The 72089-nt window shown below is 38.6% G+C and overlaps 2 protein-coding genes across 2 annotated transcripts; one reads left to right on the top strand and one right to left on the bottom strand.

Moving 5' to 3' along the window:
• Positions 1-30201: 30201 nt before the first annotated feature.
• LOC129720411 (uncharacterized) lies at positions 30202-54962 on the bottom strand. Its single transcript, XM_055671890.1, is given in 5 exon segments — positions 30202-30326; positions 49733-50249; positions 50387-51132; positions 51342-51468; positions 54903-54962. Coding segments are annotated over 5 exon segments (1575 nt in total).
• Positions 54963-58696: 3734 nt separating this feature from the next.
• LOC129721861 (serine protease 53-like) lies at positions 58697-61027 on the top strand. Its single transcript, XM_055674927.1, has 7 exons — positions 58697-58992; positions 59047-59141; positions 59194-59303; positions 59363-59777; positions 59842-60025; positions 60086-60663; positions 60721-61027. Exons 1-7 carry the CDS (start codon positions 58797-58799, stop codon positions 60907-60909), a joined length of 1767 nt encoding a protein of 588 aa, XP_055530902.1. The 5' UTR covers positions 58697-58796; the 3' UTR covers positions 60910-61027.
• Positions 61028-72089: the final 11062 nt, after the last annotated feature.

Raw genomic sequence — 72089 nt, 5'->3', positions numbered from 1 at the left:
TTCATGTCATTAATATAAATTATGAGCAAAATGGGCCCTAAAACACTTCCTTGCGGTACACCAAGTGTATTAGCCATGGAACCCATTCAAAATCATTAAAACGAGTCTTCTGAGTTCTAGCACACAAATAGCTTTCAAACCATTTGTATGCTGTCCCTACGATACCAAAGCGCTCCAATGTTTGTAACAATACAATCGAGTCTTGAGCTTGCAGATTTCACACAGATTCAGTTAAAATGACGAGGAATCACCTGAACGTAAACAGCTGCGGCTAACAGCATTTGTTTGTTTGATCCAGCTGAGTTTATAAACTTGTTACGATGGGTTATTTCTGATGGGAATCCTACTGGCGCTGGTACATCGGTGATGTTGGCAGAAAACAAAATTTTCTGCATTTAAATCGACATACTCAACTTTGAACAGTTATAGTTTTTCTCAGAGACATTCTAGCTCTCCAGTGCCTTCTGCAAAGTTGTTAGGCATCTAAAATACTATACTTTTACATAATGTAGTGTATTATTAGATCAATATTGAGGTATCCATAAAGGTAAATGCAAAAAAAATAGGTTTTCCCATATAAATTTTCATTCAAATTTGAAATGCAATGCGCCAAGCGGAGACAAAACCAATCGACTTCCGGTAAGTTTAGGGTTGTTTGGGGCACTGAAAGAACCAAAAAAACCTGGTTCTGGAAAATCAATCACTTTTCCCTACCCTAATAAATAGATGATGTGTCTACACTCCTCACCAACAAAGTCTTTTTGCAACGGCCTCAGTCTCTGTCTCCAATCAAAAAACGTAACTGTTTTCCAATAGTATAATTCAATAATCACTCGATATGGAAAGTACTTTTTCTTTTGGCTTCTGGTGATGAGAAAAAGTTGTCTTCACACATTTTTAACTGGAGTATTTGATTTTATTAATTTATTAATTTTTGATGTTGTGTTTGACAGAAAAGTTCAATAGTTCCTTAGAAAAGAAAGAGAGTTGGTAGGGAAAAAATCACAGAAATCTTGGCATTTTTATTCGAACAAGGTCTGGCATAATCAGTTACCTATTATTTTATAAATCGTGTAAATTTAAATTCGCTCAAAAAATCAACATTATAAATACAAGATAATATGCAACAGTTGGAAGATGATATTTTCAAATCAATTCTGCAAAGTGAACAGGAATTTGAATTAATCGACCTACCAAAAAATAAGCAACAAAATAATGCAGGAATAATAACCAGAAGACATAGTAAAACAGGGCAATCGATGGTGCCTTATAGAGGGTCTCCCACGAAATACGCCTTGGCCGAATTTCGTAGCTCTTAAGGCAAAGCGGACAAATTTTTCACACTTTTCTCCTTTGAATCGCGTTATGAAGCAATAAAATGCTTTCAAGCAACGCACGTTTCAGCGTAACGAAACGATACACTCAGTTGCGACGACGCCTTTGAGACCAATGAGGCAGCATGATTCTTGAAGCTCAATTTGGTATTCAGCAAGACTCTCAGATTCTTTACTACACTATCGCGATTCAAAACAGTTTCTTGTAAACTGTAGTTGTCGATATACATCGTATGTTTTCGACCGAAGAAGATGGCTGAGCCCATAGGCACATTAAGTGGCAATCCTACACCAATCGTCGAAGGCTTCCAAATCCAGTTGTAAAAACTGTGCGTCCAGAGAGTTTTTTGTGCAGCATAGTTTGAAGTCATCTGCGTAGGATGATTTCATACAGGGATGGTGAGCCAGGTTTGGTTATATCGCATAAGCGCAATGGTACCAGTTATGGCACTACTCCATTTAAACTCCATAACCTAGTTTGACAACCAAAGTTCTACCAGTCAGGTAGGAGCGAAGCCAAACGAACAACCGCTTGCACTCTTCCTTGTGAATAGGAAAGATTAATGAATTCTTCCTGCAATCGGGGAAGATACCCGTCGTTAAAGATAGTCTTTTTATAGTCTTCAAATGCATGACGAATCGGGTATCGGATACGTTTAAACTCAAAAGCCAAATAATTTGAAATGATGGGTTTTATCGAAATGAGTTTTTGAAATTAGGTTTTTTAATGCGCTTTACGGCCTATGCGGCCGATCAGTGACCGTATATGCGTGTTGAGAATTAAGGGCAAATTCTTCAACTACAGCCTAATAAATGTGTACGCACCGACCAACGAGAAACCCGATGACGAAAAGGAGGAGTTCTATGAGCTCCTGGAAAAGACATACAATGAGTGCCCAGGACACGATATAAAGATTGCCATCGGAGATGCAAATGCACAGGTCGGGCAGGAAGACTTCTTCCGCCCCGTAACTGGTAGGGAAAGCTTCCACTCTACTACGAACGACAATGGCCTGAGGCTTGTTAATTTCGCTGCAGCTAGGGGGATGGCTATCTGTAGCATTTATTTTGCACGCCGGAACATACGTAAGCACACCTGGATGCACCCGAATGGAGAGCTTTGCTCTCAAATTGACCACGTTCTGATTGATGGATGGCACTTTTCAGACGTTACAGACGTGAGGTCGTTCAGAGGACCGAACGTTGACTCGGATCACTATCACGTAGTAGCAAAAATCCGCGCCCGGCTGTCCAACGTGCTGAAACCCAAGGCAACGAGGAGGATGCAGTTTAACATCCAGCGGCTATCAACTAAAGGAGAGGCTGCAGAGTACTCGCAGAAAGTTGATGAACGGATTGAGGAAAGAGTTGAAGGGAACCTGAATGAACAGTGGAGGCACATCCACAGTTCGATCAGCACTACAGCGCGAGAAGTGTTGGGTACAACTGCGGCAGCTGCGCCCAATGAGTGGTTTGACGCTGAGTGCCAGCGAGTGACGGAAGAGGAGAACCGCACCAGGGGCCACATGTTGGCCACGGCTGTGACTCGTCAGAGCATGGGTAGATATCGAGATGCAAGAGCCGATGAAAAGAGACTCCATCGCCGGGAGAAACGACAGCATTGGAAGCGTATTCTTGCGGAGGCGGAAGGTTGCTTCTCCAGGCACGATGCGAGGAGATTCTACAAGAAGGAAAACGGAATCAGGAATCGAAACGTGTCAGCCCCTGTCATGTGCAACGATAGGGAGGGGAACCTGATAACCGATAAAACAGAGGTGGCCAGGCGTTGGAAGGAACACTTCAGTGTGCTGTTGAACGGTGAGGGAAACAGTGGAGTCGAAAGGAGCAGGGTGACTATTGAGAATGATGGTCAAGCTGTGGATTCACCATCCATGGACGAGGTGAAGAAAGCAGTGAAAGAGCTGAGAAACTGCAAGGCAGCCGGGAAGGACGGCATTTCCGCCGAACTCTTCAAAGTCGGGAGCGAACAGCTTTATTGTGCCATCCATCGGATCATGCTGAAAGTGTGGTCTGATGAAGAATTGCCCTCGGACTGGTTGGAGGGTCTAATATGCCCGATCTACAAAAAAGGCCATCGCCTGGACTGTAGCAATTATCGGGGCATGACTCTTCTCAATACAGTGTACCAAATTCTCTCCCGCATCCTGTTCCACAGACTGAGGCCGTTTCAAGAGACCTTTGTTGGCGAGTACCAATGTGGTTTTCGAGGGGGACGCTCCACGACGGACCAAATGTTTACCTTGCGACAAATCCTCGATAAATTTCGAGAATACAACTTGCAGACGCACCATCTGTTCATAGACTTCAGGGCAGCGTACGATCCAGTCAAGAGAAATGAGTTATGGCAGATAATGATTGAACATGGTTTCCCAACAAAGCCGATTAGGCTGAAACGTGCCACCTTTGAAGGTTCTACATCAAGCGTCAGGATAGCCGCTGAGATATGGGACTCGTTCGTGACGTTAGATGGTTTAAAGCAGGGTGACGGGCTGTCGAACTTATTGTTCAACATCGCATTGGAAGGTGCTACACGGAGGGCTGGTGTGCAGAGAAGCGGCACCATCATTACGAAGTCGCACATGCTTCTCGGTTTTGCGGACGATATCGACATCATTGGTATCAACCGTAGAGCTGTGGAAGAGGCCTTCGGACCTCTCAGGAGGGAAGCTGCGAGATTAGGGCTTGTCATAAACTCTGCCAAAACGAAATACATGGTGGCTGGCAGAGTGCGTGGTAGTCCGTCGGTTGGTGATGCGGTGGTTCTAGATGGGGAAACATTTGAAGTAGTCGACGAATTTATTTACCTGGGAACATTAGTGACATGTGACAACGAGGTTAGCCGTGAGATAAAGAGGCGGATAGGGTCCCGCAGTCTGCAAATCCGTACTAAACTTGCACTCTATAAAACACTGATTCTTCCGGTGGCTCTCTACGGCCATGAATCATGGACGCTGAAAGACGCTGATCGGCGAGCTCTTGGTGTTTTTGAGCGTAGGATTTTGCGTTCAATCCTTGGCAGCAAACTAGAAAATGGTGTTTGGCGCAGACGCATGAACCATGAAGTGTACCAGGCATACAAATCGGCGGAAATAGTCAAGCGGGTAAAACACGGCAGGCTTCAGTGGGCTGGGCATGTAGCGAGAATGCCGGGTGAGCGTCAAGCGAAGGCTAGATTTAGCAGGAATCCCGATAGAGGTCGTCGACTTCGGGGTAGACCCCGCACTCGTTGGTTGTGTGCTGTCGACGAGGATACACGCGAAATAGGTGTTATGAGCGATTGGAGGATAGCAGCCCAAGACCGAGGAACATGGCGTCGTATTCTGGATTCGGCACTGGATCGATAATCGGTCTGTCGCCTTAAAAGTAAAGTAAGTAATGCGCTTTACTTCATGTCTTGTTTCATGACATAATTTTGGTTGGTTCAGGTTTCCAGGCATGATCCGTTGCTTACTTCTTCGTCATTATTTTTACAATCTGTTGATTTATCCTTACAATCTGTTGATTTTTTCATACAATCTGTTGATTTTCACGATTTTCGTTTTGAAACATTAAAAAGACATCGTCGACATCGTTTTTCGCCGCCAGGATTGCAAATGCATTAATTTGTGGTTCACATGATTCTCTTAGATATTCGGGAACACATCTGTAATGAGTTAAGTCTCTTTCGTCGATATTGAGCGGCAGAATTATTACGGGAATCGAAATTATCAAACAAAAATCTCGAGTGGTATTTCTCCAATACCTCCAATACCAATACCATTTTTTTAGTTTGTTTTATTAGTTACCGAGTTATGCATAAATTTGTGATTCATTTGTATGAGGGTTCCCATTACCCCTTCCAGAGGAGGGAGGGGTGTCGAATTTTATTTGCTTGATTTGTTTACGAGCTGAGCAGGAGTTTGTATGGACCTCCCCTTCCTCTTCCAGAGTAAAAAGGGGAGCCATATCATCATAGAAATATTTCTTCCCCCTCGAAAACCTCCACATGTCAAAAGTCGTTTCATTTATTCGATTAGTTCTCGAGTTATGGCAAGTTTTTGTTTCATTTGTATGGATGGGAACCCTTCCTTATACAAGAGAAAGGGGTGTCATACTACCACAGATATGTTTCTTGCTCCAGTAAACCACGACACGCCCAATTTGGTTCTATTTGCTTCATTAAATCTCGAGTTAAACAGATATTTGTGTTTCGTTTGTATGGGAGCCCTTCCTGCTCGAGCAGGGAGGGGTGTCAAACTACCATAGAAATATTTCTTGCTTCTTAAAACATCCACATGCCAAATTTGGTCCCATTTGCTTGATAAGTTCTCGATCAAATTTTTTACGCCGATCGGTTCAGTCATTTCCAAGTCTTTATGGATCAGACAGACAGAACTCCTGTTTTATATGTATAGAGAGTGTTGATAGGTTATAATTCGTTGCAAAACACACGATATAAATTCTGATTAAATATTAGTAAATAGATAAACTATAACAAACACTACCCTAAAAAATATTCAATTCATTTCATACATAATGAATTACATTTCGAAAATAATCAATTAATTTTTTTTTCATGTGCACTAAGGCGTCCCAAAAATGGATCTAGTCTGGAATCCTAGGAGCTCAACTTCCAGATGATGATTGTATTCTTAAGCGATACTGTCTTTGAAATTTTTTATTCCATTAAATTTCACATCTTTTGACGGTATTCAGCTAGTGATACCAGTAAGATCAACCCTAATTTTGATGATTGACTGTCAAAATGTACTTCGAAAATTTACTTTCTAAAGAATGAAACAATTTTCCCTATAGTTTGGGCCCCTAGATACCTGCAAAAAATATAAAAAGATAAGGTTTTATGGAAAATCAAATAACTAGATAAGATTTTTGGGATTGGCTTAAGAAAACCCGATTTAAAAAAAAAAACAACTCATCGGGGCCAGTTGTAAACCTCTTTTTCTAAAGTTGCCGCCGAAAACAATTCTGTTCGTAACACCATTTCCTATCATCTGGAGGATGAGGTGCCAGGATTTCAGATTTGATGCACTTCTGGGACGTCCCAATGTGCACTTTTCACTGGAACCAGAATACAGCATGAGAGAAGAATTTGTGGAAGATAATGAATCCTAAAATCACTTGACGCTCGAGAAAGAAGGAAAACAATATACTGTATGAATTATTTCTACCTTCCTCTAATCTGAAAAGTTTAAACTATTTGATTATGTTAATCATTAGCGGAACTTCCATTTCAGTCAGCATTTTTATGTCCAAACTACGGCTAAATGTGATATTTTAAAGTTATTTCGTAGTAAACTGTGTACATGCGTAATGTGTACTTTACACGCACACGCAATGGTTGATGGAGACGACGACAACAAGAGCAGGTGATAGAAAATTTCAGAATCGATGAAAAATGAAAACAACGGTTTGAAATACGTTTTTACTCCTCCAATCATTCTTTTAGTCAAAATCAAAAAAGAAATTGCCTTTATTTTTGTTCTTCTTTGTAAATCAAATCAACAATCTTTTGAGATGTTTTCGATACTCGTTTGAATACTTGTTTTGACTAGATAATCTCCCGAAAAAAATTCATGTTTTCGACGTGACATCTCTGCTAATGAGATATTTGATGTGTTTTAAATATTTAAAAAAGGTATCGAAAGGCAAAAATGGTCGCTTCTAATTTCGTTGCAATTTACTGATCAGGAAGCAACTTTACACCGAAATAACGACCACCAATCGAAGCAAAACGTCGATCTCAAATATTTACACACAAATTCATGCACGTGTGAATACCGTCGGAAAGCTGGTTGAAAGAAGATCCGGAAACAGATCTCTATTTCGACCTTGTTAGCTGCTAAACATATAAATATATAAACTCAAACTGTCTGAAGTCATCAGCGGCACTTCCGCCCAGATGCCTCATCCTGACAGTTTAGCATTCGTTTATTTGGTTTCAACCAACTGGTTTGTATCCTTGAACTTTCTCGACCGCGCGCCGCTTCAGAGGTCTAGTTTGTTCACAGTTTGGTGCAATCTGCTGTCGTTTGTATTATCCCTGTGTGATCTGTGTATATTTATGAAATTTGTTTGTAAACAGAGCAATAGTGCCACTGTGATGCAGCGCTACTGCACTGGATGTAGAGCACACAGAGCGGCACCGGTAGAAAAAAGGACATGACAACTGTTTGTTTTGAAATGTCCATAACGTCACGTATTCTGGTTCCACTCGCCCCGCATCGGATGCGTTTGCACCAGCCAGTTGTAGGAGTCGGTAGCTGCCGTGAGAGGCACGTCTATAAGCAGCTGTTTGTTTTGTTATCGATTGGGAATGAATAGCCGGGATTATAGAGTCGATACTTGACAAAAAGGGATGATCGGTGTTCTAGTTTGGGTTACCCTCATTTTTGCGGTCAAAAGTACTTCAGTATCCTTTTCAAAGAGTTAAACGATATTTGAACAATCTTGCTATGGTTAAATAATGGACTGTACTCAAATCAACAACTTTTTCATATTCGAACAAACATTAGAAACCATTTGGCTGTCTTGCAGACAGCAGCCAGAATTCATGAACCCAATCCTATTTGCTGTTTTCTCCGTTCAATCGATACTGCCACTCCGTTCCGTTGTACATTTGCCGCGGCAAGGTATCGAAGTATACCCATTATCTCTTGTTTCTGATTTAAAACAAATAACCAGAGTACGGGAGCAAACAGACCACCAGCAGGAGACAGCTCCTTGAATTGGTTGTCCTTTATCGACACCACCTCACCTGTTCGACGCGCTATCGCGAAAACAGAACCTTGCTGCGCCTCAATGAACTTTCGGTCGACGCTGTCAACCAGCAAAAAACGGCCGAAGAAATAGAGAGCGTAAGATTGTTTATGTTTGGTTTTTCTTTTCCGTTTCCTTCCGTCCGACCTCCTTCGGGACAAACAACATGTTGTTTTTCCGCCTGCTTTTCATTTCCAATGAAAATACTCCAATCTGAGTGCCGATGCGATGGTGAGCTCTTTTTAAAGAATAGCAAAAGTTTGCGAGTGGAGTAAAATACGCGGTAGTGAATTCGGACCGCGACAACGAACTGCCGCCACAAGCTGGAAACGTAAAACGGCCTTTCATCTCTTGCTCGTCGAAGATTTATTGATTTTCGATTTGCTTTTCTGCAACTCGCTGTTTGTTCGGGCGAAGCTGGTACACGCGTTGGATCTGAACGGAATACAACTAACTGTGGCGGCTTCTCCCAGCTGTTGGTAAGCCTCAAACCTCGACGGCGACAAAGACCCGAACGTCGGATCCTCCAGCGTCAAATTCGTCGCCACCGTGGCCGTTGTCGTCGTTGGTGGCGGAAAAACCGAAATCCGAAGCGAACGTGATATTTTATCTCTCTTGACAGATCCAGTTCAATTTCCGCGAACGCTCTGTCTGCCGTTCGTAGTATTTTTCATTTGATGTCGGATGATAAATTCCAGTCACTTGGGTCGAGCAGTTTTACGAGGGGACTTGCAATATGTGCAATAGGCAATAACAGTCGAAGACTGCATTAGAGAGAGCTGACTTCCTACTACAGTGAAGATGGTAAGAGTCAGTAATAAAATCGTCATCTTCTTTTATTATTCGTTTGTAAAGTCATGAATAATTTGTAAAAAGTAAAACGTTGGGAAGTGCCTAATAATGATACTAAAGCAAATGCCAATAGCCGAACGGCATATTGGACCAGTAATTTGCTAATTACACGATAAACCAACAATGAACCTGAAAGTAGTGTGACCTTTTTATTGTGCAGTCTAGTTTATTTTTCTTAATATTTTTCGGATCATTGGCTAAAAAAGTACAGTGAAAATGTACAGTCAGGTTTTTTCACGCGAGGGATACGGGCCTCGCAAAAAAACGCATATTAAAAACCACGCTAATTCGAAAATCTGCGTAAAGAAAGTTAAAAAATCCACGTTTTTTGAAAAATCTGCGTTAAAGTAAACCGGCAAAAAAGACTTTAAAAAACGAGACGCGCTACGACGGGTATTTAAAATCGTCCTTCTTCGTAGAGTGGACTTTATCTTCAATTTAATAGGTAATCACTGAAGCTTTAGATTACAAACCCGCCGTAATTAGTTTTTGATTACACCCAGCGTTAATTTAAAAATTTGAACTATATAAAAATATTTTGAAAGCTGTCATTTAGTAATTTAGTCATTTAGTAATATTTCATTTGAAAAAATGTTTTTTCTTCTAGTAGAAATTTAAAAATAAGGTGATTACAGTCAGAAGTTTGAAAACTGGCTTTAACAATTATAAAAAGATGCATGAAACGAGGTAAATAAGACATGGAAAAAGAATAAAACTTTCCCAAGGCTATCCAAAAATGAAAAAAAAACCTGAACTAATCCACCTAGCGGTCAGACCCAGCCTTTCTCATTCAAACTTATTGTTTGTAAAAATAGATTTACATGAACGCTTCAATCCAATAAATGTGTATTCACTTTTTGGGTTCTAAAATAATGATGTTGTAATAGAAGTATAAAATATGAAATTTGACGTAATGTTAGTGTTTAAGAAATAGCGAAATAAAAGAAATGACTCTTAATTTCGAACAATTCAATCACGAGCGATACCGGGAACATTCAAATGGTACGATACCACATTTGAATTAAATTGTGGCCACATATATTGATCAAAGGAGGTATAGTTTTAAATAGCCTTTGAATTTCTTTTCTTTCCATAACTTTCGAACCACATATCAAATTGTTATGAAGTTTGTTATTGGTAAGTTTGAGAGATGACTCGTTCGTATGACATTAGTTATGTTCAAATAATCCGTGTAATCTTTGAGATAATAGAATTTTGTTGTTTTATTAATTTAATTCATAACGGTTGCTTAGTTCGATTATTATCAAATGAAATGGGAACGTATAGGGCAGCCAAACTTTGAAACCACGTGTTCAATCATAATTTATCAGTTAACCCTTAACTAGTCCGTTCATCTGATAATAATATTGATCAAATCGGTTGTGTACTTTCTGAGATAATGAAGTTTCGTGATTTTCACACTTCGGTACATTACAGACGAGGTTACAGTTCTATTACAGTAAAATTCAATAGGGTGTTATGAGTCAGCTAGACCTTTCATTTGACACTAATTTCGTGAAAATCGGTTCAGCCATCTACGAGAAAAGTGAGTGAGTTTATGTATTCTTCGGAATATGTTTCTTTTCATAGCTAAATTTCACATTTTGAAACATAACAGGCAAAATAATAGTCCGATTGCAAAAAAATCAATAGGGTCTTATGGGGTAACTAGACCTTTCATATGCCACTGATTTTGTGTAAATCGGTACAGCCATCTCTGAGAAACATGAGTCAAATTAAACAGTCTTCAGAAGACGTTTCTTTTCATAACTTTTGAACCACATGTTTAATCTATATTAAATTCAAAAGTTAAGGGTTTTTAAGATAGCCCGTTCATTTGATACCAATTTCATTGAAATCGGTTTTGTGGTTTCTGAGATATTGATGTTTCATGATTTTTACATTTTTTTAAACATAACCTCTAAAATAAAAATCCAATTACAATGAAATTTAATAGGGTCTTAGAACTTTCATTTGCATATAATTTCATTAAAATCGGTCCAACCATCTCTGAGAAAAGTGAGTGAAAATAAAAACCTGCACATACACACACACACAAACACACCCACACACACACACATACACACACACACACACACACACACACACATACAGAAAATGCTCAGCTCGTCGAACTGAGTCGAGTGATATGTGCCATTTGGCCCTTTGGAGCACTTGCTATATCTTTCTAGGAGAAAGGCAAAAAGTTAAAAAAATTATTTATTAGGAGTAAAATATTCGTGCTGAAGAAATAGCGAAATAAAAGAAACGACTTTGAATTTCGTACACTTCAATCACGAGCAATACCGGGAACGTACGAATAGCACAATACCAAAATTAAATTTTGTTGAGGCCATATGTTTTGATCAAAGCAGTTACAGTTTTGAATAGTCTTTGAATTTCGTTTCTTTTCATAACTTTTGAACCACATATCAAATTGCTATGAAATTTCTTACTTGTGAGTTTGAGAGACAACCCGGGGGAACCTATAGGAAAGCCAAACTTTTCATTTGACACTAAGATTGTTGAATTTAGTCCAGCCATTTTTGGGAAAAAGAATTTGAAAAGTCACCGGAACATGTTTCTTTTCACTATAAAATTCATCAATTAACCTTCAACTAGCCCGTTAATTAGATACCAATATTGTTCAAATCGGTTGTGTACTTTCTGAGATAATGAAGTTCAGTGATTTTCATATTTTGATACATTACAGACAAAGTAAGAGACCGATTACATTTAAATTCAATAGGGTGTTATGAGGTAGCCAGACCTTTCATTTGACACTAATTTCGTGGAAATCGGTTCAGCCATCTCTGAGAAAAGTGAGTGAGTTTAAGTACTCTTCGAAATATGTTTCTTTTCAAAGCTGGATTTCACATTTTTAAATATAACAGGCAAAGTAATAGTCCGATTGCAAAAAAAATCAATTGGGTCTTATGGGGTAATTGGACCTTCCAAATGACACTGATTTTGTGGAAATCGGTTCAGCCATCTCTAGGAACATGAGTGAGATTAAACACTCTCCAGAACACGTTTCTTTAAATAACTTCTGAACCACACGTTCAATCTTCACGAAACTCAAAAGTTAAGGGTTTTTTAAGTAGTTCATTCAAAACTAATTTTGTTAAAATCGGTTGAGTAGTTTCTGAGATAATGATGTTTCGTGTTTTTCACATTTTTAAACCTAACCTCTAAAATAAAAATCCGATTGCAATAAAATTCAATAGGGTCTTATGGGGCAACTAGACCTTTCATTTGCAATTAGTTTCATGAAGATCGGTCCAGCCATCTCTGAGAAAATCGAGTGAGATTGTGAGAGCGTTACATACACACACACATACACACACACACATACACACACACACACACACACACACACACACACACACACACACACATATAGAAAATGCTCAGCTCGTCAAACTAAGTCGATTGATATACGAGATTCGTCCATTTGGAGCACTTTTATACCTTTGGTTTTTCCAGTGATTGCTATACCTTTCTAGGAGAAAGGCAAAAAGATAAAATAATAAGCCCCTAATATTTGAAGCCAATAAAATTTTTCAAAATAAATTGAGTCAAAATTTGCCAAAAAAGGCTGAGCTGAGGGATTAGGCAGAGACCGGTTTCTCGATTAGTCTTACGCTTGAGGTAGTCATTGTTGCATAATTTTTTTTCTTTTTTCCTTGGTGCTACATTCCGATTCGAAACTCGACCTTCTGTTTATTTATACATAGACTTCGCAGCCAACTGTTAAATGTACAGGACAATTGCGGGGCTAGCGCTACGATCCTACTGAAACTAACAGTCTCTCTCCAGTCGAGACTCGAACCTACGACAACTAGCTTGTTAGGCCAGCATCGTACCTCGAGACCAGCTGGGAGGGTCGCATAAAAAATTAAAGAATGAAATAACAAAACCATGTTTCCAACAATAATCATTTATTTTGCATTCATATAAAATATGGCTGTTTACTGTGTGGTAATTTTAGCAAATATATGGTTAAACAAGATGTTGCCATACATTTTCATCATTAGGTTGCTTTTTTTAAAAGAAAACATTTGTGAAACAACATGTGACATTATCGTTATTCAAAGGCATCATGAAATATGCAGTTGGAACCAGATTGCAAAAACACTATCAAGTAATTTCTAGTGTTCAGTTACGAGAATGATACATGTAAATAACACAATGTAACTCAGTTCTTTTGAATTTCTTCAGAGTAACCGAAAAAGTTTCTTGCACCGTTACAAAAGTTTCAAAACAACAAATATTGAGTAGTCTAATTTCAAAACATTTTACAGGTACTACTTGGACAGCCTTGCAACAAAATAACACGTTGTATCGTGCTGCGGCTTTAGATAGTAAAAGATGCAGCGCACTCACGGCCCACAACAGTTTATTACGCTGTTCCGTGTTACATATTGCAGCTGTGCGCATGGGGGACATCAAAATTCTATTCATACTGACTGGTGACCATCATAAGAATAGAGTTCAAATTGCTGCTGTGAAGCCTTTGTTGAGGCGTTCCAACAATTTGAATGAAGTGTAATAAATTTTCTTGAACGTAGAACGTTTTCAGTAGAACACGCTGATCCATTGAATGAAAAACAAAGTTTTATATATAACGCTGTTTATGAACAATATTATCGAATTTTAGAGAACATCACACTACTGCATATCCATAGAGGATTTTGGCTACAGTTGCAATTTGATAAAAATACTCCTGGTTAAAATTGATAATATTAGTTTACCTTTCAGAGAAAGGTTAACCCCGTACCTCTCACAAGCTATACGAGCGCTCTAACATCTGAGCTATATTCACGACGTAGCAAATGGTTTTCTACTGCTGTATTTAAAGTAGCCAGCCAAACATGACTGAGAATAACAGCTAATGAACTTTTGAAAAGGAAAAAAATTAAAAAAGTAGCAGCTAAGCAACCAAGAGCTCGCGCTCTGCTTTCTATGTTTATTCTGGACACATGTTGTAAGAGGCCCAACCTTTTTTGTGAGTGGCTCCACCTTTTTGACGTAGAACTACGTCTCTCAGGAAGTTCGGCTACATAGGGATGTAAAATGAAAATCTAAAACCGGAAATAGTGAAAAATATATCCAATTTCAAATGCTAATAAATCGAATGAATCTCCTTCGTTCTTGCAGCAATCGATTGGAAAATCTTACAAGAATCCTTCCAAATGCAGAAAATTGTAATTTTATTATTCGAACTATTGTACTATTGAAAATTGTCAATCCTTGTTGTTGCCGCTGAACCGGTTCGTACAACGCTGTCAAACCCAACAGCTTAACTGCCAGTCTCTTCTCCGACAACTTTAGCGATCTACTGATACCGACGACTAATCTGCCATTCTCCAGCTAGAAGACCCTTTATGGATCTGTCAAAGACTAATGGAAGTAGAAGTGTTGAAGTTGATAGCAAAGATTCGATAAAGTGAATATAATAGAACCGCGTTAAATTCCCTGTACACGCAAATAAATCAAGCCTGCAAACTACCTGTAATAACCTGTAAGTAGAATAAAGGATAGAAGGTAATATAAAAGTAAAAGATTTATTGTTAATAGGTATAGGAAGTCCAGGAAAGGTGAAAAGATAGTTTGTTCACGTGCAGATAGCAAAGAAACTTGAAATTTGTATGTAGTATAGAAAACTATAAGTAAAAACTTAACCTAATCATGACTCAATACTTGCAGTTGAGCTGCATCTAACAAATCCGCTGCAAAAACAAGTTTCGTGAACGAACACTTGTCAAAACGCAAAATTTGACCGCTGATAGGGCGTTATATGAGCTCTTTCCCAAGCACGGTCGACAGAATTATAGACTTAGTAATTCGGATGGTACTGTTTGGCCTATATAAGAGCCTGTTTCAGCCGAAACTGCCCATATCCGTTCTAGACTGCGACAACAGCAGTCCTTACTTAGCAGCAGCAGCAGTTGCAGTGGGTATCAGCACCGATGGTGACAGCGTCAGCTGGTGCAGCGGCACTTTCTTTTGTAAAATGCTGTCTTTGTGCGAAATTACCACGTGGTCTTTTTTCCTGACTTATAATTTATTGTTGCCACCAAGTCAAGAATAAAGCTTTTGCATAGGAACATAGAATGTAGGGTAAGGAACGGCTTAAGCAGTGGCGCCTATTTCAATCAGTCGAAGAAAACAGGCCTCAAACTCCTGAATTTTGATCAATATTGACAATTTCAATGATGGAAACGAAAACTTTGATTGTCTAGCTGTCTGACGAATATAATAAATACCGTTAATTACAAAAAAATCTGTAAACAAACATCATTCGAAACAAATCGACCTATATTGTAGCCATTCAGGAGCCACTTCCAGTGCTGAAAAAAAAACGTCTGCTGATTGGAATAGCTTCCCGCGATTGGCAACTTTAATTGATTATTGTTAAAGATTGCTAACTTAGTTTTTCAATCTAAAAACAAGTTCTGACAGGGGAAAAGATAGAGAACTGGTTGATATACTTCTGTTTGAATTTCACCCAACACATTTTGAGTATTTCGTCTCAATACACAGGCGGTTTCTAAAGCTGCTTAGAATATGTTCCCTACCCTACTAAAGGTTAAAAATATAAATGTGAAAAATTCAAGCGAATTTCTGGCTCTCGACAAATGAAAAGACCACGTGGTTAAAGTTGCAAGGGGGTTGCAGGGTTGGCCGAAAGACCACAAGGTTTAGGAACGGCCCCTGTAAAAGTGTTGTCTTCTCAGTAAGTTATACTAATGTACAGCAAATGAATTTCATTTCATGCAACAATAAAACCCGTTTCGTGTTACGGCTCGAGACGACACGTGATATCTTCATTTCGTGTCGGATAAAAGCAGCTACCAGGAGGTGCAGAACTCTCCGTCACGCAACAATTGTTTTTACTGTTGTGTGTTGCATATTGCACCTGTGCGACTGGGGGAAAATAGTCCGGAAAGTGAAAAAAACCTACTGGGAAAATGTGTAATCCTCGTGTAGCGTCACCGCGAATACAAATTCGACATAAGTAAACTCGACAGGCACGAGCAACGCAGTCTATTTTTATTCTCCCAATCTCTTTTCCTCTTCTGCCATGCTCAAGAAACAAACTGTAAAAATCACTGTAGATAGCTCTGCTGTGTAATTATTGTGCGTAATGTCCATACGTGTGAGAGAGTACGCCATAGTTGATTGTCTCGCAAGAGAGAGATTTCAGATTTCAACGCGATGCTACCTGGAAGCTCACCAGATAAAAATCGTCCCTCGTTCTCTTCTAGCATGTGCGTTGATTTGCTCTTTAGTGTGAGAGTAGTTGTTCTCGCAGTGCAAGATGTTCTCCTGCACTCTAGAAAATTTTTGAAGGGAAAAGACAAGCATGATTAGGGACGGCTCTGATTACTCTAAATGTACGTTTCAACAACGCTTGGCAATTTCTTACAGTTGCGCAATTCCAGGAGAAATCGAGCATTTTGAATCTCTGAAACTTTGCACAGATATTCTCATAGGCTAAATTTTTTGAACACAACTAATTTCTGAAAGAGGTTTGCGTAACAATGAAGGTTATGGTTGGTTTGATCGGTGTGACGTGTTCGGCAAAGTTGTAGAATAATTATTTTAAAATGCTCCTCATTAAAAAAAAATATATTTTTTCTAAGGAAACTATACAGGGTTAGCTAAATATTGCTGGTTTTCTGATCTTGAAGATATTAAAAATAAGAGTTTAAATTTTCAAAAAAAAAAAATAATGCCCCACCTCACTGATCGTCCCCAAAACGAGTTAAAGGATGTTAGATAAATTAGTTTATCCATACTAACTGTACGTTTCCACTAGTTTGATTAATACAATGCTTTCGGCAAAATTTTAGACATTAATTTTAACCCTGCAGAAAAACAATATGTTTCCAATGAAGAACACAGAAATATTATTATAAATTAAATATCTCAGGAATCCAACATAATCTAAAAAATCTTATTACATTTTTTCATCGAAAACCATTCAATGTTTGATAATTATTTAAGCATGGAAAAATTAGAAATAAAAGAGGTGTAATTAAAAAAAAATTAATTTGTTTTGCAGATTACATAGTTTAGAGTTTTTTTTTTCAAATTTGTTTCAACAGTGTATATTTTTCTAATTTAAAAAATTATTATCTACAACTTTGCTGAAGACAGTATACAACTTTGCTGAAAACACTATAACCGCTCTGGCTCAGAACATTATTTTATTATTGAACCCTTTCCAAACATTCGTCATGATTTAAAAAAATACTCATAACACAAAATGACACTCATATCCCAGATCTGTTCAAATTTTAAATGGACAAAACATTTTCCAATTTTTATAATTTCTTCAATTATAAAAATTGGAACATGTTTTACGGATTTGTTCAGTATGATAGTTTACATAATTAATTTACAATTTTCTGCATTTGGGAGAATGTGTAACTAATTTTTCAATCGTTTGTTATAAAAACGAAAAAAATCTGTTCAGAACTAGCCGAGTGATTTGCTTTTGAAATAGTACAAATTTCGTTCCTTCCATTTTCATTTTACACCCCTGTAGCGTAACTTACTTAGAGTCGTTTTACGTCAAAATTGTGCCAAATTTATCTACGCAACGAAATACAGTGGACCAATTGATTGATTTAATTTCTCTCAATATAAATCGGAATTTATAAATGTTTATGATGCAGATTGGTTATATAAGATGTTCCCTGATGAAAATTTTCTGAGAAAAGTTTTAGCATGAATTCAGGTAGCCTGGCAGCTAACATCTGGCAGCTTTCAAAGTCACTTCTTGGGTAAATTAACTTATATTGGAACATCCGTCAGATTAACTCAATTTCTCTCAACATAAATCGGAATTTATAAACGTTTCTCGTGATTATGATAAAGATTTGCCGAATAAGATGTTTCCCTACAGAAGTTTTTGAAAACTGCCCCAGTTTTCGCAAAAATTTAGTTAATCTGACGAGTGGTCTACTATGGAAAAGAGGTCCACTATAGGTTAATTTGTCAGTTTCTCAGTTTCTCTTTACTTAAATCAGTTTTTTTGTTATTTCTTATCAAGAATGTGTATTGTGATTGTGAGGCAGATTATCTGAAAAAGATGTTGCTCGATGAAAAAATTGCTGAAAATTCTTCTAGTTTTCAAGAAAATTGATCTATTATCTATTATTAATTAATCTATTATAGGAAACAAACTGTAAAAATCACTGTAGATAGCTCTGCTGTGTAATTATTGTGCGTAATGTCCATACGTGTGAGAGAGTACGCCATAGTTGATTGTCTCGCAAGAGAGAGATTTCAGATTTCAACGCGATGCTACCTGGAAGCTCACCAGATAAAAATCGTCCCTCGTTCTCTTCTAGCATGTGCGTTGATTTGCTCTTTAGTGTGAGAGTAGTTGTTCTCGCAGTGCAAGATGTTCTCCTGCACTCTAGAAAATTTTTGAAGGGAAAAGACAAGCATGATTAGGGACGGCTCTGATTACTCTAAATGTACGTTTCAACAACGCTTGGCAATTTCTTACAGTTGCGCAATTCCAGGAGAAATCGAGCATTTTGAATCTCTGAAACTTTGCACAGATATTCTCATAGGCTAAATTTTTTGAACACAACTAATTTCTGAAAGAGGTTTGCGTAACAATGAAGGTTATGGTTGGTTTGATCGGTGTGACGTGTTCGGCAAAGTTGTAGAATAATTATTTTAAAATGCTCCTCATTAAAAAAAAATATATTTTTTCTAAGGAAACTATACAGGGTTAGCTAAATATTGCTGGTTTTCTGATCTTGAAGATATTAAAAATAAGAGTTTAAATTTTCAAAAAAAAAAAATAATGCCCCACCTCACTGATCGTCCCCAAAACGAGTTAAAGGATGTTAGATAAATTAGTTTATCCATACTAACTGTACGTTTCCACTAGTTTGATTAATACAATGCTTTCGGCAAAATTTTAGACATTAATTTTAACCCTGCAGAAAAACAATATGTTTCCAATGAAGAACACAGAAATATTATTATAAATTAAATATCTCAGGAATCCAACATAATCTAAAAAATCTTATTACATTTTTTCATCGAAAACCATTCAATGTTTGATAATTATTTAAGCATGGAAAAATTAGAAATAAAAGAGGTGTAATTAAAAAAAAATTAATTTGTTTTGCAGATTACATAGTTTAGAGTTTTTTTTTTCAAATTTGTTTCAACAGTGTATATTTTTCTAATTTAAAAAATTATTATCTACAACTTTGCTGAAGACAGTATACAACTTTGCTGAAAACACTATAACCGCTCTGGCTCAGAACATTATTTTATTATTGAACCCTTTCCAAACATTCGTCATGATTTAAAAAAATACTCATAACACAAAATGACACTCATATCCCAGATCTGTTCAAATTTTAAATGGACAAAACATTTTCCAATTTTTATAATTTCTTCAATTATAAAAATTGGAACATGTTTTACGGATTTGTTCAGTATGATAGTTTACATAATTAATTTACAATTTTCTGCATTTGGGAGAATGTGTAACTAATTTTTCAATCGTTTGTTATAAAAACGAAAAAAATCTGTTCAGAACTAGCCGAGTGATTTGCTTTTGAAATAGTACAAATTTCGTTCCTTCCATTTTCATTTTACACCCCTGTAGCGTAACTTACTTAGAGTCGTTTTACGTCAAAATTGTGCCAAATTTATCTACGCAACGAAATACAGTGGACCAATTGATTGATTTAATTTCTCTCAATATAAATCGGAATTTATAAATGTTTATGATGCAGATTGGTTATATAAGATGTTCCCTGATGAAAATTTTCTGAGAAAAGTTTTAGCATGAATTCAGGTAGTCTGGCAGCTAACATCTGGCAGCTTTCAAAGTCACTTCTTGGGTAAATTAACTTATATTGGAACATCCGTCAGATTAACTCAATTTCTCTCAACATAAATCGGAATTTATAAACGTTTCTCGTGATTATGATAAAGATTTGCCGAATAAGATGTTTCCCTACAGAAGTTTTTGAAAACTGCCCCAGTTTTCGCAAAAATTTAGTTAATCTGACGAGTGGTCTACTATGGAAAAGAGGTCCACTATAGGTTAATTTGTCAGTTTCTCAGTTTCTCTTTACTTAAATCAGTTTTTTTGTTATTTCTTATCAAGAATGTGTATTGTGATTGTGAGGCAGATTATCTGAAAAAGATGTTGCTCGATGAAAAAATTGCTGAAAATTCTTCTAGTTTTCAAGAAAATTGAGTTAATCTGACGAGTTGTCCACTGTAGGAAAAGAGTCCATCATAGGTTCACGAGAAACATTTAGTAGATTCTGATTTATATCAAGAGAATCTGAAATAATCTAACGTATAGTCTATTATAGGAAGAGGGTCCACTATAGGTTAATTTACCCAAGTTTCAGATACAAAACGGCATTCAATTTTTAATAACGTGAACAAAAAAAATTATGTACCAAAAGAAAAACTGATGTATATCGTATGAAGACACATTTATTATTAACGAAAAAAACTAATAAACATTTGAGAAAGGTCCGAAAATCTTCGATTGGGCGGTACTGAAGCACATTCGTTGGGTTGAGTCGAGTGGTGGTTCAGAAACGTTTTTTTAGCGTAATGTAACAATGCTTTATCTGGCCATAACACATACCTTCAATCGGCATGATATTTTTGAAAAAATGGAATCAAAATCTTTTTCAAACAGTCGTTCTGGTACACATCTTGATTGATAACCAAACTACTGGTTCAACCATGATTTAGACAAAAACAACGAGTTTTTTCTAGCCTGTTACTTTGGCCAGTCTTCCCACTGGGAGTTACTGTTAAGGTTTGTAGAACAGCATACAGAGTTTAATCGGAACATTTTCGGAGTGATTTGAACTTATGAAAATTGTTATGTTAATCTATAATAATCGGATATAGCTACTATACCCCGCTAACGTATCGATAAATTGACACTGTTTACTGGATGATTTTATTCAAGACTGTCAAATTTCAAATAACAAAACATTCAACTTATGTATCTTAATTAAGACGTTAGTACTTACCGAAAGTACAAACGATGATCGTTCGAATCTTTCTTCTCGCCCTAATTCTATGTAAAACACCAGGCCTGGTGGGCAATGCTTTTGCCAGCAAGCAACATTGCTCAGTGAGTTATTATATCTTTAGCCCGGGCAGAAGAGAAGACGAAAGTGTCAAGTGTTTCTACGTACCTTGGCTTCACTGGAAGTATGCTTTCATCCGCCTGCCTAGAAGCAGGCTCCGTTCGATGATTTGCAAAATCACTCCGCTTAGAGTATCTGCGAGTCTAGTGGTTGTTAGAAGTTGAGACGTGATTATATAGGCATTACTCAGGATTTGAAGCTTATTCGGTGTCGTTTGAAATTCTATTCTATATCAATTTCGTAAGCCGGAGCCGCTGACAGTGACAGGCGAGATTTTCAGCTGAGTATTTTTTTCCGTTTCGACGAAAAATAATTGTTAAGATAAAACCATTTGAAAGGATTTTTAACTAATATGCTGTGAGCTAACTGGAACAGATAATATCGCATATAGAGTTCTCGATAATCTTTATCCTCGCAAGGTTAAACCTAACAATCGTCAACCAAGTCGCGAAAGAGCGTTTGTCGTAATGATGCTAACGAGTCTATAAAGAAAATGAATTGAAGTCCAACAAATTAATGATATTAAACATTTAGTCTCTATCTTAGGCCTGTCTAAGACATCCGAAATGTAACGTTTTCCATGAAAGTTTCATCGTCTTATGAGGCGATGACTTCTTTGGCCTCGGGTCCGTCCTATTATTGCTGTATCAACCTTAAGAAGTTTTATGGTGCCAGGGCTTACGATTGTGTGTTTATCATTAAGATTCACCAGATAGTGACTCCCGTGATGACTATTTGTTTCACTATTGTTCCGCATCATGTCGCTCGTGCACTTTGTCGCTGTTAGAGTGCTGGGAGCTTTCGTTTTTCCTCTCCCTGTAGGGTCATCGCAGCTGTTCTAATACTTCTGTCAGTCGTTTCTTCAAATCTACGAAAAATTCTGGGGCATATAAATATTTGAATAACGAGACATGAAGACCGTCGAGTTCATACACTTTTATTTACTCCGTCCATGCCTTTACTTATTCCTTGTTCCTAGATTTGGAAAAGAACAGTGCCCTTCTGGGTGACACATCCCGTGAAGCAGTCTGACTGTTGGTAGATATACTCTCGTTATAGAAAACGCAAGGAACCGTAAATGAATAAGTGCTAAGCTAAGTTACGACAAGCCCACACTACTGTCCTCTTGTTTCCGCTGTTGGCGACGGAACCAGAGAGACATGAAACAAGCCAGCCAGCGCACCGCATCCGTCTCACTCTCTTCATCACACGAACTGTCGCATCGAAGAGGCTGGTTGGCGAAAAAGAATGGATTTATTATGGAATCATGACTTGCGCGAAAAGCGACCGTAGGGTGGCATTGTGTCGTGTTGAGACGCAAGCTTGCAGGCTTTTATTTTCTTTCTTTGGTTGATGAGGAGGGCTTTACGCTAACTCTGAGAAGGAGGCTTATGTTTACTTAGCATCTTAGCTGTCAGTGCCGAACTTGCGGCAGAATAGTTTCCTTGAGATAAGCCGATTTGGCTCGGTTTAGAAAATACATATAATAGTTTGCTGAATTTGAGTACTAGGACAAAAAGACTCATGGTGATAATAATTTATTTGCAAGCATCCCATAACGATACAACTCTGTCTACGCTGGGAGCTGCTACAACATCAACACCCGTCCGGGATGACAATGTAACAGAATTGTCTTTATCGTAGGACAAAAGGGTACCTGAAAGATCTGGCCCGCATCGCGTAAAAGCTGCTCCGTGCCATCATTCTTTACAGCCAGAACCTCGCGTTTTAGCGTGAAGAGCTCTCTTATCACGGGAGCAGGATCTCTTAATTTTGTTGCTTGTACACTGGGGCACTGCACTGTCCGCTGGATGCCGTCGGGGTAGCGAAGCGCTATCACAGTATTTTTATCTTCTTGTTAGATTTGATTTGAGACCGCGAATACAGCACGGTAATAAGCCAGAGAAAGATGCTCACAGGTCGTACGGTTGTGACATTCGGAAGCTAATTAAGTTGAGAAGCGTGTGATGTGTGATCACGTTGGATTTGGGTATATGATGCTTTAGAATTATCTATTGACTTAATTATCACTAATGTTTTCACACAAAAAATCGACTTTATTTAGTCGTATTTCATTGCATACTCCATGCAGTGTTCCAATCTACAGGAAAAGTTTACATTTGGAGCATTCTCTGCAAGCAAAACGATAAAAGCAAGTACCCGATACTGCTTGCACCGGTACACCACAACCGACAAGCATGGTGGCCTGCCGGAGCCCAGTAGCTGAGTGTACTTTTCGGGTGGGTGTGGTAAATAAAAATAAATAAATTTGGGGATTGTTTCTTGTGAATAAAATTACTGAGTCTTGCAGCTTGCCGCCGCCTGTCGCTGTCTACTTTCGCTTTTTCCAGTGGTGCTCGGCCTGGTTTTCTTCAAGCTGTTGGTAACATTTTGCTTTTTGTATACAGGCGGACTCGGGCGTTTCATCACGGACGCAGCCCCGGGTATTATCGTTTCCGCTGATCTTTCCGTTATTATCAGATAATGAGTATTATTGGGCGAAACGCTTTCTGGTGAGTGTTTCCCGAAGCCGAATGAATGAACCATAAGGAAAATAGAGCTATTTCGCGAAAAGTCTGGTGCCACGTTGTTCGCTGGCATGAAATTTGTCGATGGTACTAAAATTAGTCTGAGAGGAGGGAATAAATGAACAAAGGATCATCATTTTACAACGTTGGGCCTGCCCTGCCTGAAAAGTAGTATACTACTGAAATTGGAAACTCTTCTTGACTTTTCCCGCCCTGTTGGCTTCTTTCGCCCAGTTTGGATGCGCAGTTGATTTCCAAACAATTTCAATTAATTATCGTGTCAGCTCGGAGTAAGAGAGTTTTTGATTGTTCGTGATGCTGTTGAAGACAGCGTTCAGGCTAGAGCGTGTGTTACGCAGATCTGGCCCGGAAGGTTGGTCGTTTGTTGTCGTAAAACTTTCCGCTGGAAGTTCGTTTTGAGATATAATAATAAGAGCAAGGAGATTGAAAGATTGGTGATAGCTGATAAGGTAGCCTGGTAGAAATGGATTGGACAACCTTTCTGGGTTTTCTAATTCATCTATACTTTTTCAAGAATTGCGATATATATCAAAATTATTTCGATAAAACATCACACGATTCATGGAACATCATTTATTATAAAAACATATTTTTCTATATTACAGCATGTCATATATGACATAATACCACAAAAATAAAACCAAAATAATGGTCGCAGTGGTCCAAATCTTACAAAAAAAAATGTCAGAGACTCCGCAACAAAGCAAAGCCTAGATACTAACATTCTGTGTTTGAAGGATTTTATACCTCATTGCTAGTGAAAAATGAGTACATTTTGATTACCAATTTTCGACAAAAATCGCTGCAATCCTCAATTGCTACGATAAGCTCTCTTTATAGCCAATATGTTAGCAAATAAGTTAGTTAGTTAGTTAGTTAGGGAAACAAACTTTCCTTTTTGAACAAGTAGGTTTAAATCCCTACGAATGATAAGTCCTGAATGCGTAAGCAAACAAATTCTAACAATTGAAATTAAAAATTTCGGACATTGTTGAGAATACATCATTTGTGATTGACCACACAAACCCATTATTCACTAATAATTATCATAAATACTTCAGCTACTAACAAACCCCTCCTCTTGACAAAATAAATCCTTCTTATAAAATAACTGATATCAGGAATATTTAACCTCTCTAGGGAATTATAATTGGCGATATTGGCACGGGGAACGAGGCTTCGATAAGACTCTTTCCTCTTGACAAAATATGTCCCGCTTAAAATCAACCTGGCCATAGAGGAACGTTAGGTGTAGTCTCAGTCCAGGGAACTGTAATTTGGCGATATTGGTAGGATAGAAAGAGGCAAGAAAGAGGTGATACTGCCCAGTATATGAAGTGCGGAGTACAGAAAACACCTAAGCAATATCACAATAGATGTCTCTGGTCGCAGTGATGAATCCACATAGAGGAAAAAACCCCCTCACATAAAAAAGTAACTTGTGATTTTTTTTATTGTACAGCAACCTTTTATTAATATAAAGTGAAACGGTGTAAAGCCACGTCGATATAGACGTTAGTCAACGTCAAAAAAATTGTTTACAAACAATATCAATTTTTAGTGGAGTTATGGCCATTTCCTTGATAACCCTTTTTAAAAGAGGTTGGTAATGTTCACAGTAGAGACTCAGGAAGTCAACTGAAACCATAAAAGTAATAATATGCGGCACTATAAGAGGCAATCTTGAGGATTTACGGCAAAATGCCAGGAAGAGGGAACACGGCCAAATATCGACGAGCTCATGATGAGTTGACCCTGAGGAAAAAGAAGCGTCAGCACGAGGAAACGGATAACTGGAACAACTGTTTCGGGTTAATGGCACTATGAAAGGCTACACATCAAGTCTAGATACGTTTAAGGACGTGAAGGCAAGCAATAGTGAAGTAGGGCGTCGTACACAAATTACGTAACGCTTAAAACCCGGATTTAAAACCTTCTTCCCCCCTATGTAACGATAAGTAACGTTCAATATGACTCCGCCTTCCCCCATAAAATTACGTAACGCTTAACCCCCAAAAAATTTCGATTTCGAAGGAAAATCGCAGTTACGTATCTGTTTCAACTACCCCCTACCCCTCCCCCATATGTCACAATAAGTAACACTAACTCAACTCCCCCTCCCCTGCCTTCATGCGTTACGTATTTTGTGTACGACGCCTTACGGAAGAAAGTGGAAGTGAAGTTAACCTTTAAGTGCCTACACATGAGAGTAGTGTCCCATTCTTCATATCCTGGAGATTAAATAAGGAATTTGATTACTAAAGAACAATAGAATCACAGGCAAGGACAGACTGCAAGGAGAACTCTTTAAACATGGTACAACATTTTAGCAACAGCACTCCACTAGGTAATTTTTGTAATTTCTGAGGAGAAGGTACTACCAGAGAAATATATGAAAGAAGTTGTATGCTCCATCTACACAAAGGCCGAACGGCATCAATGCAGCAACTACCATGGCATTACTTTGATCAACGCCGCCTACCAATATCGACAGATCCTTCAGAAATGTCGGGAATACAAGGTGCCCACAAATTATGTCTTCGTGGACTTCAAAGCAGCGACGATACAGTCGCGCGGTATCAGCTATGGCAAATAGTGCACGACTACGATTTTTCGTATAAACTGACACGACTTGTCAAAGCTACCTTGGGCCATTGGAGAATCTCTTAGAAAAGCCTTCTAGAGAAAGAGCTGGACTATCCGACACGTTCTTCAAAGTTGCTCTCAAGGGTGCTGGCTAACGGACATCGAATTAAGAGGCATGATTTTCAGTAGAGGTTCTCATAGGCTTCGCAGACAACCTGAACCACTTTGCGATTTACGCGAGACTAAAGGTTGATAGGACATGTCGCGAGAATGCGGGACAACAATCCGGTAAATCGGATCCCGCCGGCACCAGAAACAGAGAACTTGGATCTAGGCTGCGGAAGTAAGGAAGTAATTGATTGATTGAGCACCTCTCCGTCTCGTCCTTGACGGATTGGTTTCAAAAGCCATCTGTACTAGGCTGTCGTTTGACATCCTTACGATATGCCCAGCCCACCCCACACCGCCAGATTGGCGATTCATGACTCCTTAAGCAGCTCCTGCAGTTCGTGGTTCATTCGCCTTCTCCACGTTTCGTTCTCCAACTGCAGTCCACCGAAGATGGTACGCAGCTTCTTTCGTTCAAATGCCGCAAAGGTGCGTTGGTTCTCCAAAAGAATAGTCCATGTCTCGTAACCGTAGAGGACTACCGGTCTGATCAGTGTCTTGTAAATGGTCAACTTGGTGCGGTGGCGAATTCTTCTCGATTGGAGCGTCCTCCGGAGACCAAAGTATACGCGTGTTCCGGCTATAATGCGCCAATGGATTGCTCTGCTGGTACCGTTGCAGGAGTTTCTTCACCGTATATCAACAGCTCGCTGGGAAGTTGGTCCACTTCAGTAGCCGTTCAGATGCTCAAGTGCTGCCTTCACCTTTAAATCACGTCACACTCGCCCGTAAGAAGGTGCCGTCCAAGCTCCTGCACGTGGTCGACTTGCGGCAGGTAGTCTTTGCGGGGACTGTTCAGTTTCTCGTAGAACTTCCGAGTGTCGTTAGCGGTACAGCTCTTCCATCGCTACGCTATCTCGGTCCTCTTGCTGGCGTTTCTTTTTTCGGAGAGCTGAATTTTGGCTTCTACGTTCTTCTCCTCGACTAACTGTTGGCATACTGTTGGCAACTGTTGGTAATGATGTCGGAGAAGAACACGCCGTCATCTAGAACGTGGTCGAAGCGGTTCTCTGTCAGTTGGTCGGGTGATGGTCAGATGGATTTGTTGATATCTTTGCGGCGGAAGAAGATACTTCGGACTACAATGACACGGGAGGCTACAAATTTCACGCACCGAAAGCCGTTATCATTAGACACGGCGTATCTGGTCAATAACACCAACGACAACGGCTTGAGGTTAGTGAACTTTGCCGCGGCCAGAAGAACGGCCATCTGTAGTACCCATATTGCACGTCTGAACATTCGGAAGCACGCCAGGAGGCATCCCCAATGGAGAGCTATGTTCCCAAAATGACAACATGCTGATCGACGGCTGACACTTTTCAGACGTCATAGATGTGCGGTCCTTCCGAGGGCCAAACATCGACTCGGATCACTATCTCGTGGTAGGTAAGGTTCGCGCCCGGCTGTTTAAAGTATTTGAATCGAGATCGACGAGAAAGATACATCTGGACATCCTGAAGTTATCAGCGGAAGAAAAGTTGATAGACGGTGAACCAGCTTACGTTGTTTGTAACATACTGTTTTCTAGGGCGGCTTGTTGGCCTTCCCCAACCCATTGTCTCACCGGGAAATTGTCGTGTTAGGTCTTTTCAGAGTCCCACACCAAAACCGTTAATCACGCTCCTAACATGAAGATCAGACGCTATTTTGAGTCGCACCATCGTCATAAACAGATGCTCAGATTTCCTCTACCGCCGAAGTTTACGTGCCAATGATCGCGTCGCACCTTCACACTTTGCTATTGTCCATGTTTCAGCTGGCAGTCAATTGTAAAAATATAATTCGTGGAGATGTGGGATAGGCACTTGTGAGGGCCGTAGCATAGTTTGACGTTCCTTCCAACTATTTGAAGCCCATGACGCATACCAGTCACCCTGCGACAGATCCTCGATAAATTTCGAGAATTCAACTTGCAGACTCACCATCTGTTCATTGACTCTAGGGCAGCGTACGATACAGTTAAGAGAAATGAGTTATGGCGAAATATGCTCGAACATGGTTTCCCATCACAACCATTTAAGCTGAAACGTGCCACCCTTGAAGGCTCTACATCATGTGTCAGAATAGCCGCTGAGATATCGGACTCCTTCGTGACGTTAAATGGTTTGAAGCAGGGAGACGGTCTGTCAAACTTATTGCTTAACATCACATTGGAGGGTGCTATACGGAGGGCGGCGTGCAAAGAAGCGGCACCATCATTACGAAGTCTCACATGCTTCTAGGCTTTGTGGACGATACCGACATCATTGGTTTCAACCGTAGCGCAGTAGAAGAGACCTTCGGACCTCTCAGGAGGGAAGCTACGAGAATAGGACTCATCGTTAACTCTGTCATAACGAAATACATGGTGGCTGGTAGAGAGTGTGGTTGTCCGACGGATGTTGATGCTGAGGTGGTGTCAGATGGGGAAACTTTTGAAGTAGTCGACGAATTTATTCACCTGGGTATATTAGCGACATGTGACAACGAGATTAGCCGTGAGATAAAAAAGCGGATAGCAGCTGCAAACAGGGCTTACTACGAATTACGTAACCAGCTGAGGTCCCGTAGTCTGCAATCCGTACTTAACTCTACGGCCATGAAGCGTGGACGTTGAAAGAGGCCGATTGGCAAATTCCTGGTGTTTTTGAGCGTAGGATTTTGCGTTCAATCCTTGGCGGCAAACTAGAAAATGGTGTTTGGCGCAGATCCATGTACAAATCGGCGGATATAATTAAACGGATAATACACGGCAGGTTGCAGAGAGCTAAGCATGTAGCTGGAATGCCGGAAGAACGACCAGCGAGGACTATCATTAGCAGAAATCTCGATAGAGGCCGTCGACTTCGAGGTACGCCCCGCACTCGTTGGATGGCACGCAAAATTATTCCTTAGTACTTTTTTCCTTATTTTTATTTAGGGGTTTTAGGGGACGGAAATAGTGAATGGGAAAGTTCGAGACTCTTACCTCTTCTGAAAAGGTGGGCTTTCATGCAAATCTAACGCAAATTTATGCACAACTCAAGAACTATCAAGAAAATGCTAACCAAGCATGGTATGTAAAGGTTTTTGGGAGCAAGAAATATTTTAATGGTGGTATCTCTTAATAAGGTACTTTATTAGTAGGTTAAACTTAGCAGGGACTTGTTCTCTGTTTATTTTCTGACTAATTAACAATCCTATAAAATAATCGGTTGCAAGATCTTATTTTCGGAAAAAAAATCATCATGAAGCTCTTTTATTTGCCGTTTTTGAGCCCAACTACAAAGTACAAAGTACAAAAAATGACCCCTAGTGTAAATTATACTATGCGAGCCTCACAGGGAAGCTTGCAAGCCGCCAGCACCGGCTGGGATCAAAGTAAAACGACTATAACACTAATAAAACACAGAGAAACCTGCCTAATTATTTCAGCCAATCATAAACTATGCCACACCGCGTCAGCTCGGATGCCGCTGCTTTGCAAACTACGCAAGTCGTCCATTAGCGAGTAATTCTAAATCATTTCAAGTAGGCAGTAAACACGAATGCCACGAGAGCTGAGGACGGTAAAACCAGATTTACGCCAAATTAGGAATGGGGAGACTATGTTTCTTTAACCGGAGGCTACTAGGGCCGGACAAGTGCTCTCTAGCTTCTTCGGCTGATGAAACTGTGTTGTTTCCAACGCATCAGCACTCACTCGAATGGGGCAATAATTTGTTCCCAAATCCGCAAAAAAATATGCTGCGTTAAATTAGGTGTTAATGTTAAGCCCCAGTAAAAGATGTGCCGGGCGAGTCAAGCTTGAAATATGGATTGTTGATCCGACGGTTGACGGCTGTCGGCAGACGTTTCCCAGCTCTGCGAACAGCGAACAAGAAAGCTATGCAGCTTAGAGTCCGACAGCAGAGGTTGAATATTATCTGCTAGAGCGGAAAAGACACAAGCTTACAATGAGAAAAATAGAACTTCTGTCGTTATTTTGTAGGATTGATACTAAACATAAATAGATATTAGAATCGCTAAAGGTTATCATGATATTTTTTTAAATTCACTTTATCATTGTGTTAAATTGATTATTGAAAAATTTTATAATCAATATAATATATGAGAAATACTGATGCCGCCTGTTGGAGTAAAGCACAAATTATGATACGCATCACTAGCCTAGCAGGGTATTGATTCACTTCGCTCCAAACAAAGCGACCGACAGAACAACCAACAGCAGATTGATCTGAATCTTGGTTTCCAGTCACCGTTCTAAAACTGAACCAGGAAAAAATATAAATCAAGTCACAGCCGCATTTGTTTGCCGTCGCGGTAATTCCAGTAGTGTTTTTCCTCACGCTAGCCGTGAAGAACTTAACAAACAGTGCAACATCGGCGCGGCTCCGGTGATGTTTACGGGCTAGTTGCCACTGTCGTCATCGGCAACGGTGGCCAAGCGAGGACCTTCCTTCAAACCTCGCTCCACCCCGGGGGAACCGGTCACCTCCATCGAAGTCATCGCGGTAAACGAGTGTTATATTTCATCCAAGAGTTAAACAAACATTAAATCCTCTTCTTAATATCAAATTAAATAGCTCGTAAAAGTGGAATGAAAATAGTTACGCTCGGTTAGATCCGCCGTGGTCCGTTCATTTGCCGCGTATGTTGATACCAACCGGTGTGGCGAGGTTTGTCCGCGCATACAAGGAAGTGTTCGCGGGAAATTCTTCGAGCAGTTCTGGGGGAGAGCGCCACAGCCAATGTAAACTGCGCCGACATAAGTGTTAGGAACCACCGCGAGGAGCCCCTGCACATGGTTTGCGTAGTATAAACTTGAGCTTGACCGGAGAACATACCGGTCTCGGTTAGCTCCGCTTTCTAGGAAAACGTGAACTTCAATACGATTCACGGAGCCAGAGAGAAAACAAAACTGTACGTCAATAAAATTTGCTTTTATAGCTCCACTACATATTTTTTTCCGTTGTTAAACTTGAGCCTTTTATGTTCCTGCAAACCTATCCGTGAAGATGACAAACCTAAGTTGTGTTTATTGCGCTGTTTTTGCCGTTAAAACCGTTTTTAGGTGAAATTTTCTGGCTCTCGATCCACCGACAGCACGCGATACGAACTTTGGCCTGAAGCCGCTAGTGTAGGATTCGGCAATAGTTGTTGACTTTGAATTTTTTCCATTTCATGTTTTTTTTATTTCCTACTTGTTTTAATGTGTTATTTAATTAATTACTAAGCTGTCATGGACTGTTGTCATTACAAAACGAACTTTTAGTAAGTTATTATTTTTAATTATTATTTTATTCAAAGCGGTTCAGGATAAACGGAGCTCAATTCTAATTGATACATAAACAAATCCTTTTAAGGTAATTTGAAAGTATTCTTCAAATCAAGGCTCGAATATCTATGAATAAAAAAAAACAAACAAACAAACCATTAATCCAAACCCAAAAAAATATATTACTATCTTTTCGAAATAAGCCTAAACTCTAAGAAAACCCAAATCATAAAACTACTATGAAATAAAGCTTCATGTTTTATTTCTGTTCCAAATGCTAAATTTAGAATTGATATAATATCCTATCAACATCATCACGCAAACAGTGCCGACATCCGGCTCCAACAAACCATTCCCTAGCGCCTAATCCTCGCAGCATTCCTCGTGCGCTGCCCACCGAATCCCAAACAATCGGTAGGATTTTCCATTGGTCTCCGTTCCTTTTGCTGCATTGACCCGGTCTTTTCTGTACCATTCAATCCATGGTCCACACGGTGAAATGGATGGAACACAAACAAATGCTCTGTACCGGGGATTCACCCTCTCGTATAGTGTACGCGTAGAGTTCAACCAACGAGATTTTCATCATCTTCAAGAGCATTATCGTGCCTCATCATTGCCTTGTTATCGCGCCGGCTGTGCGGGACTAGGCGGACCAGGCAAGTTTGTATCCACTGGGGGGGGGGGGAGAAAGCGCGGGGGAAACAGAAATGATGGTACTTACAGAGTGGCAGGAACTGTCACTACGTCCTTTTTCACTCCGCTTTTGCCAACGATATGAAGCGGATTTTTCTCTCGATGCCGGGATGCGAAAAGGCGGCTTTTGATTGCATCGAGGAAGGATTATCAAAATTGGATTAAAAACGAGCAATGTTAATTTTAATTGGTATTAGTCCCGGCTTTTGATGGTTGTTTTTTTTTCTGTGCTCTAGTGAATCATTATTTTGCTTTTCCCGTGTGAGTTTTCACTTTACCGAGGATAAATGAGAGGCTAAAAAACGATGTGCTGCATGCAATGTGGATACCTTCATTGTCAAGGAAAATACTGGGATTCATTGTCAAGGAAATACTGGGAAGAAAAATTAGATAAATTTAGTCGCATAATATTTATTTTGTAAGAATTTATATGATATAATAAACATGAAAGTAAAGAAGTGTGCCAATAAACTCTTTCAACGAAACATTTAGAGAAGCATTTTATCGCCTACATGTTGCAGTTTGACGCTACCTGGTGGCCAAGGTTATAAATCACAGCGAAAACAAAATAGCTTCGTCGTTTCTCCTTTAGTAGAAACTAAAAATAGTGTGGGGTGCTGAAATTCCGTAGAGTCAGCTTCGTTACGTTTGGGTTTCTAAATTTTGGCTTACTACTAAGCCAACTGGTCCTATGAACAGATTCTAACCAGAAAGTCAAGGATGAAACAAATATCATAAAGACAAGAGAAATTTCATAATCATTGGGCTGTGTATAGCTGCGAAAATTGTAGCACAAACCAAATACGATGAAACAATCATTTATAGTTGTTATCTAAAGCAGTGTTATGTAAATGACTGCAAGACAATAACAGCAAATTTTCAACTAATCCGGCTCTCATTATATTGCACAGCTCTCTCTGCTCCCCACACGTTTGGTAAACAGTCCGACAGCAACTGATGACAGCACACATGCAACTTCAAACGGGCTGTTATTTTTCATCTCCTTATGAAAGTTGGTTCTTCCAAGCTGTCGCAAATGACAGCCTATAATCTTCCGACATTCTCCAGCACGAATCCGAGCAGGATGTCAGGTGATTATGATTCGCGACAGTAAAACCGATGAAAGAATGAAAGTGAGATGATGCGAAGCACGTTTTTTCTTACGTGGGGAATAATATTAACAATGGAAACGATTTGCTTTGTATTTAATATGCCACCGGCATGTAAAAAAAGAGAAACGAAAAAATGCGAGTCGATGTCAGCCACAGCCGATCAGCAGGCTGTCAACAGCAACAGGACATCCTCAAGATGAAGGCCCAAATACACACGACGCAATGACACCTTCTCCATACAAAACAGAAGGCGTGATCGCTATCCCATTTGTATGGAGGAGGCGTCATTATGCCGTGTGTGTATTTGGGCCTTGAGCAAACTAGGCTGTCATGTCCGAACGAACAAAATACATGCGCAAGAATTTGCTGTCGTGCGGAACACAAAACAGTTTTGTTGCCTTGTGTAAGCTGTAGCTGTATGCGAGCTCTCATGAATAGCTCATGCATGAGGCTGTAAGAGTGAAAAGAGAGAAAAGTCGTCAGTATAGTGTCGCTCTCCAGTCATTTTCCTAAGCTTGATCTAGAGTAAAATATTAAGGACGTTGCAGTCAAAAGCACCAATAGAGCCTGTTTCAGCTAATATTTGGTCGCATGAAATAAAACATTTCTCATCAAAGAAATAAGGCACAAAAAGAAGAGGATGTCAACTTCTGCACTGCCTTATTTGCTATCTTGTTCCACCACTTTTCCATTAGCACTGGTTTTTTATGGTTGTACCACATTTCTTCAGTTTGCCTATCCCAATTGTCCAAGATATCTCGATGAGACGAAAATCCGGACAATTTGGGGTATTGATACTTTTTTCAATAAAATCGATCGTGTTCTCCTTTTGACCATATCACGCCCAAAAAGGTAGCTTGCCAAGTCAAACCAGAACTTCATCTTTATGTGATCGAATGGATGGCAAAATCCTTCTTCATGTAATTCTTTCATTGATGTTGCCTCAGTGACGAAAACCATTGTTTTCTCTTCACAACTACAGATTCTTTCTATAACATCAACAAACTTGAACCCACCAGCAACTTCTTTACGCTTAGCAAGGCGAAATTCGTTAGTCCGGTGATCCCAATATTGTTGTGAATTACTCGAATCACCTTTCCTCACAGATTCCGATCTAATGTTCCACCACTACACCTACGTTTGAGTACACAATTTCACCTCCGCATCACATCAGGTTCTCAACTTGAGTACTTGTTTTTTTTTAAACAACGTCTCCTAATTTCCTAAATTATTCCTAATATAATCATGATTTTCTCAAGACCTGTTAATTATTGGAAACTAATGAATAATTGACATCCGAAAGCAAATTTTAAGTTTGCATTTTTAACGATCAAAGGTGTTATTCAGATTCGTTAAATCAAAAAGTGTTGGTAAGTAGATATTTCCTAGCTAAACTGAGGATCTTATGTTAATGATATTCGTCTTGTATTAATTCTAATTTCGTAACGATTGATACAGTTGCAACCAATTATTGAATGTTGCTAATGTGACAAACTAGGGCACATTTCGAACGCATTCATATTTCTGCTTCGACCCGCACGCTTGATATATTACTACAAAAGTAACTATACAGTATATTGCATATATTACAACAATTGTAACTATACAGATTGTGCATGGTGTGTGCTTTTTTCCGATTCTGGTAAATACATAGTTCCGAGAGTCGGTAAAAAAAACTGGTTCCCAAAATGAACTACGGGCCCGTGGGTTGTGTTTATCCGGCTCAAAGTAAGACATTAAATAGAATACAAACTTCGATGAATATGGTTTAAAGATTTTCATCCGTGACCGAGATCACCAAAATCCGCCCAAAAAACTGTGTGTTTTGTTGTCTAACCTCAAGCAGATAAACGAGATACCTGATTTCGAGTGACGCTAGAATAATACGCGTACATTCCAGCTCGCGTAGTTAATATCGACGGCATAACCAGCCGTGAAGATACAGTACTGGACAAAAAGAAGTACGCACCCACTATCCTAATGTTGAACTCCCTGTATCTTTTTTAATATAATATATGTATGTATATGAAACTCGATGAATTCGGATAAGTTGTAGTATTTCTAATATACTAACGATTGGTATAATAATTTTGTCAAAGAATTGCATATTAAATTCACACTTCAGCATAATTGTAATCAAGCTCTATTTTCGCTTGGTCAAAATAAAGTACGCATTCTTTATATCATCATCAGTTTAATATTTCTCAGCTCAGATAATTTTTTTTTTGTGTCCTACTCCACGTAAGTCCAATAAGATTCCTCTTGCTGCAGAGGAACGTCGAAACAATGTGTTTGATTATTTGTTTATCATTATAAGTGCGCGGTACAATCGGATAAAATGGAGAAAAAGCAAATTTCCGTAGATATTCGTAAACTTATAGTTAACAACCGTCAGGAAGGAGAAATTGCTCGAAAATACGATTTAAGTGAAGCAGGAGCACGAAAAATATGCAAAAAGCATGGAGAACTGGGAAGCGTAGCCGATCGGACCGGTAGAGGAAGGAAGCGGAAAACTACAACTAGCGTCGATCGCCGAATTTCTCGAGAAGTGGCAAAAATAACCTTTCGCTACCAGCCGAGTGATTCGTGAAAATGCTGATTTAAATATCTCTGAACGAACTGTGCGCAGAAGACTACAGAAAATGGGTTATAAGAGTGGATTTGCCCAACGACGACTTTTGATTCGAAAGGTTAACAGGTTTGTTTACTTCGTATTCAGCATACATTTTTGGCTGAGGTTTATTTCTGCAGGATAAAACGCCTCAAATTCGCTCAAAAATACATCGACAAGCCGATAGAGTTCTGAAAACAGGTTATCTGGAGCGATGAAAGTAAATTTGAACTTTTTGGCCACAAACAACGAGCACGAGTTTGGACGAAACCTGGTGAGAAAATTGCCGATAAAAATATTCAGGAGACTGTCAAGCACGGAGGTGGCAGTATCATGGTGTGGGGGTACTTTCCTTGGTCGGGTGTTGGTAATATTGAGAAAATTGATGGCATAATGACGGCAGACTATTACATCAGCATTTTAAAGAGAAATCTTACAGAGTCGGCGCGAAAGGTTGGCTTAGAGAAGAAGTTCACTTTTCAACAAGACAATAATCCTAAGCATACCGCCCACAAAACCACTGCGTATTTCCGTGCTTCACGTATCAAGCTATTGGAATGGCCATCACAAAGCTCGGACTTAAATCCGAAAGAAAATTTGTGGTCGATTTTGGATCAAAATGTCGACAAGGGAGATGTCACCAACCGCGACAAACTGTTTGAAGCCTTGGAAAAAGCTTGGACAAATATCGACTCCCAACATATTGAAAACCTCGTTGAAAGTATGCCTCGACGCCTGCAATCCGTGATTGAAGCTAAAGGTGGCCAAACTAAATACTAAAATAAAGAAAAATCAGTTTGAACGTTTTGTTTACAAAAAAAATGACAATTTCCAAATATAAGCTCTTTTTATGTTTATATGTCGTTCTCATGTCGCTTTATCTAACATTTTTCGAAAGTACACCTCCAGTACTGTCTACTGTTAGAACACTTTGATTATCCATCTGCCTTAGATTCTACCTAAATCAAGAAAGTTTGAACATATCACAGGTGCGTACTTTTTTTGTCCAGTACTGTACATCATTGCAAGCGATTGCATTCAGTATCGCTCGACAGTGGCCTAGAAGCTTGCATCCAATCAGACACGTATGAACAAGAAAGCATTTTGTGGCAAATACGGAGACCAATTCACGGATGATCCCTATGATAAAGGTGCTGATAAGTGGTCTATTGTGGGAAGACTTCGCACAAGCTGTTTGCATGCTCTGTGTACGTGCACTACAGAGATAAAAACAAGCTTAAACTGTTTGCCCATCTTTATTTACATTCCGTATGATCTCATCCGGAGTGTGGATTGTAAATTAGACGAGGGAAAGATTGAAAAGAATAGTCGATTTAAGATCTTCCGTCACTTGAAAAATATCCATGTTGAGATGCAAACTGCTTCAAGGTTTACGCGTGAATGTCTGGCACGTTTAAGGCTTTTCGCAAACCTGATGGCTTTAATCGGTATTCAGAGCTAGAGACCCATTTTAGAAATTTGGTCCGAGCAATAAACGCAATTAGTGGCGTCGCCTCGTGAACGCAACCTCGAATGAGACATCGAAGCGCACTATTTGGAGCCATCGCGAAGAATGCAAAATCGTAGAAATGAAGAGGCCTCAGTTTGTTGGAAGTTCAATTTTATCAGGAAAGTTTGTCCGGATTTTGTTCCAAAGCATTGTTTGCGATACATCTACGGGTCATGATGCGATAGAATCATCTTTTTCGATAGCAGTACTTTCAGTTGACCTGTAATAATCCTGGATAATTTACGCGTGCAGCAGATCCCTAGAATATTTTCAATTAATATAAAAACTTCAACAGCGACAATGCGTGCTATATTGACGGATCGCTTTTCGATGGGTCCACTGGCTGCGGTATCTTCAATAATTTAGCTGTCTCCCAACACCTTAATTCTGTACATGCATATCACTCACATACTTACATGCAGGGCCGGTAAAAAAGGAAAGGATCTCAACTGACGTAACGCTTCGACCTCACTGTTTGTGTTTATCAGTCTAGTCAGCTCGAAAAAAATAGAAAAAAACACTACAGAACTAAAATATATGGGGTTTAGTACTAGCTTTTCTAGGTGTTTGCTACTTTAAAAAAAATAATGAAAATCTGTGTATAAACCTACCGGTACTGTATGGGGTCAATATTGCAAAGATAGATCCAAAATATCTTCATCGACATTTTTCTACTTAATATAATCAACAACTTTGCTGAAGACTGAAGACTTTGTTTTAACAAGCAACAAAGAAAATTAAATTAATTTCCTCCTTTTTAGGTGGATTAACCCAAAATCTATTCCTATTTCAAATTACCCCTTGAGATATACAAAAACTTTGTTGAAAATACTATAACACTTAAGTGGTATTTCTACACTCAAAACGCTGAAGATCCCGTTTATCACGGCTTAAACCACCAATTTTTTACGCAAAAATGAACAAAGCACGCGAACACGTTAGCGGAAAACTCAATAAGGATGATTCCAGTTAGTTCCCGGCCCTAGTAATGGTATATTTCTTCCCATTGTACCCTATTTATGTATTTTTGTGCTTAAACGTGTATAACAAAAACCGCCGCTCAGCTTACTGTTCAAAAGTAAACCTATCACTTGTGTAAAGTTCCAGGGAATTGAGTGGTGACGGTTCTCTTTAGATCTCGGTCATGTAAGTGGTATAGTTTGATAAAATGCACCTTATTCTTGTAATTTTCTTTATAAAATCCATATAACAACAATATACATTTAATTTTCTACTGAAACATGAGCTTATCCAATGCACAGAGCTTCGGAGGATACTCAAGATGCTCGAAGTGTTCTTTTCATTCACTTCCGTGCCATGTAAATGATTTATTTTTCCCCATTTCACCTTATTTTTGTAATTTTCATTCTGAAACCAATATAATCACAATCGCCGCTGAACCGCTGCTCAAAAAAAGGCTTATCCTATGTGAAGAGTTTTAGATAATCGAATGTTGTTGGTTACAGCCTGACCGTGTTAGAAGTATGTTTTGCCCCATTTCACGTTATTTTTGTGGTGTTCATATTTTAACCAATTACCGGCCTGTCATAACTTAACGTTGTTTGTATTGGCAGCTCCAAGATGGCGACTTTTGGTTTCTAGAAAAAGCTTGAAATAGCCAAATACCATCCAATTTAGGTTATTTGCAGAGCCCGGATGAGACCAACACACAGAGACCAAAAAATGAACCCAAATATCCCAATAAATAAACACCGCTGAACTAGCAACCTGAAGTATAGAATATATTATGTAAAATGAATCAACAAATCGATTGGTAATTGTTTCATTATGTGCAGGGCACGGAAAAGGGTCTATATCACCCTTGTTCACCCTATACTTGCGTGTTTTTAGGTTTTCTCTATCGTAGCTGCGATTGCCGGTGAATTTAAAAAAATAGCGTAAAAATGAACTTTGACGGAAAACTCATTGGAAATGGTTTCATTCAGCTTCAGGCCATAGAAATGGTATCTCTCTCTCCATTTCACCTTATTTGTGTGATTTTCATGCTAAAACGTGTATAACGACACTTAGCATACTGTTCAAAAGTAAACTTATTATTTGTGAAAAATTTCAGAAAATCGAATGGTGATAGTTTCATTTAAATCCACGAAGATCTAATGCTGGTTTAACCAGGAGAGTAAAACTGGTAACACTACTGCAAATCGAGGAAAGATTTTTCGATTCCTTCATATCCAAAAGCAAAAACAAAGCCTTGGTGCTACACTCCGATTCGGAGCTCGACCTTCTGTTTATTATACACAGACTTCGCAGCCAACTGTTTGATGTACAGGACAATTGCGGGGCTTGGCGCTATGATCCTACTGACACTAACAGTCTCTTCCGAGTCGAGACTCGAACTGGGTAAGGCCAGCATCGTACCTCGAGACCAACTGGAAGGGTCCTTCATATCCAGAAAAATGCTAAAAATCATTTTTTTGGAATCCTTGGTTTATTTTCTTCACAAATCACCTACCAGTGTTTATCGCACGGCCTACGTTTGTAAATTGTAAGAAAAAAAAAACATAGGTTTTGAACAAAAAAACAAAAAATAGCATCTACAGAGGGGGGGGGGGGTGGTATTGCAATCGACACCAAATTAATTTTTCAAAAGTGTCACTAGATGAATAATTCCTCTAGCATTGAGCAGAATCTGTGATGATTCGAATTCGTATCTGCAGTCATCTAAAAATTACAACTGTATTTTTTTATTGACTCAGGTATCTTATAAACTACAAGTACATTTTGAATCCTCATTGCTAACTAAGAGCTAAGCCCAAATTTAAGACAACAAGTTGAAGAGGTTGTTTATAAGTCACGACCGCAGAGTTAACGTAGAATACGACAGCCTGTCTTATGTCAATGTATTTCTTGGAATAGGTGTGGAAATACGCTCAATTGCGGTTAACTAATTTGATGTCTCTCTGTGGAGCAGAGAGATGACGTTTACCTCTATAGCCGGCACTGGTAACAACAATGAAGATGCTATGTGCAGCTATGCGGTTTCACTTGCTGCCGTATCCAAAACAAGAATAAAATCGAATTGTTTTGAGGCTGTCTTTTGTGTCAAGTTGCAATAAGATATCCTAATTTAGGTAGTGGCTACAAAGAGGCTATAGACGAGCGCAAATAGTGCATTCCCCCATCTATAATTGCTATACTACTAGCCTATACTACTATGGGCTAGTAGCTATACTATCAGCCACACACGCTATATAGCAAACCACGCACGCTATATAACAAGCCACACATGCTATAAACATGCACAGACACGCTATAGACATACACATGCTATATAGCTAGCCACGCACGATATATAGTAAGCCACACACGCTAGCCACGCACGCTATATAGCAAGCCACGCACGCTATATATTAAGCCACGCAGCTATATAGCAAGCCACGTTCGCTATATAGCAAGCCACGCACGCTAGCCATACGCTATATAGCAAGCCACGCACGCTAGCCACACACGCTATATAGCAAGCCACACACCTTATATAGCTAGCGACAGATATTCACACACGTTTTGTGCATACACCCTATATATACATATACGCTGGATGATGGTGGCTCCTCAAACCACCTGGCGGTACGAGTTTCTTTCAGTTTCGGGTTGTATTCACCCAACGATATCTGAATTGGATTACCGCTGATGGGGTCCATCTCAAATCGAAGGGGAGCCGAACTGAAAGAGGTAGGAACTGCAGCTAACCATTACCACTGCCGCTGTTGCCCGCTCCTGATCCACTTCGCCTACTGCCATCGGTGTTGATGTCCGCTGCTGCTTCCTGCTGCCAGTGAACTGATTTGCTTGAGGAGAAACAGTCTCTTATATAGCCCAAAGAGTGCATTCCCGGTTAACTAGGTACTCCATTCTGTCGTCCTTTTTAGGGAAAGGCAGCAAGCGACCAATCAAAAATCGACATTTGTGTTTCAACAATGTTCAACAATTTTCAATAGTACAACAGTTCGAACAATCAGATCACAATTTTCTGCATTTGGATGGGTGCTTAAATGATTTTCCAATCGATTGCTGCAAAAATGACAGAAATCGGTTGGAAACTGACTGAGTTTGAAACGTTTGAAATTGGACAATTTTCGTGACGCTCTCGATGTTGTCGGTTTTGAAATTGGATCCCTGTATTGGAGTTGGATCCCTGTATATGTTGCCATAAGACGTATTCTACGTCAAAAAATAGCATACTTACTTTACTTTACTTTCCTAGCAAACGGACCGTTCACCAGTCTAGGGCCGAACGAATTAGAGATGTCCAGCTTCTTCTGTCTTGGGCAGTCGTTCTCCAGTCTCCTCATACACCAGCAGATCGTGCATCTTCTTCCACTGCGCACATCCATCGCGTGCGAGGCCTACCACGGAGTCGACGGCCTCTTCCTAGTCCTCTACTGAAGATAGTTTTGGCGGCTCTCTCGTCAGGCATTCTGGTTACATAACCAGCCCACTGAAGCTTGCCCCGCTGTATTACCTTCTCTACGTCAGCATGTTTGTATACCTGGTATACAGGCAAACTTCGATATAAGGTACATTTCGAATTTTGATTTGTACTTTATATCGATTTGTACCTTATATCGAATCATGGAACATTTTCAAAAATAGGGCTTTAAACACTTTATTTTGTTGTCTTTTGTCTACGTATAGTTTATTTTGGAAATAGTATCCAACTATAAGTGTGAACCGACTTGTTTAAATACAATTCAAATCACATTTTTTTTGCTTTTTTGGAGACTATCGAAAAAACTTCTTTTTTTTCTTCTTGTTGTTTTTTAATTTTTGGTTCAATGAATAAGAACCATGAATATCTGTTTCAGTTGTTCAGATCTTTTTCAGTTATTTCTCCGTTCCCTAAGATTTCGAAACTTGCATTTTCCTCGTTGAATTTTAAAATGACCGTTTGAACTAACTTTTCATTACACATAAAATTGGCCCAGAAATGCACATTGCAAAGTGGTTTAAAACATGAAATACGTGATCGTCAACCTTTTGAGTGTCAAAATGCCATTTGCTATAGTGTATTTGACAAATTTTGTTTATATCTTGAGGAGAAACTTTTGATGCAAATAGATTCTTGATTAATCTGCCTAAAAGTGAGATGATAATTGTATTTATTTTATTACTTATCAAATCAAAGTGAAATCTTTAGCAAAGTTGTAGGTAATTTTATGTAGAAAAACTTTGCTGAAGACACTGTGGTTTTATCTCATGAAAATAGACCACATATAGGTAGTTTCATAAACGCACATTCTCGAAATGTCTAAAAAAACAAATACCAATAAACTTTTTGGGGTGTGATATAAGAGGCCTACTATGTCCTAGACATTTTTTCATATTTGAGAAATACATTATTCTGCCGAACATACTCTAATCATATTTTCAACTTTTTCCTAGGTTCTATGACGTTTTTGGTAAAAATGCTCTTTTTCAAATCACAACTTGTTTCAGCTGAGAGAGTGTCCAAGTGTGGTTTATGAAAGAAAAACTGGGTTTGGAACATTAGTTTGAGCATTTTATTTCAAATTTCACACAGATTGTTCACGGGTCAAACATTAAGTTATTTTTTTTTTATTAGCTCCCCCGTTCCCATCCACACTATATCATGTTTTCTCGGCAAAATTAAATTTTTGTACGTTTTTTCAAACTTCCACTGAGTGTAACGTAATTTATGGACACTCCCTAAATAATCAATACTAAGCAGAAATGTTGACAAGATAACCAGTATGTTGTTTATAGAAGTTTCCATACCAATTTCGGAGTTATTTGTAACATAATATAAATATGTACCTTATATCGAAGTAAAATGTACCTTAAATCGAGTGACGCTATATCGAAGGTACCTTATAACGAGGGTACCTTATATCGAAGTTTGCCTGTAACTCGTGATTCATCCGCCTGCGCTGCGCCACACTCCATCTCCCGATTTACCGCCAAGTATCAACCGCAGAACTTTACGCTCAAAAACTCCGAGCACTCTTCGATCAGCGTCCATGCTTCATGTCCGTAAAGGGCCACCGGGAGTATCAGCGTTCTATAAAGCGCTAGTTTTGTGCAAGTTTGCAAACTACGGGACCTTAGCTGGTTACGTAGTCCGTAGAAAGCCCTGTTCGCAGCTGCAACTCGTCGTTTCACCTTACGGCTCATATCGTTGTCACATGTCACAAGCCTACCAAGATAAACGAATTCGTCAACCACTTCAAATCGTTTCCCATCTATCTCCACCTCAGCACCAACACTACGGGGACTCCCACGCTCCCTGCCAGCTACCATGTACTTCGTTTTGGCAGAGTTATTGACAAGTCCCAATCTCGCTGCTTCCCTCCTAAAAGGTACGAAGACCTCCACCACGGCTCTACGGTTGATACCAATGATATCGATGTCGTCCGCAAAACCAAGAAACATGTAAGATTCCGTGATGATCGTACCGTTTCTTTCCACGTTTGCTCTTCGTACTGCACCTTCGAGGGCGATTTTGAATAGTAAGTTAGTCCATCCAACGTTACGAATGCGGCTGATGTCTCACCAGCTATCCGCACGTATGATTTCGATCCCTCCAGCATCATACGACTTAGTTAATAAGTTTCGTCGGAAAACCGTGTTTCAGCATGATCTGCCACAGCTCGTTTCTTTTCACTGAGTGGGGGTGCGTCTGCAGGTTATACTCCCGGAGGATCTTATCGAGGATCTGTCGCAGGGTGAAGATTTGATTCGTCGTGGAACGCCTCTGCCGGAAACCAGCCTGGTATTCGCCAACAAAGGATTCCATTAACGGTCTCAATCTGAAGAACAAGATTCGGGATAGCACTTTATATGCGGAGTTGAGCAACGTAATGCCTCGATAGTTGCAACAATCCAATCGATGACCCTTCTTATAGATAGGGCATATGAGGCCTTCCAGTCGTTCGGCATTTGTTCATCCCCCCAGGTCCTGAGTATTATCTGGTGGATCGCATAGTACAGCCGCTCGCAAGAAGTTCATCCGAAAAGTGCCGACTGTCAATCAGTACGTGATCGATCTGGGAACAGGCTTTTTCATTTGGATACCTCCTGGCATGTTTCCGAATGTTCAAACGTGCAAAACATGAGCTACAAAAAATAGCATAGTTTTTTTTTTCAACATCAGTGGTTCGAAAGATCCAACAAATGATGTGATCAAATCGGCGAAAAAAAAATGTAGAACACTTTTACAATGCGAGAGAATAAAATCAGCGGAAAATATTGCATGTACCCTGCTCCAAAATTTCTAATTATCGCCTTAAAACTGTCAAATCCATTCATCCGAATCACGCTAAAGCATAGCAACTCACTAAAATTCGTTCATGAGTTAAAACGAATCTTGCGAATTCACTAGTGGCCGTTGCTCGAACCAGTTAATCATAGTTTGTGAAGATTCTGTGCACGAATGCACAAAAGTCTTGACAGGTTAAATCATATTCATACCAATTTTCTTATAACCAACATGTTGGATTTAAATGAGAAATTCCTGCGTAACTTTTCAAAAGGACCTAAGTAACAATAAGAGATTCTCTCCTCTCTCACTCTGCTTCATGAATTATAGCGTCACGATAAGAGTTTGCCATGATTTATTGCCACAAACCCATAAATTTCAAAATTACCTAGTTTGATATACAAAAACTATTACGAAAAATGTAAAAATATCTTAGTTATCACTCAAACATGAAAGTAAACAATGTCAGTCTTCCAATGTTACTTAGGTCCTTTAGAAAAATTACGTAAGAAGCGTAACTTTTCAAAAGGACCTATCTAACAATTTACTCATTCCGAGAAAAGTGGTGGTGAAGGTTGTAAGAAATGATTTTGAAAGTATTTTGAAATTTTCCATTACCTTCCATTACCTCTATAGGCAAGAAACGATGAATAACTACCTATACAGATGAACATTCATGTTATTTTTTGATAATTTCACACTAAAATGTCAACAATATCACTTAGGACCTTTTGACAATCATTATGTACATTGGACGTATCACATAGGTCATTTCGAACTAATTACTGTTACATTGGTCTTTTAAAATTCGAATAACACTGATCGCATATTTCAGTGAGATCTGCATTGTTTCTCACAACATATTTTTCAACGTATTCATTCCACAACGAGGTAAGTACTTATATTTATTGAAGTTGGTTCGTTGTTTTGGAATAGTATTAATAGTATTAATAGTACATTGAATAGTAAGATGTCCGGTTTAGTGGGAAATCATTTAATTCAAAGTTCTTGATATTAAGGGGTTATATACCGTTTTAGTTTTCATAAAACCGAAAATTTTTTTATTGCATTATCTTCAAATACAACATCTTGAGAACATTTTTACAAATTTTCATAAAGATCTGAGCAATAGGAAGAAAGTTAGAGCGATTTGCAGCGCGCCTCGCCACGGCCGCATAAGCAAAACTTGAAACTTTACACGCGATTATCTCGGAATAGTGTTTTCCGAAAAATGACTTTGCCGTGATCCTGATTGCGGGAAAACTACTGAACCGATTTCCTTCATCTTTTTTCTTTAATTTGCGTTATTAAATTCGCCGGTCCTTGAACGATCGCTTTTTAAAACATACAGTTAAATTTTGCCGCACAAAAAATTTTAATGCCATTTTTAGCGCTCAAAACTTGTATTTTTTGGGAAAAACGTGCCCGTTTGCACTGAGAACAAAATACTCATAAATGCGATCGTTCAAGGACCCGGCACACTTCTAAACTGATGAAATAATATGAGTTTTTTTATTTCGGTTGACCCGCTGAGTCTCTATCAGGATCACCGCAAGCCTCTGCAAAAAATAGCGTTTTGGGGAAACGGCCATTACTCCAGTAATAATTGGTATATCTCAAAATCAAACGTATTTTGTTGTTGTTTATAAACTGCACTTTAAGAAAAATACCACTTTGATGCAGTAAAAATGGCGCTATGCACTTAAAAATAAATTCAAACTTCCCTCATTTTTCTCGACCAAGAAGGTATATAACCCCTTAACGTTGGAAAGTGATTTTATGAAGTAATTAATCTTACCATGTTTTCACTAGATACATCATATGAACCGTTTCCATTTTGTTCCTGCTCTCCATAAGGCAGCAAGTACTAACCACGTAGAAGTCATGACAGTAGGAACAGCCAGGTTTTTTAATACGGGTTTTTTCACGGATTTTCTAATTACGGAGTTTTTTACGAATTCACACGGTTTTTACGAGGTATGCAGCCTTCGCGTAAAAAAACCTGACTGTATAAGAACACTCAACAAGCACTTGCGTTTTGAGTAAAAAGCACACAAAATCAAATTATCGTTGCATAACAAAAAAACAATGTGCAAAATACTCTGTATTATTTCTCAAATATTCACAAGTATAAAACAAAACTTTGAAATTTTTATTTGAATATATTCCAATATATACACTAACAAAAGTTAATCTTCCTCATTTACAGAGTCTATATATGAGTTAAAACCTACATTTTCTCGGAATTTTCTCTTTCTTCCTCGGCCTGGAGGTTTTAATGTTTTCAGAAAAGCCTCGTAGTACCATTTTTTCGTAACGTATGGCAATAATTTTCGAAGATCTTCTATTTTCGCAGTAGGTAATTGAATAGGAGAAGAAAGTATTGGTTTAAGATTTAGTTTATCCAGAGGGACAAATTTTTCAGTTAGCAAATTTATATAACTGAAAGTCGTGTCGCCTACATCATTCTTGAACATAACAATTCCAGGCGTTTCTGTGGAGCACGAGTAAATTCTTGCTGCTTTGAATTTGAATGGTGTTTCATCTGTGCTGGGTTGCCATTTGAGTTGCTATTCTCACAACGCTGGCCGTTGCTATTTTGGATAGCAACCGATTTTCGCACCGGTCGTTGCTATTACGGATTACCAATTCCACTATTTCATTTTCACACCGACAGTTGCCAATTTTTGAAGACCGTCACCAGCTGGCGTTGGCAAAATGTTTGTGTCGTATTTCCCCGAAATTCTGCGGATCTAGCAATAACCAACTTAAATGTCAGTCAATCGTTTCCGGCATGATTTGTGTTTCTTTTGCTTTTTGAAATGTTCCTTCCGTTTAACACGATTTTGTTCTGAGTTTTCTCTTTTTCTCAAATTGTCGATAACACAACTCTGTTGCACACACGCACCGTTCGGGTTTCCTTAACACGGCACTTCTCACAGCGTTTCTTATTTATTTCGCTCACCCACGCACTGAGGACCACACTTCACGCTCCCGTCGCGATTCTTTTTTTCAGCGGACCAAAAACACGCGTCCTTTTCTGTTTTCTATTTAATTTGTTTTATTTTATTTATTTGTTATTTATTCATTTGTCCTAATTAATTTTTAACTCCACCCAATCTAACCCCCTTTTGGTAAAGTACCCCAGTGCTACACCGCCCGCCGGGTAAATCGGCCCCGTAAAAGCTGGGGTGATAAGCGTAAACTTACAGTCCAGCAACGTTGCCTCCGATGACTATTCTACTTAAAGCTGGCGAACTGTTATTAGTTGTATTTTGTGCTGTCTCGGTACCTATAGTTTGCTATTGATATTTGCAAATTTTCAGCCAAAAAAAATGCAGAACGCAAAAATTGTTCTTGAGTATTTGGTTGATTCTAGTGACGAAGAAAATGATTTCGCGGAACAAATATTTTTATACGTGGATTTGAAAAGATTTGGGGCTGCTCTGAGCCTGAAAAAATGGCCAAATATTGACCGCCATGCCGAGGAAGGTGCCATCCAGCGTTTTACCAATGTTTTTTATTTTCATTTCCGACGCCTCTTTCGATAGCGTTTTTGAAAATTGAAACAGTGGTAGAGGAGAAAAATGGATGCAACGGGAAAATTGGGACTAACATGTCGTCAAAAGTGTCAGCAGCAATAGTCGGTAATCCTTTCGAGCAGTTTCGCTCAAATCTTTCAGGTTTATTTAAATATTACCCAGGGTTGGCCAATCTTGTAAGGACTTGACCTTTCTTTGTGTAGGTTAGAGTGCCAACCAAAATGGTCATCTCGAATTTCAAAAAAAAAACATACAAAATGTCATATTCATGTCTTTGCGAATAAATGCCCGAAAAACATCCTGTGCAAAACTTCAGTTCAATCAGAATAAAAATGGAGTTGCTCACTGGTTCACGTCGACACTTGTGTCCCATGACGTTTCAACCAAGCGAGGCAAAGTGCTTCATCTTCCGGGCCGACCAACTATGTCCGCATTCGAAACACTTTTATTTTCGTAATATTATTACGAACATTTACTATCGAGCACAAAAAAATACAACTTGGCATTTCATCAAATAGCAACGGTTCGGCTCGTTGCTATCGCGTTGCCAAATTTAATAACTCGCTGCTACCCGAGGTGAGGATTGTTATTTCCCAAACCAAGATAGCAACGCCCGGCGTGGTTGCCGCGTTATGGTGAGAGTTGCCAAACTAGCTTTAGAAACTCCAATTTAGCCACTGGTGGGCTTGCTCTTGGGTAACGAATACCTTTTATTTAGAACTAATCAATCAAGAAACCGGTTTTGCTCCATTTCTTCAACAGTCATTGGAGTGCTCCGTTTTATTGAAGCGATTAACAAACTCCAATCACGTGTAGTTTCTATGTTGACTTGCGTTTTTTCTTGGCACGTTCGATTGCTGCATGTATTGTGTCACACTCCATGTGGCTATGTCCACTTGTCATAAATTTATGACGAAGGGTAAACTTCCGGCCTTCAGAAGCCAAGATTTCGACAACGTATGCCATCAGAAATAAAACGGTTCTGTTGTTGTTTTGGCCTGCACATCGATCACTATACATGTTTACTTCGTGCACGCAAGCGGGTAACCCTCGCAAATATGACCACAAACATGATCCGATTTCTCGTGATCCCCGCTTAGCTCGGGTCTCATCCCATATGTAGCATATTGGAATATTTTTACTCGATTGGGTTTCGAAAATTGTTAAATTGTATGTATATAGCTGGCGGCAATAAAAAGATCGGCCACATATTAAATAGGGAGTGGCTAATTGTTTTTGCAAATCAAATGAAATTGTGCATACAGAAACATCAGCATTCGCCAGAGATCTATCATGTCTCTTTTCTTGATACATGCGTTCAGCCTCTAATTGATGCGCATTCTTACGAGTAACTATTTCTGCTCGTTTCATGTTGTCCTTCTCTATTTGCAACTCCACTTTGAACATATCGCAGGTGTTGCAGGTATCAATTCTAGGCTTCCGAAACTTAATATTCAAGGAGTTAAAGGCAATTCTATATGTGTTATAATGAACTGGGATAATGTTTTTTAGGTCACACAGGTTTCGATAAAGTTCGTACATCCGATTAATCGTTAAATCGGAAGATAAATACAGACATGATGACTTTTCGCGGCTGTAATGACTTTCTTCGGTTGGAAATGTCTTAATATGCTCAATTATGTAATCAGCATGTTCAGGGTCAATTTGTTCTCCCGTGTGATTGTCCTTCCGCATATCATCTTCAGCAATTCCTCTACCAAGAATTAGCTTATCGGCCATAACACGAACTTTACGTTCTTTAAGGTCAAACGTAGACAAGAACATATGCTTGCAAACTTTTACTGCGCCTCCCACACCTGGTAGCTTATAGATCCTGGACCAACTACGCCGTGAAATAAGAACCTAAAATAAAGAAAAAAGACTGATGTTACCGTCAGCTTTGTTTTGAAAAAGGAGTACACAAAGATTTACTAAAATTGAAAATACATTGCTAGATATATCTACACAAAGTAACTCAAAGCAATAACTAGTATAAGCACAAATATTTGAAATGCCAACCTTTGGTCGGATCGTTTTGTTAGAAATTGGTTTTGTCCCGATTGAGTCAGTTCTAGAAGGCCACCTAATAAACTCTTACGAACGGTTCCAGAGAATTTTTCATAGCATCGCATCCTACAACTTCAGGGTAGTTGTACTCACCTTGCTCGGACAACAGTTCCATCACCTTTTGTATACTGAAGCCCCTTTATTTGAAGTTTTTTGTTCTTCGTCCGCAAATTAGATTTACTCTCCTTTGGTAGCAGTTTATCTTTTGTTGTTAGATCATCACGCATTGTATCTTCAACTTCATCATCAAATGTTTGTGTATCCACATCAGATAAATTATCATTCTTGAATTTTTCAAAATATTCGTAAATTGAAAATTCATTTAACAATGTAGCATCACCGTCAGGCAACCAGTCTGGATCATTTTCATCATCTGTATAATCTCCTTCATAGTTAAAATCGTTTGAACCTACAGTGTGAATCGGGACACTTGTAGCATTTCTAATATCTTCTGTACTGCGGCTCGCAGTATTCTGCTTTCTCAAATCAATCACTATTGGGTTTGGATTTTGATCGCGTAATTTGATTGTGGGTGATTTGACAACTTTTAAATCCAACGGCTTATCATCATTGGAATATCCATCTAGTGAAAGGTCCAGAGCAAAAGGAATTAACGGAGTAGATGCTTGTACACGCTGGAAAGATGGTTCTTCGTCCCACTGTCCACTGATAAATGAGTCTACAAAAAAATTTAAAAATTACCCTCCATTTCATTCAGAATAAAAAAACGGTAAACTATATTACAGTGATGATATATTACAACACGACATTCTAGAATTTTCAAGTTACTGTACTATATTGAATCAATTGATCGCCTTCGTGAATTGAAGGAATCAAATTCAATATGATTATTGCGGTACTTTTGTATGTTTTGTATAGACAACTTACCAAAGCTGCTTCTTGTTAAATCTTGCCGTCTTCGTTCATGAATGCCAAAATGGTTTGATATGTCCTTAGAAGCAACACGTCTGGTTAATGGATAAGTCAGATTTGACCAGGGTCCACTGAGTTGATGCTGCGGGTGACAGAAAAGTTTATGAGAAGTAATTATCAAAATATGTAAAAAATATGTCACGCACAATTACCGTTTATTGCTTCGTGGTTTTTAACGTTTTCGTGCCATGGACATCTTAAAAGTACATATTCACTTTGCCTTCGTTTGTTTTGACTGTTTGACAGCTTATCCAATACAAACGTCCGATAACGAATAAAACCAGAAGGACCGAAGTTTATATTTCTGTTGTTGTGTTCGTTTCGGTACTTCGGACGTTTGACAAGGTTGCCAGAACTAAACGTCTTATGTAACAGTGAAGTTAGTTTCAATCGAAATAAGACATAAGACTTTTGTTTGATTTTAATTTATAAATTATAATGAACATGAATTGGAATGATAGTTTTTGTACGATATTCAGAGGAAAATATGTTATAGCATGTACTGATAAACTCGATTTGTTTACATTTGTTACTTAGGTCCTTTTGAAAAGTTACGCGAGAAATCACTTCAAAAAGTTAAAGGGTATGTGCTTGACTGTACAAACGTAAGCTTGCCGTGGGACTATGGTGGGTGTAAACATTTAATTCTGCCATAGCTATAGTATATAACACACATCAAACGTACAAAATACGATACACAATAATCCGTACACATTACATAAAAAACCACATACACCTGTTATAAACCAAAGCATACAACACACACATATTGGGCGGGGGCCTAGCGTAGTTGGTAACGTCTCCGCCAACCACGCTCGACGCCTGGGTTTGAATCCCAACGCCGACATAGGTGTCGATGGTTGTGAGGTGGCGTGATCCACTCACAACCAACCCAACTGGTCTAGATTCAATCCTAGCCGACACCGGGAGATTTTCTGAGGCGAAAAATCTCTGGGATCACGTCTTCCATCGCATGAGGAAGTAAAGCCATTGGCGCCGGTCCGTTAATTAACGGGTCGTGAGTAAGGGTCCTGGGTGGAGTCGTCTCCCTGGGCGTCGGTGATTGGCACAACAACAGTGGCGGAACTAGACCGACGGAAAATAAGCGAGAATAAAAAATAAAAAAACACACATATACACACATACACGTAATACACACACACACGCTATACACACAAACACACGCTATACACACAAACAAACACACACACACACACACACACACACAAACACACACCCACAAACACACACCCACAAACACACACACACTACTCACACGCACACACTACTCACATACACACACTACTCACACGCACACACTACTCACACGCACACACTACTCACACGCACACACTACTCACACGCACACACTACTCAGACACACCCACGCTATATACACACACAGTGACACACACACATACAAACACACACATACATACACAGACACAGACACACACACACATAAACACAAACACAGACACACAAACACAAACACAGACACACAAATACAGACACAAAAACACAGAGACACACACAAACACAGACACACAAAAACACAGACACACACACAAACACAGACACACACATAGATACAAACACACGCACACACACACTTACAAACTTACACACACACAGACACACACACGCACACGCACACACACGCACACACACACACCAACACACACACACACATACACACACACACCAACACACACACACCAACACACACACACACCAACACACACACATACACACACATACACACACACCAACACACACCAACACACACACACACACATACACACACATAAACGCACACGCCACTCACACATACACACACAAACACACGCTATTCACACATTCACACATACACACAACTGCTTCTCACACACTCGCACGCTATTTAGACACACGCGCTTGATATACGACACACTATATCTACATTATCGGCAGCACCCAAACGGCTTCCAAGTCTTCCAATGGTCCCCAGTATTGTTCATGTCCAATTTCGGGCTGTATTCCAGCAACGATATCTGGATTAGATTACCACTGGTGGGGTCCAACTCAGACGAAGGAAAGCCGAACTGTTCGCCTTGACGGTCGACCAGGGAATTATCTTCTCTCAACACTGAATGTCCTTTTATAGCGTCACTCAGTGTGGGGAACGTGGGTGATTCGGGGAAGATCCAATCACGTGGAAGCATCTCTACTTTCTTTCTTCGTCGCTTACGTTGGGTGATGAATACGATGCCAATTAGCTGGCATTGCTAGCCAAGGACTGAATGCGTGAAATCACTTCGTCTATGTTTTTGAAGTCTGCGTTTGGGAAATATACCAATCGTATGAAAAATGTATGTGAATATTCGACCTTCAAACTTTTACGCAATTTTCACGGAGTACCAAGAAAATGGTAACTTAAATTATCATGTTATACAAATCTTGTATAATTAAGCTTTCCAACGGTATATCAACTATTGAAATCGGAACAGTTGTTTGAGCACTATTGGCATCTAAAATCTTCCATTCCGCCAACCAAAAACGTTACATGTTCAATCCAGTTTTCACAGAACGTACCTTAGTATAGTGAAGAAAGACGTAGTCCCACGTCAAAACTTCATTCGCGTTAAAAATGGCGTGTCAGCTAGCCTCTAATTACTTCTCAAACAATTTGAAGATTGCAAGGTTTCGTGAAAAAAAAACTTGACAAGGAATATACTGGCTAATACCGACTAACCATACCCTTCACAGGTGAACTATCGACAATCCACAAACGACCGTCATTGTTGTCGAATCGTGCGCTATGACCATAGAAATCGCAGCACGTCGCCAGTGAGGCAGTAAAGTGCAACTAGTCTATCTATGTAACCCTGGTTTTTTATTTAACAAATTGGCCCACCGAGACCCAGAGACCCCGTAACATACAGTCATATCGCCCGTTCCCCCCCTAGTGCCGACCGGTTTCGCATCACACTGCTATTGTGTATCCACTAACTAGCCAATCCCGCAGACCAGAAACGTGGCGTGAAAACCCTCTTGAATAGGCATGAAAAAAATCACATTATGTGGTACAACTATTATTAGAACAAACAAGGTGGGACATTTGTTTTATTATCTGGTTGCCTCCATTCATGTTGTGTATTATTTATGGTTTCCACGTTTAATATCCCCGACCTCTCGTGGTGTATCGCGCTTCGCTTCTGCTATCGAGAGTCAACTGCATGCACGTATGCTTAGCGCAGCCTACGGCTAATGAAAAAATTCGCTCCGCGCGATGCTCTTTGTAGCCAAAGCTCTGTAGGCAGGTACGTGAGCTAAGAGAGCACTTACCAAGGAACGACAAGGAATCCGCACCGATGGTAAAGCCAGCGTCAGGGAGCGCAAAAGAGTTATATAGTTTTGATTTATGACCGTTTCGTTCTTTTGATCATGCTACACACATCGTACCCAGCATACACAGCATATTTTGGCTAGTCGTTTTCATTTGTAGCAATAACGGTGGCATACATACACACATACTTGATCGTTGTGTGCCGCCACCCGGTTTGCTGTTGTGATGTCGTCGCACGGAATGCCCATACGACCACGGGACTCCGGTTTGTTTCTTCTTCTCGCCTTGGGATCAGTTCACCTCCTCTGGGTATGTCTTGTCGTGTGTACAATTACAATGTTGACTACCGGTGTTGTCTGGTTGCGGTTTATCCGATGCTTGGCTACTGCCGCTACCTACTTGGGCAGTGGTTTTGTACTGATTTTCGCTATTATAGTGGCGTGAGTTATGTGAACAAATCGGGGGACGATATTTTAACGCCCATTTTTGGATGAAGAACAATCGTAAAGTGAGCGTTAAGATTTTATTTTCATGAACGACTCTTAAGCTATGAAAGCCATAGTATTATGCAAGGCTGCGGTTATCGTTTCATTTAGTTATGTCGTCTCTGGAAAAAGAAACTGTGAGAAGTGGTAGAAATTATATATAATCCCAATGGAAAAAAATAACAGCACTCCAATTATGAAGACGGATTGTAATCCTGCGAAGGCTTTAAGTTATTCATGCATCAGTTTGTTTGAATAGATTTGTAAACTGTTTGAGAGAATTATTCTGAACGAATTAGTTTTACATATCACTTTAATTCTTGCCAATGAATAGTTTGGATTTCGCCATGGGAATTCCACAATCCATAAATTGCTCACTGTAACTAATGCAATACAAGCTACTAAATCCATTAATTATACCACTGGAGCAGCTCTTCTAGCCTCTTTAAATTGTTGAAATTATTGACGGAACGAAAGCTTTGAAAATTAATTTAGCTTATTCTCAACACTTTCATCAAAAACGGTTTGCCTTTCTCCTAGAAAGGTATAGCAATCACTGGAAAACCCAAAGGTATAAAAGTGGTCCCAATGGCCGAATTTCATATACCACTCGACCCCTTTCGACGAACTGAGCATTTTCTGTATGTATGTATGTATGTGTGTATGTTTGTATGTGTGTGTGTATGTGCAACTTTTTTTTCTCACTCACTTTTCTCAGAGATGGCTGGACCGATTCTCATAAAATTAATTCCAAATGAAAGGTCTAGTTGCGCCATAGGTTGCTTTTGAATTTCATTGTAATCGGATTTTTAGTTTAGAGGTTATGTATCAAAATGTAAAAAGCACGAAACATCAATATCTCAGGAACCACATAAGCGATTTCAATAAAACTGGTTTCAAATGATTGGGCTGTCTCCAGAACCCTTAACTTTTAAATTTCGTTATGATTGAATATATAGTTCAAAAGTTATGTGAAGAAAAGTTATCCTGAGGATGTTTAAACTCACTCATTTTTCTCAGAGATGGTTGCTATTGAATTTCATTGTAATCAAACTTTTAGTTTTGGCGCTGCGTCAGAATGTGAAAAAAAATCTCAGAAGCTATGAACATAGTTGAATTCAAATTAATGGGCTTTTAAACCCTTAAACAATTAATTACATAATGTTTAAACATGTGGTTTGAAAGTTATAGAAAGAAACGTAACCTGCAGACTGTTTAAAACTATAGCAACAATCAAAATATGTGGCCTCAACATCATTCAAATTTGATATTGTACTATTTCAATGTTTGCGGCCTTGCTCGGGATTGAAGTTGAAATAAAAAGTCATTAATATCATTTCACTTTTTTGTGTTTTTCCTATTGCCTTTCTCCTAAAAAGGGATAGCAATCACTGCAAGAACTAAAGGTATAAAAGTGCTCAAAAGGGCCGAATGTCGTATATCACTCGACACAGTTCAACGAGCTGAGCATTTTCTGTATATGTGTGTATGTGTGTCTGTGGGTGTAACGCTCTTCCAATCTCACTCGATTTTCTCAGAGATGGCTGAACCGATTCCAATGAAATTAATTGCAAATGAAAAGTCTAGTTGCCCTATAAGACCTTATTGAATTTTATTCTAATATGATTTCTAGTTTAGAGGTTATGTATCAAAATGTAAAAATCACGAAACATCAATATCTCAGAAAATACACAACCGATTTGAACAAAATTGGTTTCAAATGAACGGGCTACCTAAAAAAACCCTTAACTTTTGAATTTTATGAAGATTGAACATGTGGTTAAGAAGTTATGAAAGAAACGTGTTCTGGAGATTATTTAATCTCGCTCATGTTTCTCAGAGATGGCTGGACCGATTTTCATAAAATGAAATCCAGCACTTTTCTCAGAGATGGTTGAACCGATTTCCACAGAATTAGTATCAAATGAAAGGTCTAGCTGCCTCATAACACCCTATTGAATATTGCTGTAATCGGACTGTAACTTGGTCTGTAATGTATCGAAATGCGAAAATCACAAAACTTCATTATCTCAGAAACTACACAACCGGTTTGAACAAAATTGGTTTCAAATGAACGGGCTACCTAAAAAAAACCCTTAACTTTTGAATTTTATGAAGATTGAACATGTGGTTCAGAAGTTATGAAAGAAACGTGTTCTGGAGACTATTTAGTCTCGCTCATGTTTCTCAGAAATGGCTGGACCGATTTTCATAAAATCAATGTCATATGGAAGGGCTTGTTGCCCCATAAGACCCCAATGATTTTTTTTGCAAACGGATTTAAACTTTGCCTGTTATGTTTAAGAATGTGAAATCCAGCTAAAAAGAAACATATTCCGAAGACTACTTGGACTCAATCACTTTTCTCAGAGATGGATGAACCGATTTCCACAGAATTAGTATCAAATGAAAGGTCTAGCTGCCTCATAATACCCTATTGAATTTTGCTGTAATCGGACTGTAGCTTGGTCTGTAATGTATCGAAATGTGAAAATCACAAAACTTCATTATCTCAGAAAGTACACAACCGATTTGAACAATATTGATATCAGATGAACGGGCTAGTTAAGGGTTAACTGATGAATTATGATTGAACACGTGATTTCAAAGTTTGGCTGCCCTATACTTTCCTTTTCATTTGATTGTAATCAAACTTGAGCAACCGTTATGTTTTAATTTGTAAAACAACGAAAGTCTATTATCTCAAGTTTCTTATCTATTATTGAACGACTTAATTGAACATAACTAGTGTCATACGAATGAGTCATCTTTCACAATTACAAATAACAAACTTCATAACAATTTGATATGCTGTTCGAAAGTTTTGGAAAGAAAAGAAATTCAAAGACTATTCAACACTATACCTGCTTTGATCACGTACTATTTTAACGTTCTCGGTATCGCTCGTGATTAAATTGTTCGAAAATAAGAGACATTTCTTTAATTTCGCTATTTCCTGAGCACTTACATTTCGTCAAAATACATATTTTATACTTCAATTACAACATCAATATTTCAGAACCCAAAGAGTGAATATACCTTTATTGGATTTAAGCATTCATGTAAATCTATTTTTACAAAAAATAAGTTTGAATGAGAAAGGCTGAGTCTGACCGCTAGGTGGATTAATTTAGGTTTTATGGTGTGAATACTGCTATGACTAGAACTTGCTTTGAGGCGAAGGATTAGTATTGACATGGCGCAGGTACAGAAAGAACCACGCAGTTGGTTGTTTGCTCATCACATCGTTCCACAGTCCCAAGATGTTTTCAGACTGCAAGTTGCGCTCACTGCCACGTTTTACATTGATGGATTATGCCCAGACTCCTCAATAAAAACCTGTGATTAGTGTTATTTGAATGGTAAATACTAATTAGAATAGCAAAGTGGCGATTACACTTGTGCGGATCAAGTATCGACAAAAAATTCTCTCCCTCACACTGTGTCAGTCACGGTTACTTCCAATGACAGCGTTTCAGTGCCGAGAGCAGTGGTAGCAAAACCTGTTTGTTTTCAGACCTGAACTGTGTCGTATTTGACTACAATTGTGAAATAGCATTCGAGATGATGACCAGTCTGATCGCCACCACTTGAATAATGCCGTATACAATCAGACACTTCCATGCCTTCCAGCAGTTTGGAGCAGAAATTCTAAGCTGGAACATGCGAACATTTGTCCTGTTTTGTGCTCTGGTGGAAGTTTTTGTAAGATCGCAAACTCAAGATGTAAAAGCTGCTCAGTATTTCACTGAGACACCACCCTTCGATTACTATCAACGTAAAACGTTGGCAGGTAACTCACTGCTTTTGTAAACTACCAAATCATTTGAATTTTGAAACTTTCCAGATTGCCCGACTCGTTTCTATGCTGATCTTGATCGTTATAATGTTGCGTTTGCCTTCGGTGGAGAACGAGCCTTCCGTGGAGAATTCCAACACATGGTATAGCGTAAGTTACTTCTATTAACTTTCTGTGCTAACTGATTTCTATTAGGTGGCAATTGGGTGGACAACAGAAGAAGGTATCAAATATTTATGTGGAGGAACCTTGATAACACCGAGCTATGTTTTAACAGCGGCACACTGTGCGATCAACGGCGAAGGGTGAGCTAAATGGTTTCACATTTTAAATCACTATTTACGGAATCAATATCAAACAACAGGAATGAACCGGATACTGTTCGCCTCGGTGATACTGACCTTAACAGCGCTGCGGATGACGATCTAGCACAGCAGATAAAAATTCGCAACTTCAAGAAACACCCACAGTATCGACCAAGCAGAAAATATTTCGACATTGCATTAATTGAGCTTGAACACCCGGCTGAGAATTCCGAAGCCGTTTGTGAGGCCTGTTTGTGGTTGGAAAAAGAAACTCCTTCGGAAATATTAAGTGCCATCGGTTTCGGTGCATTGGGATTCGGTGAAAATTTGAGCCCCACGTTGCAGAAAGTGAAGTTGGCCACAATAAATCATACAGAATGCATACCCCGCATACCTACAAGTACGCGGGCATTACCAAATGGTCTTCTAAAAGAACAGTTTTGCGCCGGTAGCGAAACCATGGATACATGCGAGGTACTACTTGTGTGTAGTTTGGAAATATTTCAAGTAATTCACCATGGATAATTTTTCATCATAGGGAGACTCCGGTGGACCAATTCAGACTGAAAAGCTGGACGTAATCGGTTTACAAATTCCATTGATAGTCGGTGTCGTTTCATTCGGAACGCCTTGTACCGAAGGATCTACTGGAGTATACACCCGGGTGGCTTCCTACCGAAAATGGATAGAAAGTGAAACGAATCAAACTTTTGGATATGTGGGTAAATGCTTACACTCAGTTAACTTCTGGTATTCAAATAATATTCTAATTATCATTACAGACTGCCTTCGAAACTCAAAATGTTACGACAGAAAAAAACTTTCAACTGGCATCAGTTTTACTCCCTCACATCCAGCCTTTAGGATTTCCCTTCGGTGGTTTGGAAGTAACCATTCTCAGTACCGCTGTGGAGCAACTCTGATCGATTACCGTTTTGCCATCACATCTGCTTCGTGTATCAGTGAAAAATCCTCACTGCCTGGCTTCATTGAGTCAGCACTAAGTGCAGAGACGATACGCGTAGACGATGTTTACATTCATCCAAATTACAGCGACGGGGCTAAGCCGGAAAACGACATTGCCTTGGTCAAACTAGCTATGTATCTGATTGGCAAAGAAGAATTACTACCAGCTTGCCTTTGGCGAGAGTCAGAGATCAAAGAGGAATTCGGTAACATGTATTACTCAGCCTATGCTAGTCAGTATCAACTAGACGTCCGTACTCGAGAAGACCTAGATTTTCAACTAACCATTAAAAGAGAGATAACCAACAATGGACGATGCGTTGATCCTCTACAGCAGCGGCAAAATCTTCTTTGTTCCAGCGGAAACATTCCGCTTATTCCATCGGTTTGCAAGGTAAGAGAAATAAATTAGTTAATTGAAATTGTTTTCAAGTCACAACATACTTGACAGTTGGATTACGGAGGACCAATTTCAAACAGTGCATATTACCGCTTTCTACCGTATCTCTATGGCGTGGTAACGAATCTTAGTTCAGGGTGCGGCGATCATTTGGTTGGAACCAGAGTTTACCCTCACATAGACTGGATTGAAAGTATTGTTCTAGATCACACCAACGATCGATTAGTGTTTTCAACGTGATTTCCAATCACCACTTGAGGATAATAAACCATTATGATACTTACTATTCTATGATAAATTAAATGATTAGGAGTTGCTAATGAATAAACTCGAATTAATCTCCCTTTCTTATTAAAAATCTGTTGTTTATTAAAAACCTAAATTAATCCACCTAGCGGTCAGACCCAGCCTTTCTCATTCAAACTTATTATTTGTAAAAATAGATTTACATGAACGCTTCAATCCAATGAATGTGTATTCACTTTTTGGGTTCTAAAATAATGATGTTGTAACAAAAGTATAAAATATGAAATTTGATGTAATGTAAATGCTCAAAAAATAGCGAAAGAAAAGAAATGACTCTTGATTTCGAAAAATTCAATCACGAGCGATACCGGGAACATTCAAATGGTACGATACCACATTTAAATTATATTGTGGCCACCAGTGCCTTAGAATATCAATGTTTATTCATGAGTAGATGAATTGAATTAATCGCAGTGTCAGCATATTTATTCTCTGATACAACTCAGTAACCTATGTTCGTTGCGACGATGCATGAATATCGTTTCTCATATTCAATGACAGAACAGTGGAATGAATATCAAAGACCTCGTAATGATATTCAAAGAAGCTTCGGTGATTATCAATCCAAGTAGTGCAAATTTGTTCAGATGCTGTACACTGCCCAGTACAGTATAAATGGTCGAATAAGGTTAATTTGGATTTTCACTATTTTGATATGATTTTCATTTTTGACGATCAAAATATCAACACGAGTGTTAAAGTTTATCTTGTCGGTGTTCATCGGTTGTTTGGTATCATGAATATCAACGGTCGCATGGGTAGTATGATTATCAATATGAAGACGGCTGAAAATCGCTGCTTTTGAATATCATGACAGTGAATATTCTCAGCACTGGTGGCCACATATATTGATCAAAGCAGGTATAGTTTTAAGTAGCCTTTGATTTTCTTTTCTTTCCATAACTTTTGAACCACATATCAAATTGTTATGAAGTTTGTTATTTGTAAGTTTGAGAGATGACTCGTTCGTATGACACTAGTTATGTTCAAATAAGTCGTGTAATCTTTGAGATAGTAGAAACTCGTTGTTTTATTTATGTTTTATTAATACAAAACGGTTGCTAAGTTCGATTATAATCAAATGAAATGGGAACGTATAGGGCAGCCAAACTTTGAAACCACGTGTTAAATCATAGCTCATCAGTTAACCCCTTAACTAGCCCGTTCATCTGATAATACTATTGATCAAATCGGTTGTGTACTTTCTGAGATAATGAAGTTTCGTGATTTTCACAATTCGGTACATTACAGACGAAGTAACAGATCGATTACAGTAAAATTCAATAGGGTTTTATGAGTCAGCTAGACCTTTCATTTGACACTAATTTCATGAAAATCGGTTCAGCCATCTCTGAGAAAAGTGAGTGAGTTTATGTATTCTTCGAAATATGTTTCTTTTCATAGCTAGATTTCCCATTTTTCAACATAACAAGCAAAGTAATATTCCGATTGCAAAACAAATCAATAGGGTCTTATGGGGTAACTAGACCTTTCATATGACACTGATTTTGTGGAAATAGGTCCAGTCATCTCTGAGAAACATGACCAAACTTAAACAGTCTTCAGAAGACGTTACTTTTCATAACTTTTGAACCACACGTTCAATCTATACACAATTCAAAAGTGAAGGGTTTTTAAGATATCCCGTTCATTTGATACCAATTTTATTGAAATCGGTTGTGTGGTTTCTGAGATATTGATGTTTCGTGATTTTTACATCTCTAAACATAACCTCTAAAATAAAATTCCAATTACAATGAAATTAAATAGGGTCTTATGAGGCAACTAGAACTTTCATTTGCATATAATTTCATTGAAATCGGTCCAGCCATCTCTGAGAAAAGTGAGTGAGTTTAAGTAGTCTTCGGAATATGTTTCTTTTCAAAGCTGGATTTTACATTTTTGAACATATCAGGCAAAGTAATAGTCCAATTGCAAAAAAATCAACTGGGTCTTATGAGGTAATTGGACCTTCCAAATGACACTAATTTTGTGGAAATCGGTTCAGCCATCTCTGAGAAACATTAGTGAGATTAAACACTCTCCAGAACACGTTTCTTTAAATAACTTCTGAACCACAAGTTCAATCTTCATGAAAAGTTAAGGGTCATCAAAAGTTAAGGGTTTTTTAAGTAGCTCGTTCATTTAAAACCGATTTTGTTAAAATCGGTTGAGTAGTTTCTGAGATATTGATGTTTCGTGATTTTCACATTTTTGAACATAACCTCTAAACTAAAAATCCGATTGCAATGAAATTCAATAGGGTCTTATGGGGCAACTAGACCTCTCATTTGCAATTAATTTCATGAAGATCGGTCCAGCCATCTCTGAGAAAATCGAGTGAGATTGGGAGAGCATTACATACACACACACATACACACACACACACATACAGAAAATGCTCACCTCGTCAAACTAAGTCGATTGATATACGAGATTCGACCCTTTGGAGCACTTTTATACCTTTGGTTTTTCCAGTGATTGCTATACCTTTCTAGGAGAAAGGCAAAAAGCTCTTCAACTCTTTTGCCTTTCTCCTAGAAAGGTATAGCAATCACTTGCAAAACCAAAAGTATAAAAGTGCTCCAAAGGGCCGAATGGCATATATCACTCGACTCAGCTCGACGAGCTGAGCATTTTCTATATATGTGTGTGTGTGTGATTTTTATTCTCACTCACTTTTCTCAGAGATGGCTGGACCGATTTTCATGAAATTAATTGCAAATGAAAGCTCTTGTTGCTTCACAAGACCCAATTGAATTTTATTGTAATCGGATTTTTAGTTTAGAGGTTATGTTTAAAAATGTGAAAATCATGAAACATCAATATCTCAGAAACTACACAACCGATTTGAACAAAATTGGTCTCAAATGAACTGAATACCTAGAAAACCCTTCAGGTTTGAATTTCATAAAGATTGAACTTGTGGTTCAAAAGTTATGAAAAGAAACGTGTTCTGAAGACTGTTTAATCTCACTAATGTTTATCAGAGATGGCTGTACCGATTTTCATAAAATCACTGTCAAATAGAAGGTCTAGTTGTCCCATAAAACCCTATTGATTTGTTTTACAATCGGATTATTACTTTGCCTGTTATGTTTAAAAATGTGAAATCCAGCTAGGCAAAGGAACATATTCCGAAGACTACTTGGACTCACTCACTTTTCACAGAGATGGCTGACCCGATTTCCACAAAATTTGTGTCAAATGAAAGGTCTAGGTGCCTCATAACAACCTATTAAATTTTACTGTAATCGAACTGTAACTTCGTCTGTAAGGTACCGAAATGTGAAAATCACGAAACTTCATTATGTCAGTAACTACACAACCGATTTGATCAATATTATTATCAGATGAGCGGGCTAGTTAAGATTAAACTAATGGATTATGATTGAACACGCGGTTTCAAAGTTTGGCTGCCCTATACGTTCTCATTTCATTTCATTATAATCGAACTTAAGCAACCGTTATGTATTAATTGTTAACAAATTAATACAACGAAAGTCTATTATCTCAAAGATTACATGACTTATTTGAACATAACTAGTGTCATACGAACGAGTCATCTCTCAAACTTACAAATAACAAACTTCATAACAATTTGATATGTGGCTCAAAAGTTATGGAAAGAAGAGAAATTCAAAGACTATTCGAAACTATACCTGCTTTTATCGATTTATGTGGCCTCAACATAATTTAAATGTGGTGTCGTACTATTTGAACGTTCCAAGTTCATTGATTCCTTGCGGTTTGTTTGAAGTCTGCAAATGCACGACGAATCGGCCATAGGATATGATAAAAGTCAAATAACAAATCGTTTGAAATGATTGGTTTTATCGAAATGACAACATCGTCGTCTTTTGGCTTCTGTACATCGCCATAATTCTGAATATATTCATATTGGGTGGTATTCTGTCATTATCAGCAGACTTTCTGGCATTAATCTGACACCGGGAATACCGATATTGGGAGGTATTTTTGGTTGTTTTCCAGAAACTAAAAGTGGTCGTCTTCAAATTCAAAATAGTGTCCAGGGTCAATGTTTGGTTTCTATGCATCATCACGCTTACGGAAATATCCATATTGAGTATTATTCGGTCATTTCCGACTGTTGCCTATAAGTTTCCATTCAGCAATTCAAAATGGTGCCTGAGGTCAATTGTTAGCTCCTTGCATCATTCTGGTTCCAGAGATACTAATATTGGATAGTATTTGTTTATTTTAGGCTGTTGGATTTCAAAATGGTATTTAGGATACTGGTTAAAGAACAACTCATATTGGGTGATATTTGGTCACTTTGGACTGTTTTTCAGAAGCCGAAAGCCGTCATTTTGGACTTTAAAATTGCCTGTGAAATCAATTCCTGTCATCTGGGCGTAATTCTGGTTCCGAAAACATTCATATTGAATGGTATTTGGTCATTTCCGGCTGTTTGCCAGACACCGAAAGTCACCATCTTAAAATTCAAGTTTGTGTCTGTGATCAATTTTTAGCTTCTGTGCATCTTTCTGGTTCCAGAAATACTAATATTCAATGGGAATCGTCCATTTCAGGCTGTTTTCCAGAAACCAGAAGTTGCCATCTTACAATTCAAAATGTTGTCTGAAGTCGATTTGTGGCTCCAGTGCATCATTACGGTTCCGGAAATACCCATATTGGGTGGAATTTGGTCATTTGCCGCTGTTTTTCCGACACCGGAAGTCGCATTTTGGATTTCATAATGGAATTTAGAGACAATTTCTGGATTTTGAACGGCATACTGGTTGAAGAAAAACTCATATTGGGTGGTATTTGGTCATTTTCTGCTGTTTTCAGAAACCGGAAGTCGCCATCTTAGAATTTTAAATGCTATCTGAGGTCGATTTTAGCTCCTGTGTATTATTCTAGATCCGGATATTATTATATTGAATGGGAATCGGTCATTTTCGGCTGTTTTCCAGAAACCGGAAGTTGCCATCATACAATCCAAAATGTTGTCTGAGGTCGATTATGGAACATATTTGTTACCACTAAAAACATTCACCTGCCAATATGGTTCCATTTAGTTGATTAGTTCGCGAGATGTACAGAAGTTTGTGAAGAAACATGTACTTCCGGAAGAGGGAGGGGCGTCAAACCATTATGTACATATTTGTTACCTCTAAAAACATTCACATACCAAATTTGGTTGTATTTTCTTGATTGGTTCTTGAGCTGTGCGAAATTTGTGTTTCATTTTCATGGGATCCCTCCCTTATAGAAGTGGGAGTCGGGTTTCAAACCATTATGTACATATTTGTTACCACTAAAAACATTTACCTGCCAAATTTTGTTCCATTTGGTTGATTAGTTCTCGAGATGTGCACAAATTTGTGTTTCATCCAACTATTATGGACATATTAGTTACCCCTTAAAACATCCACATGCCAAATTCGGTTTCATTTGCTTGGTTTGTTCTTGAGTTGTGCAGAAATTTATGTTGCATTTGTATGGGACCCCTCCCTTCCAGAAGAGGGAGGGTCTCAAACTATCATAGGAACCTTTATCGGCACCAAAAACCCCTACATACAAATTTTCACGTCGATCGATTCGGTAGTTTTCGGGCCTATATGGATCAGACAGACAGACACACCGGACTGCATTTTTATATGTTTAGATTACAACATCAATATTTTAGAACCTAAAGAGTGAATATACATTTATTGGATTGAAGCGTTCATGTAAATCTATTTTTATAAATAAAAAATTGAATGAGAAAGGCTGGGTCTGACCGCTAGGTGGATTAATTTTGGTTTTTTAATAACAAAATAATTTTTGGTTACCGACTGCGCCAGGTATTCGATATAAAAAGCAGTCTCTTGTTACGCCGGCCGTTGGCTGTATTGATATTGTATTCTGTGTTTCTGAGGTATTTCTGACAGTAGAATGGCATAATACCACCCATTATGGAAATTTTCGGAACTGAAATAATGCTCAGAGCTCTTCAAATTCCAATTCCGCAACTTCCGGATTCTTTGATTCAACCTAAACCTAAATTACTTTCGCCATTGTGAACTACAAAAAGGCGACCTCCGGTTTATGAAAAGCAGCCTGTAATTGTCGAAATCAAGGGGAACTGGTAGCCGCAAGGTTACACAGTTCGATTTGATGAGCAGATGGTCATGAGCTTGAACCTTAGTTAGAAGCAGGCCATTTTTAATTATCAAAAGTTTGTTCTAAGGCTCCTTACCATTTGCTTAGTCCAAATCCGTTTGCTTTCTCACGATAGGGATGAGAATATTTGAGTAATCGCAATACTCATCGTTCGGTTTTCGTAACGAATTAACTTCGTGAACATTTATATGCTTCTGGAAGTTGAGTAAATGGACACTCCTCGCTCTCACATCGATGGCATCGAGGTAACGTGGCAAGGAAAATCGATTTCTCGAATTTCGCTTAAAAATTCAGCTCAATCGGACTTCAGGAACACGTGCCTCAAAGTGTTAGGAGTTTCACTTTTTTGTCCGATGAAAAAAAATGCACTAGTTTGCCGGTATCCAAAATGCCAAATGTATTAGAAATGTATAAACGTCGAAATCTGTTGTTATTTCAAGAAAAAATCCAAAAAATTCGACTCTCATAAAAAAAAATTCGATACGAAAAATTTGCTTTTCACCATTAGTCTAAAAAAGGTTCACAAAGTCCGATTAAGCTAAAATTCTGTATGGAACTTTTTTTCTAGAAATCGAAATTTTTGAGCCCAACATCGAAACGAAATTCTAAGGTCATTTTTTAATGTAAACCTATGATCGTCCATACCAATTTCAATGCTTCAAATCCGTAAACACACAGGGCGGGGGCCTAGCGTGGTTGGTAACGTCTCCGCCAACCACGCTCGACGCCTGGGTTCGAATACCAACGCCGACATAGGTGTCGATGGTTGTGGGGTGGCGTGATCCACTCACAACCAACCCAACTGGTCTAGATTCAATCCTAGCCGACACAGGAAGATTTTCTGAGGCGAAAAATCTCTGGGATCACGCCTTCCATCGCATGAGGAAGTAAAGCCGTTGGCGCCGGTCCGTTAATTAACGGGTCGTGAGTTAGGGTCCTGGGTGGAGTCGTCTCCCTGGGCGTCGATGATTGGCACAATAACAGTGGCGGAACTAGACCGACGGAAAATAAGCGAGACCGAAAAAAAATTCGTAAACATATTTAAAAAAAAATGATTAAAATCGTAAAGAAGCCTATAAGTTTTTACACAGCAACTTATTGCATTAAAACAGCCCAAAATTAGGACGCCTTGGAAATGTTTTCAGATGCCTCCTAAGATTCATGTTGCCTTATTTACTGTTTCAAATCGGGATATTACTGCACTGTAAAACATATCCTTACAAATACATCCAGAAGCTATCGAGTTTTGAGGAGGCCATATAGAAACAAAACTAAAATAGTTTGGTCAATTGTTGGATTTTTTGAGGTCATTCATAAAGTGGTAGGTTTCTTTATCATTGCGGACAAGCAATCAAGTAGAAAAAAATGAAAAAAAAGGTAACTCCAAAACTTTAAGAAATTATCTTAGAATCCAACGAAATGCTTCTAGTTGCAGTTGAAACTTTTTCCATTGACGGTTGGTGCTGACTCCACTACTTGTGATAGCTTTGCTACGAGATGTTTTTCGGTCAATACAATGTACTTTTTACTTCCCACTTGCTGGTAACAACACTCAGGCAAGCCTCTCCGCTTTCGATAGTCTGCACAATCTTTCATGGCATTTGAAAATTATTTTAACAAAACAATAAAAATACCTTGCACTCTTCACTAATCACCTTTGATGATCTCGCTTAGAAAGCACAACCAGGACTTTAAGTTGCAGACGGAACGATCTTGTTTATATTTTTAACAGTAGCATTAAGTGACAGAGCTGTAGAATGCATTTGACCTAGTGCCGTGTAGGGTTTGCAATCCCGGGAACGATTATTAACAGAAATATTAATTCCCGGGATCATGGGATTCCCGAATTCCGTGAAAAATTTTTTAAGATTCACTATAGTTTCTTATGCAATATTGCAATAAAATTAAATACGTCAAACTAGTGCGACCTTAAATAAATAATTTAATAAAACTAGAAAACTAGATTTGCGACGCAGTTTATTTGAAAATATCACAATGGCATAGCAAATATATTTGAATGAAAAAAAAAATAACGAATAGGTTTGCTGCCACTCAAGTAAACAGTAAATATTTACTGTAGTGTAAAACATATTTTGCCCAAAAAATCCGTACGGATGACTTTGATCATCGGGGTGTCCTTGATCACTGTACCTCTTTTTTGAAAATGTGGTAAAAAAGCTCTCGCAGTGCTTGGGATTTGTCGTGATCTTCACTGATTGTGTGGATATATGTCTGCACTGATACTCTTCATGAATTTCGTGCTATTTCAACAGTGTTTTTCATGCTAAAATATTAATTGAAAATAAATTGTATTTTTGGCGATTTTTGTTGCATACAAACAATCGGTTCAAGCAGATTCAAAACAACAAGTTGCAATACGTAAAGTTTTTTTTATTTTGTTTAGTTTAGTTCTTAAGATGAACAAATATTATAACAATGCATTTCATTGTTATTTTTGCAAGTTTTTCCTCGAAGGCAATGCTGAGTCCCAATAATCTTCCAGCGTATTACATATTTCTTCTTAACAAAAACCCAAGACGTGAAGTAACATGCAAATTTGGACAATTGCATAAGTCATATTTCACGTGGACTGGTTTTTGATGATTTTAGACCACCTTCCCTCTCAGTGAATTCATATATATTTTAAAAAATTTGTATGAATCTTGGACATTCGCCAACATTAACTGTTCACGTAGACTGTGAGTGGCGATTTATGAACTTGTTTAAGTCGTTTTAGGCTGTTTAATTTAGTGAAAGTAGCAAAGCGTTACTCCAAATTCATCAAATTAATGAGGTGATCAAAGTCACCCCGGAATGATGATTGGTGTAAAATTTTTAGAGCATATTTAAAAACAGCATAATTGTTACTCAACTTTTGAAGTAGTGACTGAATCTTTCTCAATGCATGCCAGTACTTATTTTAAAAATATCAAACAATATTGTTTTCAGTATATTCTGAAAATATTTAGGATACAACCAAAAAAGTGATCAAAGTCACCTCAGTTTACGGTACCGAATATAGCAAATATTTTCCGCGTCCAATGCCTGCCTAACACTCAGTTTTCTCTTCAACAAACTGAAAGAATTGGACACCAGTTTTCAATTAAGTGTAGCTGTAATCGGTGATTTGAAAGTATTCCAGAAATCGAACATCAGCGGTAATTCAGCAGACTTGAGCAAAGTTTTACAGAAAGAAATAACATTTTTAAGTTTAACGGAAAATTGTCAGCGGATCTGATGCGATTGTTTGACGACATGAAGACCCTTAATTCTCCTTTTCTGCAAATATTTGCTACAATATAGATCACGAATTTTTGGTGTTAACTTGAATAGGTTTTGTATTTTATTTGTTTTTTTGTTTTTCATGCGAATTGAGAATGAAATTTTAAAAATTTTCTGTCATCTTCAACTGATAAACTTCATTTAATATCACATTTTGCTAAAAAAATTGTCCGTTCCGGGTTCTCGGGAATTCCCGGGAAATGCGATTTTTCATTCGCGTTTCCCGGGAAATCGATTCCCGGGAATATTGCTGCCATAACATTTTTTGGGATTTTCAAAAGACTTAAAGCGCAGTTTGAAAGTAGTATATTCGGTTCCAGTTTCGTTAAGGTATCGTGATGGGAAAAGAATTCTAAAAAGAATATTATATGTACATGAATGTACAGACACTCGTTAAACTGTGGTAAGGGTTGCCGACCAAAACGTATATTCATATATTTGGTTTTAAAATATAGGTTTGACACCCTCCTGTGGCGTGGACCCTTATAGCTGTAATAAAGTTATATCATAGGTTCATTACAGCTATAGGATGCATCCTTCTTAAATATAGATTTAAGAACGCAGCCATTACAGCAATGTCAAAAGTTTAAAAAAATTAAAATATTACTTGGGTATGATCGCATCATTTACCAAGGTGAATCACAATCCAACATCACACTTTCCAACTTAAGAAAAAGCTTCTTCATGTGATATTTGTGGAGATGCAGAGGTTAGCAAGGCCTCTAAACAACAAAAATCTCGCTTACATATCGCTTCTCTCTCCTCAGGGGATTGCAAGTATATGGCTGGCGCCGCTATTGATCAATAAACATATTGAGTCAGAATGAGTATAGCAGGTCACTCCCAGCCTAATTCAGTTCATCCACTGTGCAATATTCCTGATTTAGATCAATCACGAAGTAGCAACCATTGATATGTGCAATCAGTCAAGCTAAGCTTAAGCTGCGTGAATTAGCACAACTGATGATTAATCTGTACAACGAACGTTGGCTGAACAGGACACATTGCTATATGCTATAGCGTATTTTAAGGCTTCAGTGATTTGAAGCACTTATGAAGTATATACTGTATCGTTGAAACAGTGCAGCCAGTAATCAATACTGATAAGTTGGCTACTGATTAAATGAATGAAAATATGAACTGATCGGTGCACCTCATGAATTCAGTCATTTGAAAACATTATTAATACATTAACAAATAAAGTGACAACAGATTTATTACGTTAAAACATTTTCCGTTCGACTATGACTATAGTTTCATTCATACGCATTTGATTCTACGTAACTGACACTAGGTCAATTAATTCAATTAAAAAAAACATCGCTACTGACTGACAGAAATGACCTATCGTTTATGTGTACCAACTTATGGAAATAATTCACGGTTTTTTGAGTGCCTCAAAACTGGTTGTTCACCCGAAACCGAAGTTTATCGAATCATCACGATTTTTGTGTGTATGACACATATTCTGGTTTCGATCGCTGCCAAACGTACAACGGTTGCGTTATGCATTTCACACATTTTTTGTGCGATGTCAGAGCAATTACTGTGCGTTTTGAGAGAACACATTGGTTGATTAAGGATTGAACTTTTGGATGAAAATATTACTTACTTACTTATGCGTCCTAAGTTGCCGTAGTGGTGCATAGGACCGACTAAAAAAATTCCATTCTGGGCGGCTACTTGCTTTAAGGTGAAAC

This window comes from Wyeomyia smithii, chromosome 2, assembly GCF_029784165.1.
Source record: "Wyeomyia smithii strain HCP4-BCI-WySm-NY-G18 chromosome 2, ASM2978416v1, whole genome shotgun sequence".
Taxonomy (NCBI): Eukaryota; Metazoa; Arthropoda; class Insecta; order Diptera; family Culicidae; genus Wyeomyia; species Wyeomyia smithii.
Note: the sequence above shows the minus strand (reverse complement) of the source record. Positions and strands in the feature narration are given on the sequence as shown.

Excerpts from the sequence above, each read along its gene's own strand:
- LOC129721861 (XM_055674927.1), top strand. The coding sequence starts at position 58,797 with ATGCCGTATACAATCAGACACTTCCATGCCTTCCAGCAGTTTGGAGCA. Across the intron at positions 58,993-59,046 it reads TCAACGTAAAACGTTGGCAG|ATTGCCCGACTCGTTTCTAT; the intron begins GTAACTCACTGC and ends GAAACTTTCCAG. Across the intron at positions 60,026-60,085 it reads TCAAACTTTTGGATATGTGG|ACTGCCTTCGAAACTCAAAA; the intron begins GTAAATGCTTAC and ends TTATCATTACAG.